Source organism: Hordeum vulgare, chromosome 6H (assembly GCF_904849725.1).
Source record: "Hordeum vulgare subsp. vulgare chromosome 6H, MorexV3_pseudomolecules_assembly, whole genome shotgun sequence".
In the NCBI taxonomy this organism is placed as follows: Eukaryota; Viridiplantae; Streptophyta; class Magnoliopsida; order Poales; family Poaceae; genus Hordeum; species Hordeum vulgare.
The window spans coordinates 20,024,394-20,085,560 of NC_058523.1; the positions used below are offsets into that span (position 1 = coordinate 20,024,394).

The 61,167-nt window shown below is 45.0% G+C and overlaps 5 protein-coding genes and 1 non-coding gene across 6 annotated transcripts; 2 read left to right on the forward strand and 4 right to left on the reverse strand.

Moving 5' to 3' along the window:
• The first annotated feature begins 8,590 nt into the window (after window positions 1-8,590).
• On the forward strand, window positions 8,591-9,462 carry LOC123404941 (aspartic proteinase nepenthesin-2-like). Its single transcript, XM_045098842.1, has 2 exons — window positions 8,591-8,660; window positions 8,756-9,462. The coding sequence occupies exons 1-2, from the start codon at window positions 8,591-8,593 to the stop codon at window positions 9,460-9,462; spliced, it is 777 nt and encodes a 258-aa protein (XP_044954777.1).
• Window positions 9,463-12,102: 2,640 nt separating this feature from the next.
• On the reverse strand, window positions 12,103-14,796 carry LOC123403469 (histone chaperone ASF1-like). The gene is made up of 4 exons (XM_045097407.1): window positions 14,366-14,796; window positions 13,690-13,978; window positions 13,062-13,599; window positions 12,103-12,783 (listed from the first exon to the last, which is right to left on the reverse strand). Exons 2-3 carry the CDS (start codon window positions 13,720-13,722, stop codon window positions 13,075-13,077), a joined length of 558 nt encoding a protein of 185 aa, XP_044953342.1. The 5' UTR covers window positions 13,723-13,978; window positions 14,366-14,796; the 3' UTR covers window positions 12,103-12,783; window positions 13,062-13,074.
• Window positions 14,797-22,532: 7,736 nt separating this feature from the next.
• On the reverse strand, window positions 22,533-24,075 carry LOC123403429 (2'-deoxymugineic-acid 2'-dioxygenase-like). Its single transcript, XM_045097365.1, has 2 exons — window positions 23,683-24,075; window positions 22,533-23,570 (listed from the first exon to the last, which is right to left on the reverse strand). Exons 1-2 carry the CDS (start codon window positions 23,896-23,898, stop codon window positions 22,746-22,748), a joined length of 1,041 nt encoding a protein of 346 aa, XP_044953300.1. The 5' UTR covers window positions 23,899-24,075; the 3' UTR covers window positions 22,533-22,745.
• A 14,441-nt stretch (window positions 24,076-38,516) lies between these two features.
• LOC123404942 lies at window positions 38,517-43,172 on the reverse strand. Its single transcript, XM_045098844.1, has 2 exons — window positions 42,663-43,172; window positions 38,517-39,607 (listed from the first exon to the last, which is right to left on the reverse strand). The coding sequence occupies exons 1-2, from the start codon at window positions 43,170-43,172 to the stop codon at window positions 38,717-38,719; spliced, it is 1,401 nt and encodes a 466-aa protein (XP_044954779.1). The 3' UTR covers window positions 38,517-38,716.
• Window positions 43,173-45,797: 2,625 nt separating this feature from the next.
• Window positions 45,798-53,215, reverse strand: LOC123402100. Its single transcript, XM_045095978.1, has 2 exons — window positions 52,786-53,215; window positions 45,798-46,369 (listed from the first exon to the last, which is right to left on the reverse strand). Exons 1-2 carry the CDS (start codon window positions 53,131-53,133, stop codon window positions 46,136-46,138), a joined length of 582 nt encoding a protein of 193 aa, XP_044951913.1. The 5' UTR covers window positions 53,134-53,215; the 3' UTR covers window positions 45,798-46,135.
• A 7,232-nt stretch (window positions 53,216-60,447) lies between these two features.
• TRNAR-ACG lies at window positions 60,448-60,520 on the forward strand. The gene has a single exon. It is a non-coding gene; the product is annotated as a tRNA-Arg (tRNA).
• The last annotated feature ends 647 nt before the right edge of the window (window positions 60,521-61,167 follow it).

The following is a 61,167-nucleotide window of genomic DNA, read 5'->3' on the forward strand; positions in this document are numbered from 1 at the left end:
GAAAATTCAACCTAAATTCAAAGTGAACTCACTTTGAATTCAGGTTGAATTTTCTCCATAATTTCGAATATAGTTTCAATTTTCAGTGAGTTTAGGCCCGTAAGCCTGCTTTAGAGAGGAGCTCGATGAAGAAGGTGCGACGGGGCTTATAAACAAGTGTTAGTCCCCCTCGCTGGGCGAGGTGGGACTAAACTTATCGTGCACCCGAGGAGGGGCTTTAGTCCCGGGTGGAGCCACGCACCGGGACTAAAGACCCCCTTTAGTCCCGGGTGGAGCCACGCACCGGGACTAAAGGCCCCTGCTTCCCGCCTTCTGGTCTGCCCGAAAAAGGGCCTTTAGTCCCGGGTCGTGGCTCCACCCGGGACTAAAGGGGGTCTTTAGTCCCGGTTCGAGCCACGCACCGGGACTAAAGATCCACCTATATAAACGGGACTTCGAAAAATTCCAACCCAAATCGTCCATTTCTCTTCTTCTTCCTGCCGTTCTCCTGCCCGGCGCGACACAACGACGAACTCGACGACGCCGTCAGGCTGCCCGCTGTCCTGCTCGCCGCCGCCTGTCGTCCTCCTCGCCGTCGCCGTCGTCCTCCTCGCCGCGCGCCGCGCCGTCCTCCTCGCTACGCGTCGTCGACACCTCCGGCCGGTAAGCCCCCCGCCCCTCCTCCCCAACACTCCGGCCAGTAGAAGAAAAGAAGAAAAAGGAGAAGAAAAGAAGAAAAAGGAGAAGAAAAAGGAGAAGAAAGGAAGAAAAAGGGAAGAAAAGAAGAAAAAGATTTTTTTTGTCATTTAAATCCTATTGTTATTAGGTTTGTGCTAGATTATTAGGGTTAGTAATATTTAGAATTAGGAAAAAGGAAAATAAGAAGAGGAGGAGAAGAAGAGAAGAAAAAGGAGAATAAGAAGAGGAGGAGAGGAGAAGAAGAGGAAAAATAGAAGAAGAGGAGAAGTAGAAGAAGAGAAAAAATTAGAAGAGGAGGAGAGGAGAAGTAGAAGAAGAGAAGAGGAGAAGTAGTAGAAGAAGAGGAGAAGTAGAAGTAGAAGAAGAAGTAGAAGAAGAGGAGAAATAGAAGAAGAGGAAAAATTAGTTTAGGGTTACAAGAAGAAGAAATATTGTATATTGTATATGTTTAAGTGTTAATAGTGTTTCTTAGATTATTGCTTAATTTTGCTATTGTATATGCTTAAGTGTTAATAGTTTAATTTTGCTATTGTATATGCTTAAGTGTTAATAGTTTATTTTTAGCAAGAAAATTAATAGAACTAGTTTATTTTTTAGTTCATTTTACGATGCCTATCCCGCATCCTCGTCGTCGACTCGGCGGAGGACACCTGCTTGATCAGAGGGGCCCTGTCCGGGACTAGGCTCCGCCCGGCTGGTATTGGGAGGTGCTACCTTCCGGGGGGCGTAGGTTGGTGAGGAGCCATCCCTTCGTTGACCCGATCCTTGTTTGGTGGCGGTCGCGTGGGCCAGTGAGGATGCCGAGGCTTTCGGACACCACCGGAGGTGGTACGTCACCGTGTCAGCGAGGAGGATGAGCACGTCCGTCGCTACATGGTTGCGTTGGAGGGCAGGTTCGAGCATACCTGGCAGGTTCTTCGGGGATCTCACTGGAGCTATGATCCTGTGATGGTTCCTTCTCTTTGGGTGTCCACCGCCCGCGCCGATACCCATCGGGCGCTACGGTTCTAGATGTATGAGTGATGCTATATGATGTACGGACAAAAGAGATGATGTATTTGCTTATAATTGAATGCATGCTAATTTGAATACTACTTTATTTTACGATTTGGTTTTGCTTATTGAATGCTCAAATTGGAAAAGTACTCCTACTTTGAATACTATGCAGAAATCTAGGAGTCCCGGGTGGAGCCACGACCCGGGACTAAAGTTGTTTTGGAACGGAGTTCCTGCTAGAATAATTCTTTTTTGGTACAAAGGTTAAGAGAATCTGTTTTTTTGCAGAACTATGGATCCACATATCAGGAACCTCGAAGAGGAAGAACTTCTCGAAGATATAATCAAAGATGGCCCCGACGTTGAACCAGCTGAATCTCCGTCGTCATATCTAAACCCCGACGTTGGAATGGAGGTCGAGCGACACGAAGATGAAGCCGATGGGGCAGGAGATAGGTCCAATGATGGAGAAGGTGATAGCTCCACTGATGGAGAAGCCGGTGCAGAAGCTGGTGAAGAAATAATAAAGTCCGGCGAGGTATACATATGAAGTTCGACAATCACTTGTAATATGTGAAAAATATTGGAGATAGCTCTATATTGTATACATATACATTCATTTGACGAATGTTTCTCCCTCTTAGGCCTCCACATCGAGCAAAACTACGAAACGAGGCCCGACTAGAAAGTTGGATGCACGGACGCATTACACCTTTGAGGTGATATTGCCTACGGGCGAACCCAAGCTTCCTAAGAATGCTGCTGACACATTCAAGAAGCAATGCGGAGTTCTCGTTAGGGATCACGTCCCGATCAGCGTTCGGGAGTGGAACAAGCATAAAGGGGCAGCCGATAGTGACTATGTCGCCGAAAGGTATAAAGATAATCTTTGGAATGATCTCATGTCACATTTCAACCTGCCAGAATGTGAGAATGAAGACGCCGCAGACAAACTGAGGGCCAAAGTCAAGCAGTGGACTCTAAAGAAGATGGCCGAACTGTTCCGTAGCTGGAAGAAGAAGCTATGGAAAAACTATCTGAAGACAAAGAAAGTGCCAGTATTCGAGGGGTATCTAGCCAAGCAGGCAAATCACTTGAAGGCATTTCAAGAGTACAAGGAGTTAGAAGATGCCCAGGCATTATCAAGAAAGAACAAGATAAATGCCGACAAGAAGAAATATCACCACAAGCTAGGGCCAGGGGGCTATGAGACTGCCATCCCAAAGTGGGATAAGAAAGAGCAAGATCTGCTAGATAAAGGCATCGTACCTGAACCACTCCGTGATGAGTGGGAATTGAGAGCAAGAAATTGGTTCCTTGCGCATGGTGGGTCATACGACGAAAAAACAGGGGACCTCATCTGTAGTGACGGTCTTAGGATACCCAGGGAGAATTGGAAAAGGATAGTGAAATAAATTAAGGAGGGAAAAAGAAAGTTCACTGCATATAGAGAGAAAGATTTGCTCACACTGGTCCTCTGCAATGACGAACATGGAGGACGAACGCAAGGCTTCGGTCCTTCTTACCCATGGTGGCTTGGGTTTGCCAGAGACCAAGACACTTACAGAAGCCGAGAGAGAACAAAGAAACGGCAGCAGCATGAGGAGAATGACAAGTTCAACCAGTTGCTTGCCAGGATTAACGAGCAACAGAAGCAGATTGATGAGCTTAGAGGAGTAGCGCGCCAGGAAGATCCTGCACTTGATATTACCGGCGCCCCATCTAAGCGGAAAAGCAGCGTGGCTGAATCTGAGGCCCCGCCCGACGATGCACGAAGAATGATAGAGGGCGGTCCCGGCTACCCCGTGGATGGAATCAAGGAGTCAACATCATGTGAACTCCATCAGAAATTCAAGAACATATCCATGAAGGTGGCCGTCGGACAAGCTTTACCTTCTGGCCCTGATGCACGCTCTCATGGCCGTGAGATTTCAACTGGCTTTCCTAAAGTCGGGGTGGATGAAATCCTGGCGGGGTTTCATGATATGGACCTCGACATAGCTGGACCCGAAGATGAGAGGACACTCGGAGAAGTACTGGGTGGAGTCATCCTATGGGACAAGAACTACATCAGGCTTCCAGGCTCGGCCCCAAGGACAACACCGCCTCCGAGTCGTCGTAGGTCACCTACACCTCCATTACCTCCAAGCCCTCCACATGACGTCTGCCAGCACAACACGAGTCCATCTCGATCACCGCCGCCGGACTTGGGTCGTCCGTCTCCGCCGCCGCCCGCACAGGATACTAAGCGGAAGCGTGCCACCAAGAACGCTCCACCGACGATTTCTAAGCGACGGAGCCCCCCAAAACGCAAACGGTCGCCCCTCCCAAAGGTACCTCATGCTAATCTTCCTATCAGACCTTATGATCGTACCCCCGAGGAAAACGCCAGGATAGCAAAGGAACATCATGATGCGTAGATGAAAAAGAAGGAACCCGAGCCCCGCCCGGAATACACCGAGAAGCAAATAGCATGGGCAAAATACTTCACGACCCTTCCATCACAGTATGACTTACACCATAAGCCTGATGACTATACACGCACATTGCAGAAGGAATTGAAAAAGAGCAGATCACGTGCAAGTGCAAGTGGGAGCAAATCAAGTTCAACTACAAGCAAGAAAAAATCAGACGTTCCTCAGCTTGGACAACAGGCCAAACAGTCGATCCCACCCCTCAAGGTGTTAGCCGAGAATGTTCCCCCTCCGGTGCAGGGGGCAAGCTTTTGAAATAGCAAAGGACTGGGCGGCTCAATGGGGTGTCTCGGTTGAAGATGTTCTGGCTTCCCAAGACGACAGGTTACCCAAGGTTGTGGTAGCCCCTAAGCCACAGTTTGTCATGGGAGAGGCTTTGGTCAGCAAAGATGATCTCCCAACAAATATGCGTTACTTGCATATACATGGTACTTAAGTGAATCAAAGAATGGGAGAACGATGATCGTGCCGAGTGTCCCACGGGAGTACTATGGCCGCCCCAAAGAAATCCATATCGACTTTGATGAACTCTTACAGATGTACAATGGCGACGCCCTCGACAAATCGCTTATGAGGTGCTATTGTCTGTAAGTTTTTCAATTTGTTGTCTACATATAACTTGTTTAGTTATTTCAATTCATTGTCTATATATAACTTGTACTCTATTATGCAGAATGAAGATTCTGGATTGTAAAAGTAAGAGCATCCTAAATATTGGGTTTATTGACCCAGATAAAATACATATAGTGACGCTAAGTGATAAACCCAAGGAGACGGAAGAAAACCTTCTAAGGTTTCTAACAGATCAAAATTTCTGTGACCACATACTGTTTCCATACAACTTCAGGTGATGGTCTTTACTCTGTTGTGTCCATTCACTTATAAGTGTAATTGATAAGTTACTGACACACACACACACATATATATATAGATACATGTGCAGCTTCCATTGGATTCTGTTGGATATTCAAATTCATAAGGAAAGAGTTGATGCCTTCGACCCATTATCGAGACCCTTGGAACAGTTCCAAAGCCTGCAGGACATGCTCCAAGGGTAATTTCAATCATTCTTGCGCTCTATCGGTCTCTTTCGATGATTTTCTGATATATCAATTAATGAAAAACTTAGCAAATCATTATCCTTGTCGGGCAGGGTTTGAAAGCGGTTCAAGTGCGTGACTCCCGGTAACTTTCCTGAGAAGCTGACCTTTAGAGCGGCTCAGGTAAGTAGTAGTATGATATACTTCTATTTTCAATACATTTATGATGCTAGATTATTATTTTGATTATATATATTCTATTCTCGTAATGTGCGACCAGCAGCCACGGAGAATGCATCTATGCGGATACTATGTTTGCGAGACCATTCGCACGTTTACCTCTAAGCACAAGGATTACAGATTCGACGTAAGCAATGAACATTCACACCTCTATTTTTACCAGTCATTCTTTGTTATCATGATTGATATTCATATTCATCTCCTCTTCTTATATAGTACACGGCCATGAGGACGAAGGTCCTACCAGAGCAACGCGCGATTGCTGTTGCAGAGAAGAGTTTGCGACCTTTCTGAGGACGGAAGCTATAGATGACAAAGGACGATTTAGTGTAGCTAGGGGTCATTACTGATGTTCGTCCATGTAATCGAATAGACGGGCTCTAGTCCCGATAATTCAGATCTCCATATAATTGTATATATATGCTCGCTTGTAAGATAAGTTAATCTTATATATATATGCATAACTAGCAAAAGGACCCATGCGTTGCAACGGGAGAAAGAAATACCACACGCTCTTAATTTATAAAAAATGGTCTATAATCTGAGAATTTGTAGTTACGACACAAATAAAGATAGTCTTATCCTACAAAAATGCAGTTCAAAATTTCACAGGTCTTCTATCTTAACACGGCTTGCATGTAGATTTAATACGTACAAAGAATCAGTGAAGTGACCTTCAGTTTCATCTCTAATCCTGATTTTGTTGACGTGTTCATCCCCAACCCGGATGAGTACCGGTATGAAAGAAAGACGAATAATGACTTATTTATTAAGATTGCACCCTAGATAGTATTTTTATTAAATGTTTAACAGATAAAATAATATCATATTTAAATTCTACATATTTTTCTAATCAAATTCCATATATAATATGTTAAATTTGGAGTTACGATTTAAAAGATATGAGTATTTTTAAAAACATTATATATAGTACGAGTTTAATGTCATAAACAGTAAGTTTTTTTTTTGTAAAATCACCTCGGTGGGCTTTCCGACGGAAGCGATAGCCTCTTTATTATTAGGTAAAGATTATTTCTATTTAAATTATATGAAAACTAATTCCCGAACACCAAACGAGGCATCACGTTAATCTCCCGAACACCTAAACCCTAAAACCCTAAAACCCAAAAAAAATTTCATTCAAAAAAAACCCAAAAATAAGCAAAATCTGAAACTCTTTAGTCCCGGCCCTTGTAACGAACCGGGACTAAAGGTCCTGCCCCTGGGCGCTACGAGGCGCCCACGTGGAGCACCTTTAGTCCCGGCTTGTAACAGGGCCGGGACTAAAGGTTAGGCCTTTAGTCCCGCCCCTTTAGTCCCGGTTGATGAACCGGGACTAAAGCCCCTTACGGGCCGGGGCTAAAGGCCCCGTCCCCACTAGTGCATGTAAGCCGGTGATGAAACGCTGACGTGGCTTGACTGATGATGTGGATAAGCTGCATGTCAAAGGAAATAACATAGTGGGGATGAACTATTTAGGTATTATAGATTTGGGAGTACAGAACTGGAAATGTACTCGAAAACCGAAAACAAAAGCATCTAGATGGAGTCGAACCATCATTCCCAGCAATTTGTTTGCTGGAATGCCCTTTCCAGTTCAGAACTTAAGATCCATGATTTATTCATTTATTTTATGTTAACAAAACAATCCGACCAAAGCGTCTCTAGATATAGTAAGTAAACAAAATACTAATACCACAGCCTGCTTGCTAAAGGTTAATTTGCTGATCACAAATGAAAGCATAAAAATGAGAATACTAGCAAGGAATGACCCCAACTTCCAAATTTAGAGATATTATTACAAGTTTTTTTGTAGTATATCACAAATCATTATTTATTAAGATGATTTCGAGAAAAATAAGCTACAGAGAACTTTTATGATGCTAGATTATGTAAATACGGAGAAAATGCAATCAAACCAGGAAACCAGCGAGCTCAAATTGACTAACCACGTTTCCTCGCTGGAAAATCACACTAGTAGAAATAAGGGCTTTCGTCCCAGCTCAAAAAACACATTAGTCCCGGTTCCTTTACGAACCGGAACTAATGTTAGTATTAGTCCCGGTTCGGGCGGCAAAGGCGCCGGTCGGGCATTAGTCACGGTTTAAATGGGACCTTTAGTCCCGGCTCGATACCTTTAGTCCCGGTTCGTGTCCCGAACCGGGACTAAAGGGTTTGGAGGATTTAGTCCCGGTTGGTGTCTTGAACCGGGACAAAAGGGTAGACCTTTAGTCTCGGTTCATGACACGAACCGGGACTAAAGGTGTTCAGATTTTTTTTTTTCTGTTTTTAAATTCTTGTTTGTAGTTTCTGTTTTAAATTGCTTATATCTTTTAGGATATTTGATGTTTTTGATTGATTCTTTTTGCATTAGATTCAAAATTTTGTCTAGTTTCTGTTTGTGCCATTAGTTTTCAAATTTGAATGGTTTAAATTTGAATTTGTTTAAATTTGCTTCAAACCCAGTTTTTGAATAACTTGAGTTTACAAATAGTTTTTAATTTAATTTTTTTTTCTCCCACTCATGTGTTAGATTGTTGTCACAGTAAGATTTATTTGGTTATTTCTACCCCTAATAATAAAGCACCCAAGGCTTCTGCCGTACGTCATTGGCACTTTTTCACAAAAGTCCCTCCTCTTTTGGGTATTCAACCCGCAGTCCCTATTTAAGTGGATCTGGAAAAAAAACGTTTTGAGTTTACTCCTCCCCTCGCTGCACGGATCTGTCGGCGTCGTGGTCTTTGGCGCGCTGGCGGCTCGGCTTCGAGCGGGCTCTGCTTGAGCAGGGTCAACGGTCGGGGAGAGCGAGGCGGACAGGTATGGTCGGGACGACCCGCTATAACCGGGAGGTTGGGGAGAGGCCGAGGAGGATGAAGGGTGGGTGGAGCCGGATGCTGCAAATCGAGGACGCGTCGCGCCGGGAACTATTGGTCGCGGCGGAGGGGGAGTAGGGCAAGGCGTCGCGGGGAGTCACAGGAGGCCAGCAGAACAACCGCCCCAGATCTGCCCCCAGGGGACACTCCGTCACTGAGAGACGCGCTGCGGCAAGTTACATGAGGATAGCGAAACAGCCGTCCCATATCTGCCACAAGGGGGCACTCCGCCACCGAGAGACGCACCACCGGAGCGCGGGCTGACAGTTGCGAGGGGTGGTCGTCCGCAATGGATCGGCCGGCAGACGAGGAGAGGCCCCACCGCCACTGCCATGACTCTGCCACCAAGCAACGCCGAGGTGAGGTGCCTGGAGATGGGGATCTTGGTGGCTTGGTGGATGCGCGCTCGGGGAATCAGCCGGGGTCGCCAAACGCTCGGCCGTGTGTTATACAGTATTAGTGAAGAAAGAGACGCAGATAGGGACGAGAGACGGATGGAGCAGCAACCTCGTGTGGACGCAGTGCAAGCCGTGCGTGGAGTGCTTCAACCAGAGCACGCCGGAGTTCGACCCCTCGTCGTCGTCCACCTACACCGCGCTGCCGTGCTCCAGCACCTTGTGCAGCGACCTGCCCAGCTCAAAGTGCACCTCGGACAAGTGCGGCTACACGTACACCTACGGTGACTCCTCGTCGACGCAGGGCGTCCTGGCCGCCGAGACCTTCACGCTGGCCAAGACGAAGCTCCCGGACATCGCCTTCGGCTGCGGCGACACGAACGAGGGCGACGGGTTCACGCAGGGCGCGGGGCGCCTGGGGCTGGGCCGGGGCCCCCTCTCGCTGGTCTCGCAGCTCGGCCTCAACAAGTTCTCTTACTGCCTCACCTCCCTCGATGACACCAGCAAGAGCCCGCTCCTCCTGAGCTCCCTCGCCACCATCTCGGAGAGCGCGGCGGCCGCGTCATCGGTGCAGACCACCCCTCTCATCAGGAACCCGAGCCAGCCGTCCTTCTACTACGTGAACCTCAAGGGCCTGGCCGTCGGCTCGACGCACATCACCCTGCCGAGCTCGGCGTTCGCCGTGCAGGACGACGGCACGGGCGGGGTCATCGTGGACTCCGGCACGTCCATCACGTACCTGGAGCTCCGGAGTAGTAGTCAATAGCAGCCGTAGTATACTATGTAACAAAATAGCAGGGGTTAATAGTGCAATGGAACTGGTACTACGTAACAAAATAGCAGAGGGTTAATACTGCAATGGAACTGTATTTTTTTCTTTGAGAATAAAACAGTGGTGTTTGTGTGTGTGCGCTGCGTAGGTCAATGACGATGATGATGATGACGACGACGAAAATTGGGTCCGTGTGCGGAGCTGCATTGTTAGCGCTGGGCATGCTTGAGTATAAAGGCATCCCGATCACGCGAATAGACATGACCATATATCAACTGAAGGTAATCAATCGTAAATATTGCATTTTATATATATCTTTGAGTATTCAGTATTGGTATAAACGCATGTTAATAATGTGCACGTGTGGATAATTCAGCATCTGCACAAAAATCTTTGTTATAATGACTATCTATTCAATGTCTTCTTTTCTCCTTTGTACTATTTCTTATCAAAGATTAAAAGTATCAAACCACCCAAATGATGTCTGAGTGTAATCGTAAGTACACGCTATCAATATGACGAGTCAAAAACAAAAATTTATTAAAATTAAAATAATAACTTAAATAAAATAAAATATTTACCCCGTTGCAACACACGGGTATTTTTACTAGTTTAGAATAATTTAAATTAGGATTTTAATTAAAGAAATATTGTTTTGCTTATATAGTTGTTTCAGTCATTTAATTGTTGTTTTTTTTATTATTTTTAGTTAGTTCTTTCTGTAGATTTTAACATGTTGTAGTATGGTGCATATTTAATGCACAAAAAAAATCTACAGTTCAATTAATTTTAAAAAAATGTCTTTGTAGCAGATGGGTTTTCGTCTGAAACCTTGATACTTTGAGTTTTGTAGAAAATAAACAAAAATGATAAAATCTTCAAAAAATAAACAAAAATGATAAAATCTTTAAAAAATAAAATCCTTTGAGATGTTGTTAGGTTTTAGTGTCTAGTCGGTACAGAAATTTTGAGATATGAATTTTGACCGTTTTTGCAAAAAAAAAACAGCCATAACTTTTGCATACGACGTCCAAAAAAAATTAATATATCAAAAAAACTAGAAAAAATTGGTACTCGATTTCACCCGGGCTTGCCCAGTGACGTTTTCTCACATGCTCAAAATTCCAAATGGAAAAAAAAGTTATTTCAAAAAGAAGTTTTTTCTAAAAAAAAGAAAAATAATTTTATTTAAAAATATTAGGTTGTTTTCATTGAAATTCACTATTATTGTTACTTATTAAGTTTATTTTAATAATTGTTTGTAATTCAAAAAATTAAATCATGTGACATGACATCAAGACCCAAGTTGTTTAGGATTGATAGCTTACTATTGTCAGGAAAACAACAAGTGCACACCTGGCAACTAGGGGCGATAGAACCAGAAAATTAAGCGTGCTCGGGCTGAAGCAGTTAAAGGATGGGTGATCGACCGGAAAGTTAGACGATTTGAAATGAGTGATCCACTTAGAGCAGTGAGGATGGATGATTAGAGATTAAATTGTCAAATAATTCAAAGATTAGAAAATTGAAATAAAACATAAAAAATATTCAAAAATAAAATTTGAATTTTTTTTTAAAAAAATCTACCTTTTCGGATCAAACAAAAAAAACAGACGGATCTTTTAGTCCCGGTTAGATTTACACATAACTAGACGTACAAGCATTGAATGTGAAACCAGATCTTCCTGAATAAAGGTCTTCTTCAGGTTTCAGCAAGACATTGCTGAGCAAAAATGGCATTCATACTCGTAATTTTTTCTGATATGACAAGCTATACATCCAGTAAACCTCAGCTGGAATCCAACTGATGACCGAGAGGAAGTATGATAATATCTGGACAAGCTCGAGTCCTATGGTCATTAACAAGGCATCAAATTTGGAAGAATAAAAAGTATAAAAAGAAGATCACAAGTCCTTCAATGGTATTTACAGAACTGATAATAAATATGTACACCACATAGTAGAACAAATGAACTCACCTGTGCATCAGCCTGGACACGGTCCGGTCCCGGTCCGGTCCGGCGTTTGGACCGGCCGCCGGCGGTCCGGTCCGGATCGGACCGAGCTCTCGAGCGGGCTTGTTCCCAAGGACCGGACCGGACCAGAGCAAAGCTCGGTCAGGCTTTTAGGACCGACTGGACCGACTCCAAACCAGGTCTAGCTGCTGCTTGCTGTTACTTAGCTGCAGTTTTAATACTCCGGTCAAGCTTTTTAGGCATGTGTGGGTATTTAAACCAGCTCCAGCTGTAGTTGCACTTTAAATAGCACTAAACCAGCTCCAGCTGTTGCTATCTAAACCAGCTTCAGCTGCAGTTTAAATAGCAATAAACCAGCAAGAATAACTAAATATCACATGTACAAACAATTCATGTATAAACCAACTTCAGCTGCAGTTTAAATAGCAATAAACCAGCAAGAATAACTAAATATCACATGTATAAACCAGCTTCAGCTGCAGTTTTTTTTGTCAAAACGACAACATTTGGACAGCAAGCAGTGGACTAAATTAGGACAGCAAGAATAACTAAATATGACATATACAAACAATTCATTTGAACAGCAAGCAGGACTAAATTTGGACAGCATTTCATTTGTTTTTTGGAAATCAAAACAACGGATTTAGATAGGAAACATAGCACAAATAAGATTCATAGCACAAATATCACGATTACAAACTTGCAATGACAATTTAGAGTCCATGTCAATTGACAAGTTGAATATAACACAAATTCATAGTTCATTACTCGACAAGTTCGAACATAACACAAATTTAATCATTGATCTCCTCCACAACGGGTAACTTGGCCTTCAAAGCTTCGATTGCACCATCATTGTTTGAAGCGTTGTCTAGTGTGATGGACATAATTTTTGTCTCAATATTCCAATCTTTCACACACGCATAGAGAGCATCTGCAATGACAATTCCAGGGTGAGGAGGATCCAACTCTAGGAAACCAAGTACACGGGTTTGGATCTTCCAATTATCATCTATATAGTGTGCAACCACACACATGTAAGATAAGGTTTGGTTGCTTGTCCATAAATCCGTGGTTAGAGATATGGAGCTCACACCCCTTAGGACAGATTTAAGCACCTCTTTTTCTTTCTTGTAAACCCTCAAGCACTCGGCTCGTATTGCCTTCCTTCCAATGGATTTATAATTTGGATTCATGCACTTCATTAGAATGTTGAACCACTCATGTTCAACCATTCTAAATGAATACTCATGCACACATATCATCTTAGCAATAAGCTCCTTGATGATTCCTTGGTCATAATCAATGGAGGGGCTCATCGTTGGAACACTTGATGTACCTTTGTCATAAAAACAGCAAGTATTCTATTTAAAACAGCAAGTATTCTATTAAAAACAGCAAGAATTCTATTTAAAACAGCAATTACTCTATTAAAAACAGCAAGAATTCTATTAAAAACAGCAATTACTCTATTAAAAACAGCAAGTATTGTATTAAAAACAGCAATTACTCTATTAAAAACAGCAAGTATTGTATTAAAAACAGCAAGTATTCTATTAAAAACAGCATGAATTATATTAAAAACAGCAAGAATTATATTAAAAACACTCGATGTACCATTGGTTTTGCGCTATTCAAGAGTTGTTTGGATGGCAGCCCTAGCCATCTTGGCCTTGTAATTCAAACATTTCAAATGATGCCTTCCAATAGTTGAGGTGCTGCCACCTTTCTCATACGCATATTTATTTGGACAATAATTGCAACAAGCCTTCAACACAATTTGTCCGAGGTTCTTCAACGATGGCTCCTTGACCTTGTGAAAATGGGCCCAAACATCTGATATTGCTCTAACAGGAGCATTGACTCTTGGCCTCTTGTTCTTTTTCTTCTTCCTTTCTCTTGCTTCCTCCTCAGAGTCCTCACTAGAGACGACATGCACAAGTGATTCCTCGGACATAGTGTCACCACCTTCTAGTTCATCAGCTGATTCCTTGTACCCATCTGATGTATCATCATCCGACATATCACCACCTCCTTGCAATGGCGGGACCACAAACAGATTCTGCTCGTCATATTCCTTGTCCTCGTCCTCGGCGTCCTCGTCCTCGGCATCCTCGTCCTCGGCGTCCTCCTCCTTCTCCTCGTCGTGTAGCACCTACCACACATGATCACACAAATAAGGAAAAACATCTATATGGTTATATGGAAATATGGCTACATCAAGCATCAAGGAAAGGAATCATACATGACTAACATGAGGCAGCGGCTTCCGCGGCATGCACACCGGCACCGGTGCGATCGGGGAGACGCGGAGGAGGCGGAGGGTGTTTCTTTATGCTACAAATAAACTCTCCCGTTGGGGCATTGGGAAATTCTTTTGCCTTCCTAATCCGCGCCTTATGCTTGCCCTTCCTCGGAACCGGCGGAGGCAGCGGCGAATCTTGCCTAATTAGGTAATTAACGCTCTTCGCCTTTGTCTTCGCCTTCCCATTCTCCTTCTCCTTACCAGCCGCTCCTTTTCCCTTCACCATTCCCTACAAAAAAAACACACATCATAGCAGTTAGTTAGCACATGAGTACATGACTACGAATCTACGACACCACCACCAGTTCCAGCAAGAGAGGGGTGGTCTGAACTCTGAACCACTCGTCCAGTACAAGAAGTACTGGTTCAGGCCGAGGCTACTAACCCTCATCGTCAGGCCGAGGCTACTGGTTCAGGCCGAGGCTACTGGTGTCGGCGCGAACCGCCCGGACATCCACGCGCTCCCGTTGCAGAGGCTTCTCGCCACGCACATCAGCACATGCCGATGTCGTTGGTCCACCACCACTCCACTAGCCACGAGCCCACGACCACGAGGATTCAGAATAGAGCAACCAGGGACAGGGAGTGAGGGAGTGAGGGAAGGAGGCGTGGTTACCTCTTCCTCCTCGTGGCGCTCGGCGAGGAACCAGGGGAGGCGGGATCGACGGCGTGGTCTTGTTGCGACCCCGACGTGAGGACGACCCTCCAGCTTGGACTAACAGGAGACGTCGTCGTCGACTCGTCGTCGTCGGTGAAGGAGAGAGGACGCGGAGGAGCGGACGACGGCGCCGTCGCCTTAGGGTTAGGAGCCGCCGTTCTTCTACGAGGAGCGGAGGAGCGAGGAGCGGAGGAGGAAACGACCGTGCAACGAGGAGGGCTGGAGGAGGCCACTCGTTTTGTTGTTATTGGGCTCGGTCTTTTCGTTCGGCCCGGTTAAAGACCGGACCGGACCGATTTTTTTCGGTCTGAATTTCTGGGCCCGGACCGGACTCTTTTCTTCTCGGGCCAGGACCGAGCGGGCCTAAATCGAACGGGCCACGAGCGGGCCTAAAAGCCCGCTCGGTACGTCGACCTGTGCATGCAGCATGAGAATTAATAGGAAATGATTGAATTATGACAATGGTACAAAGCTTGTAACATTGTACAATGAAAAATATGCAGAGTAACCAAAACTTCTCGGAAATGCCTGTGCTGCAAAAAGTTAACAACGGCTTCTTTCTAAAAGAAGACAGCTGATGATCCTTGTGGGCATTTCAGTATTGTTGGCATGCAAGAGTACATAAAGTATGTAAATGTATGATAGGTCTTCTATATCAATCCAAAATATGGTTGTTCATTGCTGAAGGCTTAAGCCACCATGTACGCTTTTGAGTTGGGATGACGTGCATATGCAAATTGTAATTGATATATATAGCCAAGTGGTTGCCCGGTAGAAGCAGATAGATGTACCTTCCTTTGTAGTTATCATTGATCTTTTGTACGTAGCTATCGCCGCACCCAGGCCTGTCGATATATTCTCTATTGTATGAGCGTGGTGTACTTGAGATGATGCTGCGGAATCGACAACACAGGGGAAGGACAGAGACAGCATGGCAGGATGGAGAACCGGGGAAAATAGAGCAAATTGATAGTTCCCCGTGCGATCTCCACCCCGCAAACACCAACAAAATATACTTTTTATTGTCTCGTGGCCTGCCAAGCGAGCGCACCCGACATGGCAAAGGCCCTCATACGCTACCATTGTAGCACAACAAGTATTAAAATACGCACGTACACACATGCGCATCAATCAGCTTATTTTCTGTGATGTGTGGAGACAGGTAAGCATCATCTTGTCAGCAAAAGCAACCACGAACATCATCTGGATTTGATCAGTAAACATGAACCATAGAGTATCCTCCGGCACCTTGTGGACAGCGGCAAGCACCCGAGAGCCTTCTTAGAAGACCGTCAACGAAAATATGAAGAGCAACCAAAAATGCTGGAAAAGCATGTGCTGTAATAAGTTTAACAACGGCTTTTTTCGAATAGAAGACATTTCATTGAAAAGGAATGCTAATAATGATACCTCGTGGGTATTTTAGTATTGTCGTGTTGGCACGGTGCAAGAGTACACAATTTACAAGTATGATCGATGTTGTATCAAACCAAAATACGGTTGCTCAGTATGGTTATGTTTTGCGTTGGGGTGACATGCATATGCAAATTTAAATTGATAATATATAACAAAGAGCTTGCCCGATGGAAGCAGTTAGATGTACCTTCGTTTGTGTAGTTATAAATCATCTTCAGTATGCTCTGTACCCAGGCTTGTCGATATATTCGACATGTAGGACCGTTGTGTACTTAAGATCATGTCGTGGGAATCAAGAACACAGCGAAAGGACAAAGACACTATGGCAGGGTGGAGAACCCGGGCAAAATAGAACAAACTGATAGTTCCCGTGCGATCTCCACCCCGCAAACACCAACAAAACATACGTTTTATTGCCTCGTGGCCTGCCAAGCGAGCGCACCCGACATGGCAAAGGCCGTCCTACGCTACGGATGCAGTACATCAAGTAATACAAAACGCATGTACACACATGTGCATCAATCAGCTTACCAACACAATTACCTTTCTGCAGTGTTTGGAGGCAGGCAAGCATCATCTTGTCAGCAAAAGGAACCACGAACATGAACCATAAAATCGGATGACCAGTTCCCTCGGGCATTCTTCAGTTCGAAAACCGTCGTCGAGTAAGAGATCATCAGTGGGCAGTGAACATGGAACCGCCGACGTGCCTGGATACAACATAAACTGAAGGATCTGGCGCATCAACTGATCGTGAACATGCAACCCCTGGCGTGCCCGGATACAACATAAACTGAAGGATCTGGCGCATCAACTGATTCAGGCGTCACAAAAGCGGGTCGCCAGGAAATCTCAGAAGAACTTGTGTCAAGGGATAGACATGTACTCGTCCAGCACAGGAACCACATCTTGGGATCGGATGACACATGCATCATCCTGAATCAAATTAAAGAGAAGATATCACCACTACCCGGCCGTGAGATCTGAAGAGCGCACAGAAGATGATCGTCTTAACTTATCTAGAGAATATATTGGCTACATGCATGAAAAAGTAAGTGGAAAATAACAAAGTAGAAAAATATATATATGGATCTAGATCTAGCCTTGCTATAAAAGCGAAATTGTACCTCTATACGCAATCACGTACGACACCGGGATTCTGTAATTCGAAAACTACCCTGGATTCTAACATACGAAAATCGGAAGCAAGAGGAGAAACAAAGATTAGATTAGGGGGCACACCTCGCCTCGGCAACGAAACGAAGACGAGCCTGCGCGCCACGGGCGATGGGGGCAAGAGGGGGACGAGAGGCGAGGGGAAAAGCGTATATAAAAGGTGGGAGTCCGGTTCGGGTGGCGGACGGACGGATTGGATTGGATCACGGATAGCTGTCTATGTGCCGAAAACAAAACCGATTTAGAGTGGATCCATCGTCAGGTTTGACACGTCACGTAGCGCCGGCTCCGGCAGCCGCGCTGAAATACAGCGCGGGCGAGCAGCGCGTTAAAATGCAGCGTGCGCGCGCAGCCGACGCCTCACATTTCTTCATTTTGAACACAAATTTCACACATTTCATTCAACACAAAACACATGGCATATAATTTAAACCACAAACATCATTCAACCAAGTTCATGCCCACAAGTTCAAATACGCAGTAGAAAACCATGCACATCCAGTCCGACTGCGAAGCGCTTGACACACATGATGGCTTGGCTCTCACGCATTTTTCTGCCGACCCATAACCGAACCATCGTGCTTCGGTTTTTTATTGATGTGCATAGCTAGGATCATTGCAAGATCCTCCTCCTCTTCCATGTCAAATTCTTCTTCGGAAGAATCATATGCCAAACTCATCTAAAATGTTCAAAACTAGGCTATAAACAACATGCATCAAAATTCATGTAAAAATGTAAAGTTGGAAGCAATACATACCTTGTGGGCCTTTTATCGAACATCTTGCGCGTGCCAAGCGACAGTGGGTGAGGCCCCTCCACTTTGAGGGCCCCTACAAACCCAGGACCGGCCCTGGTTATAATGACTAACTTTTAACTAAACAAATCCTAAAGAAAAGCTAAAGGATTAATTTACTTATATATGACTAATAGTAGGCGGCCAAGGGTTGGATGGACGTTACGAGGCAGCCAAAAACTACCCCTTACCTAGGTCTTACAAGGCCTATGGCCCCAAGTGGAGGTGATGCAACACCTTTTTTTGGATTTTGACTCGAAATCTGCAGGACCGTTGTATCATTTTTGGTTGTATCTACGCGCTTAGATGAAATTTTTAAGGTGAATCCAATTGCGTTGGAAAGTACATGAAATCTACTTTCGAACAAAAAGAGAATCATCCAATTCAAAGTCCGGATGCAAAACTTCTTAACGTTTTGATTCAAGTATGTATGTGCAGTTCGAATCTGAGTTCAGAACGTGGTTAACTTGGTCTCTATATTCTCTTGGATCAAGTGAGAGGACTTCTTGAGTAGCACCAAAACATTTTCCTTGACTTTAGAGGAACTCTTGAACAATACATAATCATTCCCTTTCCTTTGTCTTCACATGTAATCCATACAAGTGTTCGACAATTCTGTATTTAGGCATGAAATAATAATAGGTGAAGTATTTTAGTTTCTGATAATATAAGTAAATTATTACATAATTCTTTTATAAGAAATCACATCATAAATATGCATATATGCAATATTTTTGGTTGTATTCAATGTAGCCATGCCCACATTATTATATAAATCCATTGGCACAAAGTCCATATCTGTACAGAGCAAAAATATCCACCGTCTATGGCTAATGGACCAGAAGCAGGAGCAAATTGGGCCGACTGGCGTCGCTGGACTGGGATAGATCCGCAGCTGGGTTAACTTGTGCTTGCTACATCGGACTGGGCCGGGTCAACACTTGACAAGCCGGCCTCACCTGGTGGTTTGATCACGTCGACATGACTCGTCCTCCACCTCGCACACTGCACAAAACAGAAATTGGGAGGGATGAAGGGGAGCTCGCGCGACCGGAGACGCCCCCACCGCTCCCGGACGAGGGAGATGATCCCCGACACCTCCTGCACCTTATGCCCGAGCGCACAATCGGCGACGACCACTTCTCTTCCCACGTATAGTTATCTCTAGCTCAGTCGAATTCGTGGTCACTGCTTGCCAAGCTTGAATCCGAGCACGTCAATATCTTCCTCTCTTCTCATTCGCTCTATGTGCAAAGAGAATCAGCAGGGTTTGGCTGATTGACTCGAATCCGACCGGAGGTTGCTCTAGGTTCAAAAAAAAGGCTTAAAATTATTTATTTTTTGACTGATTTTTGAGTCATTTATTTTGGGATGGATGGAGTACTAAAAATTAAATATTGTGTATAAGTCAATCTTACCCGCTAGCTCGGCTGGCTGGCTGGCATGGCTAGCTTGCATGTGGATGTTTGTACATTTTTACATTTTTACATTTTGGTGGAATTTAATTCCCGCATGTGCTCAGCCCTTATTAATGGGCCGTCCCATTAGCTCGCCACCCCGAAATTTGTACTACTACGTATACGACATATTGTATGGAGCTCCTACCTGCCAGCCAAAACGCACATGAACTCGTCCCAACTGGGCCATTCCAGCTTATATTTTTTCTGTTTCTTTTTTTCTTTTCTGCTTATTTTCCTTTTTCTTCTTTTTTGGTTCGTTTTTCATTCCTTTTTCCTTTCTTTTCGTATTTAAAGCAAAAGTATTGAAATTGAACAAATTTTTTATGAAAACCAGACAATTTTTAAAATTTATGAACGAAGTTTTAGAAATGATAATTTTTTTGAATTTGTAACATTTTTAAAAAACAAGAACATTCGAAATTTAAAAAAACTGTCAAAGCAGATAAAAAATAGTTCGTGAAATTTTAAAGTATTTTATAAAACATTTTATAAACTATAAATATTTATTTGGATTCGTGGAAAAATTTAGAAAAACAGGGACATTTATTGAAATGGTGATCAATATCTTCAAACGTGAATTTTTTTCGAAAACTTTGGATTTTTTTTGAAAATATGAACGAAATTTAGAACATTTTTCAAATTTCTGAACTTATTTTAAAATGTGATCAATTTTTCAAAATAGAGAAGAAATTTTCAAAATTTATGAACAAATTATAAAATTGTGAACATTTTTTAATCTGCGAACAAATTTTGAAACTGTGAAATTTTCGAAAAAATTACAAATTTGTGAATGAAATTATAAAATCATGAACATTTTCCGTTAAATCGTTAACATTTTTCAAATTGTCAACTAATTTTGAAACATGAACAAATTTCAAATTCGTGAACGAAATTATAAAATTGTGAACATCTTTTGAATTGTGAACAAACTTTTTGAAACCACAAACATTTTTCGAATTACAAACAAATTTCAAATTCATGAACAAAATTAAAAAAATGCGAACATTTTTTGACTAGTGAACTAATTTGGAAACAGTGAACATTTTCTGAATTTTGAACAAATTTTGGAACATGAATAAATTTCAAATCCGTGAAAAAAATTCTAAAAATTGTGGATGCATGAACATATTTCGAATTGTGAACAAATTTCAAATTCATGAGTAAAATTATAAAATTGTAAACTATTTTTTAGACCACGTACATTTTTGTAATCTTAAGAAGAAATTTTGAAACCAAAAACAAATTTGAATCTTAAGAACAAATTTTGAAACCAAGAACAATGTTTGGGGAATACATAATTTCTTTTTAAAGCTGAGAACATTTTTTGGAAATCAAAAGGATTTTTTTAAATCCAGATCATTATTTGAAACAAAAACAGAAAATAAAAAAGAATAAAGAAAAAATTAAAAATAGAAAAAGTTGAAGGAATTTTCTTGAAGTTTTCCAAAACGGAAAAAAAAGAACTGAAAACCTCTAGAAGGTTCCCAACACTGGGACGCTGCAACCCGTAAATGTGCCAGCCCATTAGTCGCTACATTCCGCCGCTCTGTGCGAAGCCCCGACACCGTTTTGCACAGAGCGGCGAATAGTATTTTTTCATATTACATGTATAAACTGTGAAAGGTCTGTATTACCCATTATACCATTTGGAAGGGGGTTGTATCGAAACGGGCCGGCCCATTATCTCTTACTAGGGAGTTTATCACGATTTCAAGCATGCAAGGTCTCACAAGATCCATACTCGTTGCCGTCTGATTAGGATTTGGGTTGGGTCAATTAGTGCACACACACTTGTCAGATAATTGTCCAGTTATAAATGCAGTCTCAGTGTGCCATCTCACATTTCTTATGCCCTGCACCACAAAGTAATATCTAATATCTTCATATCCGACTTCATGTTATCGGACAGCACCGAAATTTGCCATAGATCAACTAGCATCTGTAAAAAAAACTTTTTTGAGACGCTCTAGACTCACAACAACACTTCACATGTATTTTATATTTTCTATTACACTGGCATCATCCTTAAGCATTGTATTTTCTACTGTATTAGTCTAATTGCGACTGTTTTCTCTATCTGTATAACATTCTGTAGTTTTGAGGTTTCTAATGTTCAATTCTGATTTCCTACTGCTAAACAGACTTTTTTTAATGAAGTTGGTGTTTCCATGGACGCGTCAGGTCAAATATGTACATATGATGTACCACATTTGAATTTGAGGTGAATTGTGTTTTCTCATGTTTATTGCACTGAGCACTTGTTCCTAAAAACATGAAACTGAATTTTTATCCTAGGCCCGCGTGATTGTTTTCCTTAGGAAAGGTCACTACAGTTTTGATGTCTTTTGGGTGATAATCAAAATCTAAAGATATGGTTTATAAATTAGCATTTTCTTTTGCCGTAAGATACTACTATCCGATAAATAGGAGGGGTATTCAGTTCTTCGCACAGTAAGGCCCTGTTTGGAACCATAATAGATTATAATAATCTGGATTATGAACATAGATTATATAATCTGGTTTATAAAAATAATCCAGGTGGCATGTTTGGAGGCCAGATTATATAAACTGTAAACCAGCTTTTAAATTGTACAATGACATGTTTGTCCTGAGTTTACAAGGAAAAATAGGAAAGTGACGGTGGCACTGCGTAATTTTCTTGAAGTTTACAAGGATAACACGTCATTTGTAATCCATAATCTCATTTTAGCTGGGGTAGAGGAGATTATGAGATTATAATAATCTGGTCATCTAGTTCATAAAATCTACAATATAAACTGTCCTGTTTGGAAATACAATAGATTATAAAAAGCAGATTATATAATCTGGGTGGTTCCAAACAGGGCCTAAGTAGTCTGGCACTCTGGCTAAAACTAAAATCGTTTGGCAATATGGGAAAGTAGTGGTTGAACCCACCTTGGGTGCATCCATGGTGCACCAGCGTAAGGAAACATATCTAGACATTTTAAAAAATCCTAAAACTATAAAGGAATGATATTCAATAAATATTATGGACACCTGCAAAGTTTGATGGTCAAATAACATTCGAAGAGCTCTATAAAAAAAGACAAAATTAAAAAATCTGCTCAAGCATAGCACTTGCATTTTGACTATTTTTCAGTGATTTTGTCTTTTCTGTATAGACCTCCTCAAATGTTATTCGACAACCAAACTTTACAGGTGTTCATAATATTTGTTTAAGATCATGTCCATAAAGTTTTAGATTTTTTTTGAAATGTTTTGATATGTTTTTCTTGCGTGATGCACCGAACTGAGGTGTAGAAAAATCACTCTCTTGGCGCTATTGACCACATCATGGAGGAAACATATGGAGCACAGCTTAGTCGGGCTTGCAAATCTAGTGAGCGATTGCGGGTCTTAGCAAAGGTAGAACCTAAGTGATCAAAACCAAGAGAAGGTAGTTTGGAAGGAGAGGAACCACATCCCATGAGGCGATAGGCCGGAAGACAACCCAAATCCACAGAAATAGAGCTAGTGGTGGATCTTGAAGGACTCAAGAACTCTCTCCCTGCTGGCATCGGCGGCAGCATATGCCTCCATGAACTCGCTGAAGATGAACTCCCTGTACTTAGCTGGATTCGTGGCCTCGTCCACCATCTCCGGCGCCGGGCCGATGCGGCACTCCATCTTGGGCGTGACGAGGGTCGCCACGGACAACCTCGCCGCCGTGGTGTTAGTGACCACACGGTGCTCAACGCTGGCCAGCAGCCCATTGGTGACGATCTCCATCTGGTGGCCGAAGTTGATGACGAGCGCGCCGGGCACCGCGGGCACGAGGAGCCACCTCCCGTCATGCCTCGCTTGGAGCCCGGCGACATCACCCTGGGAGAGCACGGTGAGGAGGTGGCGGTCGCAGTGCGGGAAGAGGCCGAGTGTGACGGTGGGGTCCGGGCATGGAGGGTAGTAGTTCACGTTCATCTGGGTCACCCCGGCGCTGAGGTCACCGGCGAAGAAGTTGGCGCCAAGGCCGAGCCCCTCGGCGATGAGCCGGAGGAGCGTCTGAGAGAGCTCGTGCACTGCTGTAGAGTACTCGGCGAGGGAGATCCCGAACGTCGGCGGCTTGGACGGCCAGTGGCGAGTGACCTCGTCAGTGACGGGGTAGCAGCGGATCCTGAAGTAGTCGCGCCAGTAGCATGTCTGGTTGCGGTGGAAGGCCGTGCTGGTGGCGAGCCGGAAGTGCCTGCTCATGTCGTCGGAGCAGTAGGGCAGCTTCTCCTCTGCCGGCAGCGCGAAGAGCCCCGCCGCCGCCTCACGGAACCCTCGCACCACGTCCTCCCCTACGCCATGGTTCACCACCTATATATATATGTATCAATGTATGCAGCAGATAAGAAGATCAAGTCAGCTGGGTGGCTCAGGGGCAGGGCAAGGGTACATGTACACATAAGAAGCTGATCGAACTCCTTGCCTGTAAGAAGCCGAACTCCATCCCGGCCTGGATGATCTCGGCGACGACCAGGCGGCGGCGGCGGTCGTCGGAGAGGGTGGCAGGGTGGATGTCGATGACGGGGAAGGCAACGCCGGGGCTGTCGCTATCGGGGAGCAAGGCAGGGCGCTTCTCCGGCGGGAAGACGTACTTGTCCGGCACGAAGTGGCGCGCTCGGGCATCGGTCAGCAGCTCCATGTATGTCTCCGATCGACTCTCTGGTCAATGGAGCTTCAGGTCTTGAATCAGCCTGGACCGTGGCTGGCAGCTAAGCTCGTGGAGTGCAGCGAAGGCATGCAGCTTCATTATATGTAGAGCGGCCCTAATGGATGCTCTGACGTCGGCCGTACTAACATGATGATCCTCCCGTGTTAGTACTACCAAGTTGATTAGCGTAATGACAACGGGAGCATGCATTTAGCGGCGGGGACTGCTACGCATAAATATCCACCACCTGAACAGCCGTTCGATCTCGCGCGTGTAGCCGTCCGATCCGCTACGTCTGATCCGTTCTGGACGCAATTCTTGAAACGATGCTCGAGTTGCAGAAACTTTCGCTTTGTTGTAAAAAATAAACTTTGGATCCGTTAATTCCTGAAACACCGGTCGAGTTTCAGAAACAATTTGCTTGTTGCAGAAGCACTACCCAGCCGGGATCCGGTCTGACGCGGGGAGGCAGGGCCGACGCGAGTCGGCCGGCGACAGGAACGCGACGGCGATGGCTGGGGCTCCGGCGCCGGTGGCTGGGGCTCCGGTGGCGGCAGGATCGGCCAACGGCGGCGCACCACGGCGGGGCGTGCGGGACCGGTGGCGGAGGGGGTGGCAGGGCCGCAGCAGGCCGGCAGCAGAGGGGGCGGCGGAGCCACAGCAGGCCGGCGACGCGAGGTCGTCGGGGCGGAGCACGGACTGGACAGTTTCTCTGAAACAACTGCCCAGTTTCAGAAACTGTGCCCCAGTTTCAGAAATCGATTGATGCGCAAGATGAGGAAGCCGTGGACAGTTTATTTGGATCCGCCAGTGAAAGGTAAGAGTTTTCCTTTAGTGGCGTGGTTTAAGAGATGCCGCATCGGGGATCTCCGATCTGGAACCATGCACGCGCCCGGTTGGGTGCTGATCATAGACGGTAATAAAACGTGGCCATGTGCGTAATCTTTTTTTGTGTGTATCAGCGGATCTCGCCCTCGTGGTCAAGTGGAAGTGTGCATGTGTAGCATGATGCCAAATTGAAATTAGTCCATGACACCCGAGAGGGTGACCCTTGGCATAGCGTTCAGACGCAAGACCAAGTAAGTTGCGCGTAGGTTTTTTGAAAATATTTCATAAACAAATGAAAGCCTAGAAGAACTGATTCTGATCTGGCATGCATGTGACGATGCTTTGGCGCTCATGAAATTGCTGGGCAGCTCTATGTCACTCCAACTCTCCAAGCAAGGGGATGCATGTGCAGATGATGCATGCATGGTGCCTGCCCGATATGATCAAAGGTATTTTGTGCCAGGTTTGATCTGGAGTCTTCTCCAGCCTGGACCGAACCCAGCGCCATCGATAGACTCATACATCAATTTGAATCCGATACTCGTTCACACTTCTTTAACACCTTTTGCACAATTTGTCTGGTCACATATCTGACCACCAATACCTCGGTCCGTGGTTGTGTCCCTTGCTTACCGCACGCCTCGCTGCTATCACCCGTCGAGCCTTTGTTGTCCTGGTCGAGTCTCTAGGTCTGCACACCCACACCTCTCAAACACCTACTGCAGAGATCACCGATCATCTTCGACTGATGACAAGTATCACATCTCCATCAGACCACTGGTACCGAGTCCGGCCCACGTGTCTCTCGCTATCCGCTGAAATAGGCTTCGACTCTCCATGCATTTACGTCGTAGCCCCTCCATCAACACAGAGTGAAGTCTTTCGCTAAACTCCAGCTTCACCTTTAACATGACTTCATGTAGTTGTGCCATGCTACCCCGTGGCCTCTCGGCTTCAAGCTCTCATGTGTGTACATTGCCTTGAATCAACCCCGCGTCATTGCCTTGTCGAAGCCGTACAAGCCCTCAGGCCTGCACCACGCGTTTTCACGCCCCAGAAGTTGGCCACCATCAGCATCACGCTCGTGTGTCGTCGTCGCTGGAATCACCGTCGCCTTCTGCTTTCACCGACATCTTCGTCGATCCATCAAACAGTCCAATCCAACCCAGCCGAAATTATCCGACTGCAACCATGTTCCATCCTGCATCGTGTCCATCCACACATCACCATACATTGCTTGACGCCCTGAGTATGCATAATCCATGTACCATGCAGTCCACACTCCTTCGAGCATTATACACACGTCGTCGTTTTTGCCGCACACACTCCAACGCACTCTGAGCAAACTTGACCCACCAGAAAAATCTTCATGCAAACTTGACCCCTGCTGGATACCTTCTATTCCCTCCGTTTTTAAATATAAGTCTTTCTAGACGTTCAACTAATGAATTACATACGGATGTATATAGACATATTTTAGGGTATAGATTCATTCATTTTGCTTCCTATGTAGACACTTAGTGAAATATCTTAAAAGACTTATATTTAGATACGGAGGGAGTACATAATATTTTCTTGTCACCTTTTGCCTGTAGCTCCATGCATGCGTAGAACCCTTTTTCTTCACCAACAAATCTCGTGTCATCTTGCATATTCAGCACCATACCCTAGCCTGTAGACATGCACCTCGGTTATCGCTGCTTGGCCCACACTCCTAGACGCCGTTGCACTTTGCGGCCTGCCAGCCGCACATGATCGATCCAGATCGCATGCTCGCCGGCCGCCGCGTACCTGCCGCCGCCCTCCATCGAACTCGTCGAAATCGACCAGTCCGAGGACCAGCTGCTAACAGCATCACTAGTAATGCCTTTAAATTCTTAAAACCTCAAACAAGTTTAAGAGTTGAGAATTGACATTTGTTGCTACTTTTAAGGTTGAAAAACACGAGCACACACTAGAACCCTCAAACCCAACCCTTATAACAGAATATTCCGTTATAAGGGTTGAATTTGAGGGTTATAGTCTTTGCCACAACCCCATAAAACTGTCATTTGACATATCACAGCTATTACTAGAAAAACACAATCAACCTCGATACAAACTAGGAAATTAAAATCATTGATGCATGTTTTAATAGTTTATATCACAAAATCCGTCGAGCACCTCGTGCACGACGGGCGAACGGGCGGCGGCAGGGGCGGGGGCGGGCGCGGGCGCCGGCTTCTTCCGGGAGGTGGTCTTCCTCACCTTCGGCCCCGCTGCCCCCTTCGGCCCAAGGGAGGGCTTCTTCTTCCGAGCCTTGGTGGCGGGCGGATGTGGCGGGGAGGGAGGCTGCGGTCGGGGCGACGGTGGCGGCGGCCGTGGCGGCGACGTGTTGGTCAGCACGCCGCCTAATTGACATTTGTTGCTACTTTTAAGGTTGAAAAACACGAGCACACACTAGAACCCTCAAACCCAACCCTTATAACAGAATATTCCGTTATAAGGGTTGAATTTGAGGGTTATAGTCTTTGCCACAACCCCATAAAACTGTCATTTGACATATCACAGTTATTACTAGAAAAACACAATCAACCTTGATACAAACTAGGAAATTAAAATCATCGATGCATGTTTTAATAGTTTATATCACAAAATCCGTCGAGCACCTCGTGCACGACGGGCGAACGGGCGGCGGCAGGGGCGGGGGCGGGCGCGGGCGCCGGCTTCTTCCGGGAGGTGGTCTTCCTCACCTTCGGCCCCGCTGCCCCCTTCGGCCCAAGGGAGGGCTTCTTCTTCCGAGCCTTGGTGGCGGGCGGATGTGGCGGGGAGGGAGGCTGCGGTCGGGGCGACGGTGGCGGCGGCCGTGGCGGCGACGTGTTGGTCAGCACGCCGCCTCTTGGTGCCGACGTGGGTGGCGGCCACCACCGACGCCACCTGCGCCTGGCATGGGACTGCCGGCTGCTGGGCCGGCGCGGGCGTCACCGAGGCCAGGGCCGGGGGCGGGGCGACGGGCGGAGGGAGGGAGGAGGTGGCCGGAGCGAGGGAGGAGGCGGACGACGCCTCCATGGCGCGCGGCGGCCGATGGCAGCGAGGAGGCGGCGGCAGGAGGCGGAGATTTCCCTCCCGCGCGTCAACTAAGGGAGGAGGCGGCCGGGGCGAGGGAGGAGTGCGGGCTCGGGATGGGATCCCCTCTCCAATCCTCACTTTTAGAGATTGGGAGGGCAACCCGAGGTCAAATCCTTAAAAAAATTTACGGGTTTAGAGATTTAGGGGTTCTATTCTTTGCTTTTTTTTTTGTTTTAACCTGTAAAAAAAATTAATTTTGAGGATTTAAGGATTTAAGGACACTACTAGTGATGCTCTAAGGACCCGATGCTTCCTTTATGCTGCTTTTTATCCTGATCGTGTTGAATCTTTGAACCAACCTCCGCCGTTTCTTTTGAACAACACTTGTTGTTCTAACCCGAAGCCTGGCGTCATGATCGAATCTGACTACTTGATCTGTCGAATACTCCTGCAATAGAACCGATTACTTCTGTCATGCTATACTGGCCAAGACTTTTCCGTGACATGAAAATGTTGGCAACATCCGTTGCCGCCCAATCATGCAGCCCCCATCAACATTTTCCACAGCCATGACCTCCTCTAGATCAACCATCTAACCTTTTCGAACCTTACTCATGATATCACTTGTTAGAATAATTCGAGGTTCTTCGTCGATTTATCGAGGACCAAACAATCACAAGAACACGACACCAAGATTTATTAACGAGGTTCATCGATATGGCTACATTTCCGGGGCTTGACTACGGACGCTCTTTTCCGTGGCACCGTCACAATACCGCATCCCGGCCACCCGGGTGCTGGCACAGATCGCCGGCTCCCCTTACGTGCATGTGCTATTATTTTGGCATAGGTTATATCGTGTGTCTACCGACGCTATATATGAGAGGCCTAGGGGTACAGGTGTCCTTAGAGGACACGACTCCTACCTTATTTACACACCGTACGATTCCAAGTCCAACTGTAATCTATCTTGTATAATAACATTCGACACAACTCTAACAAGGAAAATCACGTGGAGATGATGCATGCATGGTGCCTGCCGATATGATCAAAGTTATTTTGTGTCAGGTTTGATCTGGAGTCTTCTCCAGCCTGGACCGAACCTTTTTTTGTGCCAGTTTTTGTTTCGTTATGGTTTCTCAAGTTGGGCTGTGTCATTTGTGCTGCTGAAAGTCTCGCTGTATGTTGCGCTTGAGTGCACTGGCGGAGCTTCTCGGTGGGCAAGGTGTGGCAAGTTCCATACCTTGATTTGGAGGGGGGGAAATTAGTACTGCTCCCTCTGTTTCTTAATATAAGATCTTTTAGAGATTTCACTATAGATTATATACGGAGCAAAATGAGTGAATCTACATCCTAAAATATGACTACATACATCCGTATGTAGTTCATAGTAGAATCTCTAAAAGATCTTATATTTAGGAACGGAGGGAGTAGTAGGCTAAATGGCTAATCACTAATGACCAAAAGAGGCCAGCGTGGATACCTGGTGTGTGCGTAGGAACCAGCCCAACACATCGCTGCTTCCTCCCCGTTTTCTCCATCGCGACCCAGTCCTGGCCACCAGCCCACCACGACGCACTCCCCACCCCACGCAGACTCGCACAACAAACCCTAGGCGGCTAGGCGGCGGCTAAACTAGTGGCTAGGCGTGTTGCCGGCCCGGCTGCGTGCAGGTTCAGCCGGGGGCACGGGCCAGCAAACGACGGCGGCAGCGGCAACTGGTCCCTCGCCGGAACCGGCGGGGCAGCCAACGACGGCGGAGGGGCTGGCTGGGAGGCGACGGCGGGGAAGCCAACGACGGCAGAGGGGCTGGCTGGGAGGCGACGACGGGGCAGGGGATAGGGGAAGCGACGGTTGGGCAGGGGATAGCTGACTAGCTGAGCACTGGGGAATCCACAGGAAGGAGATTGCCCCTAAATTTTTACTTTTCACGTATAAGATGGAAAGAAAGGAGAAGGGTCTAGCAAATCCAAAGAAAAGAGGAAGAGGTAATCTTTCATTTTTCTGAAATTTGAAGTGGTTGGTACTTGGTAGTGGCAGCAGATTGTATTGAAACATTGTTGTGATTGCAGATTAAAAAAAGTATTTTCAAGTGCTTGATGGTGGTAGCAGCTCAAAATCGAATCCAAGCACCCGTGAAAGTGTCAATATTTCAGCACATGACTATGATCAAAATCAACTTATTTCCATGGAAGTGGAACAAACTAGAAATTCCGTTGAAGCTATAGTGGAAGAGAATGTAGAAGTTTACGGGGTTGAAGGTATAACTAATTTTAGTGAAGATTACATAAATGGTGATCCAGGACTTCGCATTCCACTTGATTGTTTTGCCCCCGACATTAGAGATGATGTTAGATTTCCTTATAAACGAATGGGTGCAACTCAACCAACAAGTTGCATTTTCCCCCCAAATAGAGATGGAAGATGCTTCCGACCACAATGGTATAAGGACTTTGCTTGGTTGGAATATAGTGTAACAAAGCATAAGGCTTATTGCTTCTGTTGTTTTCTTTTCAAGCATGACCGAATGGATGATAAATTTGGGCATGATGTCTTCTCCAAATTTGGTTTTGACTATTGGAAAAATGCAGTTGCAGCATTTCGTAAACATGTTGGTGGGCCATGTAGTATCCACAATATTTCGAAAACAACATGTGATGATTTTAAAAATCAAGGGACAACTGTGAAAAGTAAAGTTACAATTTACAGCCAAGGTTCACTAGTCAAGTATGAAACTCGTGTCGATACATCTTTGGGCATTGTAAGTTATCTAGCATCGCAAGGTGAACCATTTCGTGGACATGATGAATCAAGTTCTTCTTTGAACAAGGGGAATTTTTTAGAGTTGCTTGATTGGGTCAAAGAAAGAATTCCAGAAGTGAAGGTTGCATTTGATGAGTTATGTCCTAAAAATGCCAAAATGACTTCTGGGACAATTCAAAAAGACCTTGTCAAACATTGTGCAAATGCAGTCACCAAAGTAATCAAAGAAGAGATGGGTGACTGCCTTTTCTCTGTTCTTATTGACGAGTGTCGTGATATATCAGTGAAAGAACAAATGGCCGTGGTTATCAAGTATGTATAATGTATTGAAGAATGTTAAGTGTCTATGTGTTTTTTCCTTCTGTTATATGTAGAGTAGGTTAACTAATTTTATGATTGTCTACTTCCGGGACAAGATGTATGTAGTATGGTTGATATATTTAGTTCATGTCAGCATACATGCATCTAAAATTGTAATTATCTCATTTCAGGCAATGTCATTGGTTACGGATGTGAGAACACGTTTGATCAACTTGAGAAATGATGGTTGGCAGCCACTATTGGAAGATGTCAAAGCCTTTTGCACCAAAAACGACATTCCAATACCAAATATGGATGACATCTTTACAAAGTGGGGTAAATCAAGAAAAAGTGGACGAAACAATGTCACAGCTGATCTTTTTTCGTGTGGACACCTTCTATGCTGCTATAGACTCCATCACCACAGAGTTCGATCATCGTTTTAATGAGGTATCTTCAGAGGTGCTCCAGAACTTCTCTTGTCTTGATCCAGGAAACTCCTTTTCTAGGTTCAACCTGCATAAGCTTGTTAGACTCACAGAGATTTACCATGATGATTTCTCTAATTATGAACGTGAACATATAGAAGATAACCTTGATATATTCATTATCCATATGAGAAGAATTGAAGACTTTAGATCTTGTCATGATATTACAAGCCTAGCTAAAATGATGGTTGAACTTGAAAGGCATGTCATGTTTCCTACTGTTTATCGCCTCATTGAGTTGGCATTGTTACTACCGGTAGCGACGGCAACAGTTGAAAGTGCCTTCTCATCAATGAAAATCATCAAAACTGAGTTGCGCAGCAAGATGACAGATGGTTGGCTTAATGATTTGATGGTTTGTTACATTGAGCGAGAGATCTTCAAAAGTATTGATCTTGGTAAAATTAAGGCAGATTTTCACAGTGAGGGTAGGGCATTGCCATTACCTGGGTCTTCTAGACGTCATTAAAAGCTTCATTATCGGTATGTTTTAGGTTGTTTTTTCTATTGAAACATGTCTACATTTTTATTGTATTTGATTTTCATTTGTAATGTGTATTGACTCTTTGGATTTGCATTAAAAGAATTCTTTCCTTAAGACTTGGCCACACCTTAAAAAAAATTCGTCCTCCGCCTCTGCTTGAGTGCGTGGTGACATATTGCTAATGGCTGATGTTTATTTACTACTACCTTCATTCCAAAACGACTTATATTTTGGAATATTGATAGTAATAATCATTATTCAAGAAATCGGTAACTGGTAGCTGCTCGGTCGGTTTGGGAGTAGCGACTAATCGGTGAATCGACCTATTAACTAGATTAATCGGTCGACCATTAATCGGTAGATTAAACAGGAACTTGCCAACTTATATCTAAATTTTCTATGTATCATACGAGAGTTCCGTGCACCTAGCTATGTAATATACCAAAATATTCTATTATAGGCATATAAAAAATAGATAAGAGGTAAAATTAATAATCGTTATACATCTAAATATATAAAATCTCAAAATTCAAAATGAAAACTTAGACATTTAAACTTATCCATATACTTGCTAACATACATCCACATACTATACTACAGATAACAGGCAAAACCAACAGTTCCATCCATCCATCTACAAAATTATAATTCATAATCTACTAATATATGAATGTTGGATTCTCCACTAAGGTATGGGGGGAAGATGCTAGTACCTTGCCTGCTGGTGACGCCATTGAGGAAGAGATTGTGGAGCATCCCATGGGAGAGGATGGGGAGTGTCCATGGGGGGTGGGGTCGAGGCAAGCGACCAGAATGGCGGAGCAACTAGATCTTGTAGGTGTAGTGTGGAGACTGGCACCGGTGAGAACACGACTAGTCACTAGCCAGGTTAGGAGGGGATGAAAGGAGCATGAGGAAGCGCGAGGAGGGCCAAACCCTAGGTATTTAGTAGAAAAAGGGGGTGGGAGGCATTATGTGCCAAAATTTTGGGATTCGTTTGCCCACCAGTTAATAGGTCAGGAGTGATTAATCGGTCTGGCAACTAATTAATCGGTATGACAACTCATTAATCGGTCTAACTGGCCAATTAATCGGCATGGCAAGTTAACACGATGAATAGGTGTTATTCGATTCGGTCACCCTAAGAGTAGCGATTAACTGGCAAGTTAACTGGTTAATCGGACGAATTCTTGAACAGTGGTAATATTATTGCTGTTTTGTTTTCTTCTCCTGTGTATGAACCTTGGCACGTCTCTTTTGGTGACTATCTGTTTTCTTCTCCTGTGTATGAACCTTGGCACGCCTCTTTTGGTGACTATCTTTGTTCGTTGGTTGTAGCTAGAGCATGGACAAAGGTGGGCAACTCAGATTGCAATAAATTTGATTTTGTTTTAAAGATCTCATCGTCGGGAACTCAAATATGTAAAAGGATTTTTTAAATTAATGTTTATTCAAAATATATCAATGAATAAGTATGTGACAAGAGAAATAAAAAGTGCTAGCTTTCTATGGAAAACGATTAAAAACAACCGGTTGATTTGTTCGCTTCGTCCGCCGCCTCTCCCGCTTAACGTGTGTCGGTTGGGGCCCGCCATCCTTATCCCATCGCAGCATACCCCTCATGTTATCTCCATGCAAAGCCCGCTCGTTCACATGTTCTTCCTGAAGTGCTTCTTCTTCCTGGCGCTTCTCACAACCATACCGCACGCGTTGCTGCCACCCATCGCCGCCGTTGCGTCCCGCTCCATCCACCACATGAAAAAGTTTCGCCTCCACCACTGCTGTTGTTGTCGCTGCTGCAAACCAACATTTGATGGGGCTTCCCCACTGCTGCTACTGCTGCAAATCGGGGGCCTAGTGCTTGAATGGAGCTTCATCGAAATGTTGTCGGTGTTGCGTTGGAGCTTCGCCATGCCATGCAGGGCTACAATGGACCGCCGCTGGGGCTGCGAATGCCGGGGGATGATGCAATGGAGCTTGATCGTGCCGCCCGGGCTGCAATGGAGCTCCGGTGGGGCTGCCAGTGCCGGTGGTGATACAATGGAGACCCGCCAAGCCGCATGGGGCTGCAATCAAGCGTTTTACCGGGCTGTAATGGAGCGTCGGTGGGGCTGCGACCGCCCGTGGACGGTGGTGATGCAATGGATCTTCGCCGGGGTCATTAGGATGCAATGGAGCTTCGTCGGTGCTGTAATGGAGCTCCGTCGGTGCTGCAATGGAGCTTCACCGACGCCGGTGGTGATGCGTTGCAACTTTGTCTTCCCGCCGGGAGTTGCAATGGAGCTTGCCGGGGGTTGTTGTTAGAGGCTGCGTTCGATGTTGTCATGGATAATACCCGATGGCTCCTTGTGCTAGGCCATATCGGACATCCACGGTGCCAGATCCGTAGCAGCCGCCGCTTTCTATTGGGTGAAGGAAAATAATCTGTGTGTACGCACCATCCATCCATCCCTACTTTTACCGGATGCAAAGCTTTTATCGTGGACTCCTACTAGAGTGTATTGCAATGTATATTATGCAGCAAAATGTTTAGTACCTTTATACTGCAAGTTAACGCACCAATCTTAATGTCAAAACGAAGGGCACAGATGTGCTAGTCGGTACAGGTGCCGCTAAATTTTCCACATTCAAAATCATATGTTTGACTATGGACATTAAGCATGTAGTGGCGTTGTCTGTCGCCATGCACACCATGCAAAAATACTCGAGGAGGATCAGAGTCCGCAAGACATCTCTCATATGAAGTGTCTAAATCCGCCAGAACGCCGGCCCGATGAGAGAAAAGCCCAACTTGGATAATTAGTCAGAGCCGAGGATCTCGGCTCCGGTACCCCCCCCCCCCTTCCTGCCACCGACCCCATGAGCGTCAGGTAATTGGGAGATGAACCCACGGGCTCGCTGCAAAGTTTTGAGGAAATGAGTGCCCTAGGCTTCGCAGTTACTAGATAAATAGAGAAACCCTAACTTGAAGCAGAAAGAGTAACATGACAAAACCGTAACAACTAAAATTTGAGGGGTTGCTCAATGCCCTCCGTGGGCATGGCTCCCAAAAATAACATCTCGCGTTGCTCGATGGCTTCATAAGCCAACGTCGCCACCTCATAGAATGCACGCCGGATTGTGCGTGTTGGCTGTTGCAGGTGGGACCTTTGGATTGGGTGTCATATTTTACAGCATTTGTTGGAGTAAACACTTTCCAACACGCTAAAAAAACTCTATTTCAATCTTTACCTATTAATAAAGCAATTAGTGCTTCTGACGCCCGTCATTAATATTACCTTTAAAGTTGATATAAATTACCCACTGTGTCATCCATAAGTAAAGAAAACATTTTAGATTTTTCCCCAAATCGACGTGTGGTTTGTTATTATAAAGCGCTGGTACGAAAGGAAATCACAAACACTTGTCCGCCATAGTGGCTAAGGCATTGCTCTTCTACGCAGGTGACCAGGGTTCTATTCCCATCCTGTACAATTTTTCTTTTTTATTTTTTCACGCAGTCTCCTCCCTTAATGAGTTGGGCTGGCTGTCTGTTTATGAACGGAGGGAGTATAAATTAATTCGGCATTTTTAAATTTCAAAAATAGTGAATTATAAAAATAGTCGCAAAATTATAAATTGTATGTGAATTCATTTTTTTAGGAAATCATAAAAGTTATGTGGATTCAAACAACATTGGTGTATTTGTAAAAAAATCACGGTTTGAAAAAAATAGTCGGGAAATGATCATGCTCATGATTTTGAAAAAATGATCGTGCGTTCAAAACATGTTTGGGAATCTGAAATAAGTTCCCATCAAATTTAGAAAATGTACACCAAGAGTAAAAAACAAAATATTTACAACTTGTTCCCTGATTTTAAAAAGGTTGAGTGATCTAAGTGTGCATCAAATTTAAAATATGTACACAAAAAGTAAAAAAAAATCTTCTCTGATTTTAAAAAAGTTAAGTGATCTAAAAAATGTTTTTTGAGTCAAAAAATGCTCATGAACTTGAAAACTTTTTATACATTTCAGAAAAACTTTGTAAACAAAATTAATATCCGCGATTTTTTTGTGAAAATCCAAAATTGTGTGAGGGTATTGAATCAATCCAAAAAAAGCGCTTATATATCTATAGCACATAATTTTTTTGTCTTTGTTGCAACGCACGTGCATATTTGCTAGTGATGTATAAATATTTTAACGCATTGTGCAAGCACGCGTCTGTTGAAGATGCTCTAAGGCATTGTATAATATTAGATGCTTATGAAAGTGCTTATAAGATAAACCTGATTTTTATGAAGCAAGAGTATCTATTTCAATGATAGATATGCAGGCATCTATTCTATACAAATAAATATTGATGCTAAAAAAACTAATTTATTTATTTAATCATTTTAAATAAATAAGGTTTTTTAAGCGTCTTGCATTATACCAGCCTACCAGGCCTATGATAACTATGCGGTGCACCTTGTTAGTTCGATTAAACGTTGGCCATTCTGCTTTTTAGTTTTCATGTTGGCGTTGAACATGTAAATGACTTTTGTAAAAATATGGTACTTGGTCCATTAATTAAACTGCAATTTTAGATACAACCATAAAAAGTCTGTGAATTAATTTAGGTAGTTTGGAATTTCTATGATCTAAAAAGCATTTAAATAATTGTTTTGGCCTCTGTTTTAAATGTTTTAGGGTCTTTAGCCACTTGGTTTCTATATGACAATTACTTAATGAATATTTTCAAACCAACTATGATTTTATTTTTCATGTTTGTAAATCTCTTTATTTCTATATTTTTTATTCTGATTTTGACTTTGATTTTTATCTAGGGGAAATTTGGCCTAGTTAAACCTCATGACATGACAGCATTGGTGTGAGGTTACTGTATTAGTGTGAGGTTACTGTAGCATGACACTAGAGGGTTATAAGGTGCAAGCACCAGGATACTCGTAGCAGAGAACGAGAGACCAGCGGCAGCACCTCTGACATTGTCCTCGGAAAGAGACACCAGCGGCCATTTGGCTAAGCCCTAGTCCCTTTGGAGATGTCTTAAGGGTGTGTTTGGTTGCCTAGGTGCATCCAGGATGCATTGCATGAAGGAGCTTGGGTGGTCCTGGCCTGGTTGAGCTGATGCAAAATAAAGATGGGATGTGTGTTTGGTGTACTGTATGGTACGAGTCGGGTTCAGCTCAGATTTTGTTTGGTATGTTGCATCTTGGGTTGTATGAGAGATGCAACATACAACAGATGTTGTTTTGTGGGTTGTATGATGCGAAACAGATGTAAAATAACTACAAGATAGTTTTGGTGATATCTTTGCTGATTGAAGTAATGAAAGAATATGATTGATGTAATGAAAAAATTTGGCAGCATCTTGTTTGCCTGTATAGTATAGAAGCAGCTTATGGTACATAATTATATCTACATAAATCCATCAGGATCATAAAGAGTACACATAAATCAATATCCGATACATCTTAAAAGTTCACATATTATAGGGTCATGCATCCATATTAATCCAGTACATCACATAAGATCGAAGTTACATTCCATACATCACATATATATATAGGGGCATGTTTTTTCTGACCAAATGAAATAAAATATGGTCAACTAGGTTAATCAGCTGAGATTTGCTCACACTCCACCCTTGGGCACATCATCCTTGGTCACTCCTTCATTGGGCACTCCATCGTTGAGCTTGGAAAGGTGGTGAATGACCCAACGAGTGCGAAAAACATCTTCAACGGACGCCCAAAAAAAGCCTCGTGCATTAAAAGTCAGCGTTTTTTTGAACCGGAGACAAAAGATAGTGCTCCAATACAGGTTATAAAATAGAGCGCGCATAAAAAACATTCGCACCGTGCTGTAGATGTTGGACGCACTGTCTTCCAAACTGCATATTGAAGGCCTTGGATTGTGCGGGCTAGCCACTGCAAGTGAGACCGCCCGATTAAAGCAATATTTTGCAGTGCGCGTTGGAACAAACACTTTACAAAACGTTAAGAACACTATTTCAATCTATGTTATATAAAAAAAAAATAGGACGCGTCTGTTAAGGATGTACCAAAGCCTTATACAATATTAGGTGCTTCCGAAGGTGCTTACAAAATAAACCGGATTTTTGTGAGCCGTAGGCATCTATCCTCTACAAATAAACTACAATACTTAAAAGGAACTGATTTATTTATTTAATCATTTTTTTTCTAAGCGTCTTGCATTGTACCAGGCTTAGGGCATCTTCAATGATTGTAAGATAGTTGTTGATAATTTTGACACATATGATTTTTTATGATATGTCATGCAATAAATAAGGAAAGAGAACAAGGTTGTATATAAATTAACCAACACCCTTGCACAAGCTCTAATGTAGAATAAGAGAGCACCTTATTTATTACCTCGCATCTTATTGGTCAAACTAGATACAATCCATTGAAGTAGTTGTATGTTAAGATATTGACTGATGACATGACATATTTTACTAACAAGCTAACCAACAACCTGTTGGAGATGTCCTTACCAGAACTATGCGGCGCATCTTGTCAGTTCGATTCCACGTTGAGCGTTCTGCCTTTCTGGGTCCGCGTGTTGCGCTAAAAAATACCTCTGGTCAACCAGCCGATCACACGTCGCCTGCACGCGCACGCGAAACAACAACCGCGGCCGCAAGATCCGGATCGGGCGGCATCCCATCCGTCCGTATCTGATGCACAGAATCGATGGTTCGGAATTTAGACATCTCGTTGAGTTACTGTGTTCCCGCGCAAAATGAAGCTATTCACACGCAAAATGCCCGCGAAGCTCCCGCCGTTACAAATTACTTACAAGCAGGACTTTCGAGCTCAGCTGATTCTATACATCGCTAATTTATCCCTGTATAGATTTTGTACAAATGTTCGCCCAAGCACAAGAAACAAGTCAAGGCTGTTCGATCAGCTGTTTTTTACCGTCTCCGTCCGACGAGGAAGCAGACGAGTCGGAGGACGAGGTCGAGCCGGAGCGGCTCGCCGGCGCGAGCCCCAGGCGGCAGATCTCGTCGGAGCCCGGCGCGTCCCAGCGTTCGGTCCGCGCCCTGAGCGCCTCCATCTCCGCCACGCAATCCTCCAGCCCCATCCCCGCGACCCTCCGCCGCTCCGCGGCCGCCTCCTCGCCGGCGGCCATGTCGAACACCTCCTCCCACCCGCGCTCCCACGGCCCGCTCGCGTCGCACAGCTCCAGCGTCCCGTTCCGCCACTCGGTCCAGCTCCACGCGCGGTCCAGCCTCGCCACCGCGCACTCCTCCTCATCATCATCATCATCCCCGGCGCCGCCGCAGGCCACGGGGCGGCGGCACGGACGGCACTTGGCGCCGCTGAGCGGGCCGGGGCTGCCCATCGACGCCACCGGCACGCCGAACCCGGCCGGCGGGAACTCGTACCGGCGGTCGCTCAGCACGCAGAAGGGCATCCGCCGCTCCAGCGGCTTGACGCCGGCCACCTCCAGCTGCGCCTTGAAGGACGCCTCCGAGTTGAGGTCCCTGTACCCGGCCGCGTCCAGCCGGGGCAGCATGGACACGCGGGACAGCGCGGCCGCCGAGGCCGCCCGCCGCCCGGCGCCGAGCCGGTCGTTGAGGCCGCCGAACGAGGAGCCCTCCGGGACGACGTAGACGGCGTCGGAGCGCGGGAGCGCGTCGGCGGCCGTGAGCGGCGCCGTCCAGTAGCCGTCGACCCGGGTTCGGAGGACCCACGCGTACGTGAAGTTGCCTCGGGATTCCCGCTCCCGGATGAGGTCCAGGCACCCCTCCACCAGCCCGAAGTACTGCAGCAGGCCCTGCATGCATGCGTACCATTACACTAATAATCAGGCTTCATGTTAACATAATCATAGTGGATTAAGAGAAAACTAGTCGAGGGAGCCCACAGCTTGGCTGCTGTCATGCATGTGCTGTGCTGCTGCATGCAAGCTGCAAGATTGCTGTATGTTAATCAATCATCTGGCGTCAGTGGTTCGGTAGCACTCCATGTGTGGCGCATATGCCTTGCTTAAGCATTGACATGACAGTGGAACACTGACTGATATCACACGCTAAGCCATGTTTATTAGTATACGTAACCCACTAGATTAGGCTGAGCAGTCGTAATGTAAGATGCCAGTTTGGCTCTTCACGACGCTACGGTGGAGTACGAGTAGGATTTGCACGTTCGTTCTGCGAGAAATATCTTAGATTAATTTGGTCAAGGATGACCATGATGGATCACTAATAATTAATTAATCTTTGGATGTTGGGCAGACGGGCAGCCGGATTAAGTAGTGCCACTTACCCCGTTACTACCTTTTGCTATCTAATCTTAATGTCCGAAGCGCCTGGACACACAAAGTGCATTTTGTCTGCAAATGTTAAGCCTTTTGTACAAGGGCATTTGTAATCAAGATGCTAGCTAGTTGTTGTTCAAATTAAAAGGAACTCAAATCAACGACGCTATCCAACAAAGGATGCCTTTTTTATAAAATTTAAAACGGGTAAAAGGGAGGCTTTTCGAGGATACATATGCATGCAAAGAAAGCGAGGCGTGCAGCATGAAAAAGATGGATGAAATGAATTGGAGCCCATACACACATATCAACTTTACTTTTGTTGTGTGAAGGTAGGCAGGCTTTATCCGACAAGGCTTGTTTTCTTCCATTCTATCGATTGAAAGCGCCGTGGATATACATACATCATCCATGAGCGTGCATCATGCTAATGGTTCCTCACAATTAAGCCGCCGTTGGACTCTGGAGTCGCCCATGCATGCATCACGCGCACTACGTCGGGGATGATCGATGGAGCACTTACTAGGACCAACCGAAACGATTTGTGCCTCTGCTATACCATGCAAGCACAAGCACTACGTACGTGGTACTAGGTTCAAAAATAAGAATGAAATCATACGTATGTACTACACCTACCAGTACCAGTAGCTGGGCCGTTTCCTGACAAGTCGTCGCCGCCTGTATATTTATATACGCATACGTGTCAGATGAGTACGTACGTGTTTGGTGCGGGCGCGTTGACAACTACTACCGTTCGAATCGACTTTGACTCGCCGCCGCCGGCGTGGGACGCGCGGCCGGTGAACCCCAAGAAACCCGGCGGGTCGCGCGCCGTCGTGCTACGTGACAGGCCACACACACACACACACACAAAGTTAGTTAAGAAAGCCTAACGCGGCCCGTGAGTGGGTGCCAAATATTGCCACTTGGACGAGTACGTGTTTGGTGCGCCAAACCCTTCCTGAAACCTGAGCTCACAACATGTCACGGTCGGCTTTGAAAAGCAGACGGTGAAACCGATCGATAATGAAATGCGCGCGGCACTGTCACATACATATAGCAAACCAAACCCAAACCAAACCAGATCGGTTTCTCTTTTCCTTGCCCCCTGACGGTAGCATCTTATCGGCTTCGATTGACGCTTATACCCCTTTAAAGCATGGTTAATAATACAGCCACTTGCTGGCTGTATGATGTTGACACGTCATCTATAGCTAAGCTTATAACCGGCAAGTATAATAGGTACATGTAAATAAATACTATTTTTATTGATACAAGTCTCATCATCCTCTCTCACAAGTGTATAGAAGCACGTGTTAGCCCACTGTTAGTTTGTAGCCCGGTGCTACTCCTTTCTCTCATCTTTTTTCTTCCAACTCATCATAAATATATTATTTTACGGTTTGCTAAAAGTCAGTCGACTGAGACTTATACTATAATCCGTTGATTTTGCATTGAGATTCGTGCATATAGTTTTTTTTTCAATTTTATTCTTCTTGCATACTATACTATTTGACCGAGACTTTGCGAAGTCTCAGTCGACTGAGACCTAGACGCATCCATTATCTGAAGTGTTACAACCCGCCGTCATCCACCGGTGTCCATCTGTCGATAGGTTGCATGCATGGAAATCCCCTTTTCATATATTATTTTTTTCCCAAAATTTAAAATTCAGCATACAATATGGAAAAGAAGATCATGATGGGTCTAGTGGGACCACGGTGTCAGTTTTCCAGGGGTAGGCAGGAAGGCCGGCGGGGCCCCGCGGCTTCTCTAGGTCCGACCCACCGGGTTTCAGTTACGACGAGAACGCGCGCGCCGACGTCAGTTTCGATTTTTTAAGTAGGAGAAGTTGATGGGGGCCATGGGACGAGATGGATGGTAATCTCTCTTCCATCTCAAGCAATCTATTCATACATTTATGTCAGAGGGATCGTGTCAGGTTTGGCACTTGCTATTTTCCTATGTCGACACGAGTGCCACAAAGGGCCGCGATGCCTGGACCGAAAATGAGACTTTTGAAACCGTCTGCCTGACCTGACCTGAATTACTATTATTCGCAGGTAGAGATACGAGAGAAGAAGGAGAAACCGTCTGCATTACGATTCCCCGTCCAAATTAAGCAGCAGTTACTAGTTTGGTTAATTGCCTCCGTCTCACCGATCGGACTCACGCATGATCATCATCATCATCATCGAGAATTCGAGATCGTTCCTTGTGTTTAAAATATCTTTGCGGTGTATCGATCCAATCTGGCCCGCGTGGCACGCGACAGATCGCAACCAAAACCCCAAGCGATAGTTTAATCCGGTGCTAGTTTTTTTTCCTTTGTTTGATTGATTGAAAAGGAAGTAACTACTAAGAAATATGCTCTGGATTACTAGATACTAGATGCAATGCATGCGCCGCAAGGGAGCACGCAGCGGAATCAAATCGATCCGAGAACCCAAAACATGTTTGCAGCAAGGCGAAGCAAGCGCGAGAGCGATCGGTCGAGAATAGTTTCGATCGAGGTTGAAGAGCAGGGAAGCAGCAAGACAGGTATAGAGCATGGCGGGTGTAGGGTACGGACCTGGATGCCGTTGGGGGAGTTGGCGGCGGTGAGGACGCGGGCGCGGTCGGGGGTCTCCTCCACGGGCGCCGGCCGGAACACGCGCACGGCGGCGAGCGTCGTCGTGTCGTCGTCGCCGACGGCGCGCGCGAGGAGGGAGAACTTGTAGGCGTCGGCGTCGAGCGGGCTGTGCAGGAACACGTCGACCGCGCGGCCGTCGAGCGCCGGCGCGCCCAGCACGTGCCGCGCGATGGACGGGCCCGTCAGCTCGAACCGCCGCGCCCCGCCCACCAGGCACACCGCCACGCGCCCGCCCCGGCGCGCCGGAGAGCGAGGGAGAGCGCGGTGGTGGCGGGGCGCGCGCGGCGGGAAGCGCAGGGCCGGGAGGCGTAGCGCGGAGGGGAAGGAGAGCGCGGCGGCGAGGAAGAGCAGCAGCGGGGCGAGGACGACCACGAGGCGCCGGCGCTGGGCCGCGCGCGGCGAGGACGGCGCGTGGGCGTGCTCGGCCGTGCCGCCTGCCGCCGGCTTCATGGCGATGGCGAGGAGGAGGAGCTAGAAGGTGATGGGGGGAGGGTAGGGTGGTGGGTGGCGCGGGGGAAAGGCGTGCTTGCTGCTGGTGCGTTGGTGGAGGGTCTCGTCTCGGCTGGTCGCGAGATCGGAAGCCGGGGACGGGCGGTGGCGGTGGCGGGACGATGGCCGATGGCGTGAGCGAACTCCTTTTTTGATCTAACGAGCGAGCGAGGGAGGGTCGTGGGTCACGGCGGTTTGGTGCTTGGCTTGGCCGCTCGTGCTACTACATATTGCGCCCCTCTCCTCGCCGGATACTCACGAGCAACGCAACTTCCTCTCCTGCCACGTTTTCTCCTTTGGGTTGGGACGTACCGCCTGATTTTTATTTCTTTTGCATCAGTCACTTTCGTCGATAGCCTTTAGATCTTCATCCAACGACTCGGAATATATCTGGTACTAATGTTCATTGGATTGCGGTAAAACAATTCTTAGGTATTTGAGACATACATCAAGTTTTGGAATAAGGCTTGTGCATGCAGTCAAATTCAACACTTAATAGCATGTTCTCTAATGCTAAATGGGCAAGTTGTCCGGATGCCATGAAGTGAACTGGTGGCTTTGTAGTATTTTTTTTTATGTAATATTGTTTCCATGAGTGCTCGGAAACAAGCCACATTTCTAGGTCAATTAATGAGGCTAGATACAAATTCATTGCAAGTGCAACAACTAATGTAATCTATGTTCATACGTTGTTAACGGAATTGGGTGTAGATCATCCAAAGGGTTGCATCATAATGATGTGATAATCTTGAAGCAACATACTGGTTTGCTAACCAAGTGGTTCATGCAAAAGTGAAGTATATAGAAGTGGACTGACATTTTACGAGAAAGCGTGGCAAGTAAATTGCTACATATTTATTTTATTTCCACGGGTGACCAAGTTTTAAATGGTTTTACCAAAGCCCTTTTTATGAAACAACTAGAAGCTTGCAGGCTCACTCTCAACTTAGATAAGTTATGATTGAGAGGGGATGCTAAATATGTTGTTTAGGGGTATAAGCATGTGATTGATGATCAGACCAAATATGTTTGTATCAATTGTGATATTTTGCTTGAGTTTGGTTTGATCTTATGGGTTGTACAGTTGCGGATTGAAGTCATTGAACCATAGAGATCAAGCGTGACTCATGCAATGAAATAAACGTTGGCATTAAGCCCATATATAAACGCATGTGTCTCAGCCAAACAACATACACTCTCACCCATTTTTACATGTGTGAAAGCCTATTGAAATCCATGCATAAAATTGTCAGGTCTGTTCTTCCACCCCTTCTAGCTTATACTATACAGGTCCTTCATGCATTTTGACTTCAACTTTGGCTAACCTTTCAACTAAGAAACTATTGTGGGGGTTCTGTATGCCACTATGTCGGATGGGAGACTCTTCCGGATGGCAATGGTACCCGATACCCACTAATCCGACAGATACCCGCACTAGATAGGGAGGGTTTGGCTATGATCTCCATCTGCATGTCTGCTTAGAGGTAAAGTTCCAGACCCGTCGGGTATAGCTGAGGCGGGTATGAGGGTGTCAAACCTGAACCCGCGAACCCGCACACCCGACTAGGACATGTGGACCTCACATGTCATTGCCTTACATCCTCCCAAGATCCCCTCTACCTCGCTTGGAAGCCGCCGCCACCTCCCGATATCACCTCGTCCCCAACTCCGGCTCCTCGAGCTCCGCCATCACCGGGTCCTGCAAACCCGACGGGTCGCGTGTCTGGTGGAGAATGAGACCCGATGGCGGGTATAGGGGCGGGTCGTTGTGGCGTGGGCGGGGACACGGGTGCGGGTATGGGGGGTGCCAAACCCGGCCCTAGATTCGGTGGGTGCCATTCGTATTGGGTGGTAGCTAGTACGTAAAAATGGAAAGCTTTTTCAGCCGTCGAGGATGCATTCAAATGGCAAAAAGGAGAAGATCAAAACACCGTAAAGACAATGAGAGCAAAAGGAGCACGTAAATAACGACTTTTATCAAGGAGAAAGACGGACTTTGTGGTAGACCTTTTCCCTTTTGTGTGTTTCTTCCGAAGGCCGGCCGGTGCCCGCCGTTGATGTCATGCGTACATACATGATGCACGTGATGGTATCTCAGAGTTAATCAGTCAAACGCCATCGTTCGTTGGAGCGCATGAACGTTCACGATCGATCGATCGTTCGTCCGTTCACGTATGCATGCATTTTTATACGCAACGTGCGTACGTACGTACGTGGTAGGCACAATCGTGGAATGATCGATGCATGCATGGCGTCAGGACGTACGTACGTGGTAGGCACGATCGTGGAATGATCGTGGAGTAGTGTTTCTCAAGATAAAGAGAAAAAAACCTGTGGAGTTCCTAGGCTTTCAGAGAAATGCTCGAGACTCAGAAACACACACTGCGCCATGGGACTCCATCTATTTGTACTTCAGGTTCGACAGGACACTTGCTTGCAGCCATAGACGGTGCACAGAAGCAGATCCCATCAGTGCGTGGAAACAAGCCCGGCTGAATTCCTCGAGCGGATTCGATACGAAATCAAATATAAACCGGGCCTCAAGGGACTGAATCAGATCAAGCACATGCACAACATAGCAAAACATGCAGAAATAGCAACATGCGTACTTAGCAATCAAGCAACAACACTAGCTTACACACATAACCCAGGAAGGTTCCATAGCTACCAATTCCACAACCACAAAGCACACCATCCATTCAAGGTTCTCACGACCACTACGCCGGTTAACCACGGCCGTTCTTTTCTGCAAACGGTGATCATTCAGAGGAGAGACAGTACTCTCATTACCTGACCTACATATAAAACTAACTTCTGGCCCAGGATAGATAGATAGATAGACAGTTCACGGTCAAAATGGCAATGGAGTCTACCTGACATTCGAGCAAAGCATACGGTAGCTAGCTAGTAGTAACTCAATGGTTCTATTCCATGTCATCTAGCTCGAGCTGACCAGAATGGGTGAGGAACTTGTAGTCTGTGCTCCCGGCGCCCATGAATGAAGGCATCTGCAGCGTAATGTCAAGCAGGCCATGGAACGACTCCAGTGCCACCGGTCCTTGCTCTTCCAGCACCTTCTTCTTAACCTCCAGCCCCTTGAGGTCCATAGCCCACGACACCCGTTGAGACTGCACCTCAGAGTTTATTGCTTCTTCTTCCTGTGCAGAGACCAAAGAATATCATCAATAAATTAGCACCAATGAGATGGAACAAAAAAGGAAACAAAGGGATCGCTTCGCAGTAGCGGTTTTCCACCCCCAAGAGGATTGGAGATTGGAAGGGATTCGGTGTGTACAACTGGTTGTTTGGATGTCAGGAATTGATGCAATGAAATCTTGTACTCAAATTTTCAAGCTGATGCCCTGAAACCTGCTAGTACTGGAAGCACAAGATAGTGGATGATAGCTTTGCAAGGGTTGCTGCTATGGATGCTACAAGGGTGAGCCGATCAAAGAATGTGAGGACCACTGTGACCTCATAGGAGAGTCTACAACACAAAAACCTCTCCATTTACATGCTTATGAAGATATGGTCTATCATCTTGGACAACAACAAAAAATAAGTCGCAAGAAAAGTCATGACATGCACAAAGCATATGGGTAACACGGTAGTCACGACAGGCCTCGGTTTTGACAGCCCGGCAGTCCAGATATGAAAGGGTGAAAATTGATTCTCTAACATTGTCGAGATGTGGAATAAGAACACTATCTCTTAAATCTTAATCAAAAGTGATTTCTCAGCAGTGCTAACATGGGAATGCAGTGAAAACAATAATGAGGCGTCTTAGCTCCCGATCGGGAGCTTGTTGACAAAGAAGCAAATTGGCCAGTGTAGTTTGGAAAAGGAAAAGACTCAAGACAGATGCCACTCTCCCACATGCCAATGAAATTTCAGTGAAGCGGCAATTACAAATTGCTATTTTCGGGTCCCATTCAAATTTCATCATAAGAAGCGATATAATAGTGTGCAAATACAAAAATTAGCACTTAAGTTAACAAGAGTAACAGTGTACATCTATCATCTAAAAGTTCATGTGGAAGCACCAACCAAATTCGTTTATCTAAGGAATAGTAGAAGGGAACAAACAAGAACCAGAACAGAAAAATGGAACAGATTTCCTTGAGAAGAAAACAACATACGAGCACCTCTAGACAGGATCTCCTTATAGCACAATCTTGCAAGTTAAGTCAAGAGTGAATCCATAACGAACTAGTCTACACACAAGTGACAATTTGGGGGAAGTGAAGAAAGAAACACATAATCAATGCAAAACAACCAAGGAGGAGGTCCTGTATCCACAATAGCACGTCATTACATAGGATAACCAATAATTACAAAGGATAAATGATAGTGTAGCTACATTGGATACGGATGCTACCACCTACTTGTAATCTGCTGATACCAGGCCCTCTTGGCAAGCAAGCAAATTCTAGGAAAAAAATGCAGGTTACAGATATAATATAATAAAGAAGTATTCCTACCAATAAAAATAGAGAAAGGTGTAATAGCACCCGGGTGCCTAGGCAACCCCCCCCCCCCCCCCTATAAAACTTGCAAGCACCTAGAAAGTTTGATCATCTTTGATCTTGCAAAGTTTCAGCTTTCTTTAAAAAAAAATTCTACTCCCTCCGTCCCGAAATATCTGTCGCAACTGGTCATTTTGCAGAAACAACCTCGCTTTTTTCCGTATTCAACCCGCACTCCCGACTCGTCTCTGTCACTCAGCTCCCCGCATTCACTCTCCTCACCCCTCTCAGCTATCGCCTCGCCGTCGCCGTCACCAGCCGCCGGGCTCCTCTCAGCTACCCCTCTTCCCTCACCTCTCCATCACCGGCCGACGTCCTCCTCTCAGATCTCGCCTCTCCCCTTGCCTCTCTGCCACATCGCAGTTGGTAATTTTGCTTCTGTGTTCCACCAAAAATGGAACCTTTTGTTCCAAGCCGGCGACGAATCGCCGGATTTGGCGTCAGCGAGACGGGATCTTCTTCGCGCTGCTGCACGACGACAAGCTGGCGGCGTGGGCGCGGCCCTTCCTGCGCCAGCTGAGCTCCAGCGACGGCGGCAGCGCGCTGGCACCGGCGCCGCTCCAGCCGGAAGAGTGGGAGTGCGGAGGCGGCACCGGCACCGGCAGGTGGGGGTCGAGGAGGTGGTCGAGGAAGAAGGCGCGGGCGAGGGGCCACTGGCGCAGCTGCGGCGGCGGCGGGTTCTGCCGGGCGCCGGAGGATGCCGCGGCGGTCGCCGGTCGGGAGGAAGCAGGTGATGGTGGTGGTGGACCAGAGCTACAGGGCCAAGCACGCCATGATGTGGGCGCTCACCCACGTCGCCAACCGGGGGTACTTCCTCACGCTGCTCCATGTCCTGCCGCACGGCAGCGGCGCCCGCAGGGAGGACGCCTCCGCGCTCGACAACTCCCTAGGCTCCCTCTGCAAGGCCTGCAAGCCCGAGGTCATGCCTCTGCTCCCTTCCCTTCTGCAAGTCACCTTCTTTTCTTTCATCTGCACTGCACTGCTCTCGTTTTGGTCAAATACTCCATTAGTGTTATGCAGAATGCAGTAACTTAAGTTGCTTTACATTTCATTACTGCAATGGCATTAGTTTGTAATGGTTGTGGTTTTATTCTTGCTACTACTTCGGCGCTGCCGGGTGCATTTCTCTTAGATGTTAGCGCTGCCGTTTGAAGTTTCAGTCATTCAGCAGGAAATGAATTTTGCAACATATGCACATGTCGATATTATTTGCTGCATTGACATGATCTTTTGGGATTTATTTTAATGGAGCACTGATAAGCTTGTGCTGGAAGACAGCGATAATCTTTACTTAGGAGTTTACTGAAACTGTTGTATTCTGCAACTGCTGCTAATCTTCAGTTAGGAGTTTACCAAAACTGTTGTATTGTGCAACTGCTACTAATGTTCAGTTAGGAGTTGGGAGTTGTATGGACTGTTGTTTGTTCAAGGAGTTGAATAGAACTAGTTGGTATTCGCATTATGCATGTTGTACAGATGCTAGAAGGTGATCTGAAGCTAAACTGGTTTTGGGCAGAAAATCATTAGGCAAGAGTTAAGCTAGGTGTAGAGATGTACGTAGATCAGATCAGAACATTGATGAAAAGGAAAATTTGCAGCCTAGTCTCTCTAGAAACCTTAAGGATGTTTTAAAAAATGAAGAAAGAACATGCAAATAAATTCCAACAACTTCAAATAAGTTCCAACAAATCATATAAATACGAAAAAAATTCAAATTAATACGAATTCCTTTCTTTTCCTTTTCTTTCACAAGACATACACATAAACATACACACATACTTGAGTTGACACACACACACATACTCGAGTTGACATACACATAAACATCCCCTCTATTGCCCTTCTCCTATAAAGGCCCGAGTCTCAACAACTAGCTCAGCACTGCAAGATAGAAAGATGATTAGCCTTCCCTCGTTCTGACGCCGATCCTTGTGCAAGTGTGGGAGGTTGTAATTATTTCCTCTTTGTTTTTCATGACCTCAACCATAACCGCTTGTAGGGTCACAAAACTTCTGAACAACTTGTCGACCTCATAATTCTCGAACTCTTCCTCCACACCTTCTACCAATTCTCGGATATTTTTCGGTGATCTGCAATCAGTCAAGTTCAGATCTGCCATATCCATGACGATGAGTCGATCCTCCTCTTCATTTTCAGATACTCCATCCTCCTCTTGCGGAGGATTCAAGTTCAGATCTGTCATATTCATGGCGAATTCCTAACAAAAATTTAACATTCAGTTAATTTGTTCTGAAACTATCACATTTGTTGAGCTCTAGAAGTACAGAAATTTGTTCTGAAACTGTCACATTTGTTAACAAACACAATATGAAAGATAGTTCTGTTATTTGTTTCAAAGAAAGCCACAGTTCGTAGTTTTACTGCATTTGTTCCATTAATTGCTTTAGTTGATATCCTGTTGATTTTCTTTAGTGATGTCTCATGAGAAGTTTGTCATTAAACCAGGAAGAAGACTACACGGTCGCGGAGATCATCCTGTACAACGCTATAGGGCGCCATAAGCTTCAGATCATGGCTTGCCACGCTTCCCAGTCCCACGGCGCAGATCACCAGGCTCCTCATCCACTAGTGAGTCGCAAATCGTCATCTCTTTCTCTTCTGCTTTAGCCTTTTCTTTTCACCATTGCTTTACCATGTTCTGAAACTGTCACATTGTTACAAAACTGTCGAAATACTGTGCATACTTGGTGGTCTCTGCACCGACCCTTCTTCCTGGGCATCACTATGATACAAGAATCAAGTTTAATGCAACTGTAGTAGAAGCAATTGAACTCCTGGAAATACATGCATCAACTTTCGAATCTTGTGTGCCGGTCATATAGAACCAATCCCATATGTCATGTAGGCTGCATAATCTTTCAGTTCTCGCCAATGCTATTTCTATCAACACTTCAAAATTGTTCATGCCAAAAAACTGCATTAGTCTAAACTGAGTTGGAATGGCAAAATATATGCATGATCCAAGAATCAAAACATGACATTTGTAAACCTGTACTTTCAGCAGTCTCACCTCAATAGTGACTTTCTTTAGGTTCTTGTTGGTTTAACACTACTCTTCAGGTTCATTTTTATGAGGTTCTTATTCTTCAGTTTCTGCTGGACAAGGAGCTCGGCGACGCGCCGTATGAGGAGCTTGGCGAGGCACCGAAAGAGGAGATTGGTGAGGCGCTGCAGCCTAGGTGCTAGTCAAGGAGCTCCGCGAGGCACCGGAGGTCGACTAGGTGCTGGTCGAGGAGCTGCAGCTCGGCTAGTCACGCTGGTCAAGGAGCTCCGCGAGGCGCTGGAGCTCAGCCAGGCGCTGGTCGAGGAGCTTGGTGAGGCGACGCGTCTGGAGTAGAGGGACGGAGGTGGGCCGACGGCGAGGGGCCTGGGCAGGAGCTTCGGCCGGCGGTGGCGGGCCTCGAGCAGGAGCTCCGGTCGGTAGCGGCGGCGGGCCTCGAGCAGGGGCTTCGGTCGGCAGCGGCGGAGGGCCTCGAGCAGGGGCTCCGACGCCGGCGGAGGGCCTCGAGCAGGAGCTCCGGCGCCGGCGGAGGGCCTCGAGCAGGAGATCCGGCGAGGATTGAGATATGTACCACGAAGCTCACGCGAGATCGCGGGCAGGTGCGGAAATCACAGGGAGGTGGGATCGCGGGCAGGTGCAGAGATCACGGCGAGCTGGAATCACGGCGAGCTGGATCACGGAAGGGAAAGGGGGAGTCTGGGGATCACGACGATGTTAATACTGGATTGCTAGCTATTTAAAATGTAAAGGGTGTAAATGAAAAATTATACTTCGTTCAAAAATTATGTCACCTGCGACAGATATTTCGGGACGGAGGGAGTATTTGTTTCGGTGTTACTGTTCATCCGGGTGCTGAAAATCCACTCTCGTGAAAATATGGTAAAAGGGAAACTGAATGGCCTTGGATTTGAGGTAAATGAAATAATCAAAGACCAGTTCGAAATTTCCAAACTGCTGCCCGAAACCTACTACTACTACTACTGGAAGCACAAGATAGCTCCATGAAAATGCAATCTTTATGCTGCTTTGGCAATAGCTTTGCAAGAGTTGCCGCTGCTGATGCTCAAAGCGTGAGCCAATCAAAGAATGTTAGAACCACTGTGACCTCATGAGCAGATTCTACAATACCACAAGCTCTCCATTTACATGCTTATTAAGATATTGCTCTATCATCTTGCACAACAACAAAAAAGAGCTGAGTTGCAACAAAATTCATTACATACATAAAGCATCGGTAACAAAGTAGACATGGCAGGGCTCGGTAAGTCGGTATTGGTAGCACAGTAGTTAGATGAGTTACACAAAATGGTAACTATTATTCTTTAATGTTGTAGACATGTGTGGAAAAATAATATGCTCTCTTAGTCCAGAACTTATTTCTCAGCAGTGATAACATGGGAATGCAGAACAAAGAATAAAACTGGGTAGCAGAGAAGAAATTGCATAACCATCGCAAAAGAACCAAGACGGAGATCATGTATCCGCAAGGCCGCATCATCACATAGGACAACCGATAATTACAATGGATAAATGATAGTGTAGCTCCAAATTAGTTGTAGTCTGATACTACGCACTCTTGACAAGCAACCAAATTGTAGCGGACTTTTTTGCAACCAATGGAGAATATAATACTGACTGACTGACAATGGATTTCAGGTAAATGAGATAATCAAAGACCAGCACTTTTTTTGCCTTAACAGACTGACCTTAGATTCGGGGTAAATGAAAATCAAAGAACAGCTCTTTTTTGCCTTAACTGGTTGACCTTGGATTCGGGGTAAATGAAAATCAAAGACCAGCCCTTTCTTGCCATAACTGATTGACCTTCGGTTCGGGGTAAATGATAGCGTACCTACATTGGATTCCGATGCTACCGCGTACTTGTAACCTGATGCCACGTACTCTTGACAAGCAACCAAATATAACAAAACAATTTGCAACCAACAGAGAATATCAATGAATTAGCAGCAGCCAAAAACGGGGGGGGGGGGGGGGGGGGGGGGGGGAGAGACGGGGACTGGCTCACCATGGACCCCGGGTAGGCGACGGCGTAGGGGGTCTGGAGCCTGTTCTTGAGCATGGCGATGCTCTCGTCCAGGGCCTGCATCTCCCGGGGCGAGAACGGCAACCGGTCGATCATCTCATCTACCCATTCTTGCACGGCGGCCTTGAAGTGCAGCTTGTTGGCCAGAATCCACGGGTTGACGAGGCGGACGGCGCCGGAGTCGACCATGGCCTTGACCTTGACGGCGGCGTTGATGGCCGCGTCCTCCTCGAGCTGGCAGCAGGGGACCTCCGCCCCCTTCCCCGTAGAGTACCGCAGCAGCCCCTCCACGTCGTCGAGGGTGGTCACCGAGTGAGGTGTGGCCGCCATCGGAGGAGCTGGAGGGGAGAGGGGAGGGAGCTCGTCTTTGTTTTCTTCAGGGGAGTGAGCGAGACAGCCACCTTATCCTTATCTGTCTGTTGGGCGATGGGGAACCAAACCTGTCGGGCGGGCCACAATGCATTGTGGGCCGTGGATGTGGGCCAAAAAACACGCTCCCGACAACCCCAATCCCCCGCGGACAAAGTTTCTGTTCTAACCTTTTGTATTCACAAAAAAAAATTCAAGAATTAACCTCGTTTGTAGAATAAAAAAAAACTGATTTTTTTATAACGCCAACGTCCCTGACGTTCGGTCTGCACGGGAGACGCCACATTAACCTAGCTGCGCTGAGATGGCATGGTAAACGTCATGGAGCTTGGCGTTTGGGGCAAACGGCATGATACCTGGTGTTTTTTGCCCTTTTATTACGAGTAGACAAGAAAATCTGGTTTGGCATTTGGGGGCTAAGCTTCATGTAGAAACTGTGCTACATGCATGCATCAATAATGGAGCTTGCTCCATGAATAATTCTATTGATTAATTTCCATAATTAGTGGCATGCTTGTTGGTCGCCTAACGACAATATTTTATCTACAAGTCGATTTTGGATGAGGTGTGATGGAGGAGAAGGGATTTCTAGAAGATTAATATGACGATTCGTTTTCAAGTATTGATGGTATGGATTTATTTTTTGGCTAGGACTTGCCTACATCATGATGAAGGTATTGACATAGAAAAAAAAATAAGTTCATGTATATTCTAGAAAGTAATATGGCTCCATGTCTGCCACAAAATGTTATGCTAAATAAAAAAATATGGTGACAAATTTTAAATAATATTTATGATGTGAACTAATGATTAATGTGCTTTCTAGAAACACATATATTAATGCGGCAAGAGTGGAAGATAACGAGTGGCGGTTGTCCGCCTCGTAGCCTTTATAGAAAAAAATGATGTCCATTCTCTCTGTTATTGTTAGAAGATGTAGCATTGAAAAAATATCATACATCAGTGGTGATTATGCCAATAAATAAAAAAAACTAACATTTAGAAAAATAATTTAAACTTAAAACAAACTTTAGTAGGTTAATTAGTCTTATCAGGAAGGACACTACTGGGCGCCGGCACATCGCACGAAATTTCGGCCGGTCAGCCCTAGTTTTTTTTGGTTGGAACTTTTCCGTCGCTCGTAGTAGCAAACAACATTGTAGCTTCTAACGCTGGGCTCGCCTGAGTCGTCGTCGTTGTCAAGTGACGAGCGTTGGTGCCAAGTTCAGAGGTTTTTTTGGTTTTATTTGTAATTTTATTTCTTAACTGGTGTTTTTTTGTGCAAAGGCTAGCGTTCTGTTACTATAATTTTAAATACACGGTCGGTATGTACGTGACTTGTATTATAATTTTTATAATATAAATAAGACACGTATTATCATGTAAAAAAAGTTTAGATACACGGTCATTTGACACACGATTAATCCATTCAAGCCATACGTATTTGTGAAAAAAGAAAAATAACCGTGCATTCTCTGCTAACGTGATACTTTGGCTTTTTGCCTCATTACAGATTAAATAATAGATCTGACCAACATTGAACGAGAATAGTCAAATAGGCTCCACATGCCTTTCTTGTCTACTCGTAATAGAAGAGCTCAAAACACCAAACTCCACGGCATCTTGCCTTGCCACTTCAGCGTCAGCTAGGTTTGTATGGGCCAGGTCCAAACGCCACTAATCTTGTCGTCTTTCATGCAGACTAAACACCAGGGACGTTGGTGTTATGAAAAAAAGGTTAGATTTAAAATTTGTTTGCAAACGAGGTCAATTCTTGATCTTGTTAGCATAAAAGGTTGGAACAGAAATTTTGTCCGTGTCCCCCGCCTCGTCGTCGTCCCTGTCCCATCCCTTCACCAAACCTTTGAAGAAGTTTTTTTTATTTGACCGAGATAAAAGATCTATCTTATTTAGGACAGTAAAACCGAACCTAAAGGAAGCCCTCTCAGCGATTTGCATTTTTGGCCGTACATTTTAAGGATCGAGGCGTTTTTAACCGTCGGATATGATGTATAGAGCCACCTCCAGCGCACTTTGTAATTGTTGGCCCAACTGTCCTAATGGGCTGCTGCTCCAGTGGCCGAAACCATGCCCTCTGATAAAATGGGTCTGCTTTCTCAGCCCACCGAGGGTCCAAAGTCAAAGCCATCTATTACTGGCTCGAAAAAACGGTTCACTCAGGGCCTCTCCGCTTCTCAACCTCAGGCAATGTCGACGATTGGTTCATCCCCTTCCACCCGACCTCTCGCCTCTCCTGTTCAATTCCCACCGCGAGCTCTTAGTTCTCACTCCACGACATAGGTTGCGCCGCCATCGTCTACGGATGTCCGTCGCCTCATTTTCGCCCGGCCACCGTGATCTTCTTTACCCTTAAGATTATAAGGGGAGGGGATCCACTCTCATATCGGTTGAGGCACTGCTCATGGTGAGCTCCTCTTGGATCTACAACCCAAAACCGAGCCTGTTCTTTTGGATCCACGATGCAAGGACGTCCATGCATTATTTTCCTCAATCTTTTCTTGTCCCGAGAAACTGGTGGCCGGTGGCATGGTGACCACGATGGGGTTCCAATCGTCCATGGTGAGATTTTGGTAATCTCTTATGTTCCACGAATTTCTCATGCATTTAGTTTTGAGATTCGATCCAAATTTTACTCAAGCAGATCCACCGATACACGCGCTGAGGAGCGGCCGATCTACGCTGATCTGGCCCCGATGCGAGGTGGGATCGAGCCAAGGTGAGGCTCGCGCTGGGATCGACTCGAGGCGCGGGAATCGGTTTTGAGTTGATGCGCTCGAGGGCTCGTGTTCAAAGGACTCCTCTCTTTTCGTCCAGTCGTTCCCCTTCTCCAACCTCCTCTGTTTGTTCCTGTATCTTTCTTCAGGCAGGTGAGATCTCGGTTCCCCTTCTGGTCTCTTAGATTTTCTGATGTTGTTGTTATACGTTGACTAGGCGTACAACTTGCTCTCCTGGTCTTACCTTGATTTCTTTAGCTAGGCGGGGTCCTGTTGTACCTGCCATACAGTGCCCGTACAAAACCCCTATACTCGCTTAGGCGCGAATCAGTGTCAAAACATGTATATAGGGCCTTAAAGATTTTTCAACTTTGGAGCTTCATAACGTGTTGCATCCTTCTCCTGGTGTTCAGAGTATTGACAAAGTTCCTACCGGAAACATGCAGATGGTGAACCCTAATTTCTGAAGAACTATAGAAAGAAAGTGTTGACCATAACAATGTGATCTACTGTAATGATAATGTTTCATTTAGTGGGTGATATGTTTTCCCCCCTTATGAACCAAAGGACATCCCATTTATGGTATTTTGTATATTTCGTAACTAACTGAAATCCTTGTCAGCGCTCTTCTTCGTGAGTTTGATGCACTCTACACAAGAAATGTCTTGGTGCACCAGGCCCGTCTAATTTTTCTTTGTTGCGGAACATGACGGCCCTGTGTAGAGAGGCATCTGAACATTTCATTAAGGCGCCATGAATACAATTTATGTCTCATGTTATTTGTGTTGCGACTTATTATCTGTTTTGGCAATATAGATTGGTTTTTTTACTGAATACATCGATGTGTATGTTGTCACACCAAGCAAATTTGTGTGTGAACCTTACTTTTTTATCTAATTATATGTGAGATTTTTATTGATTAATGACTAATATAAGGTTATGTCTATACAAGTATAATATATTTCATATGTCTATATATTTATAAAAAATTATATAATTTATCGTATAAATAGACGGGCGTGGCAACGCGCGTCACCAATGATCTAGTTGATTGATTATAAGAAGAAGAGTTTAGAGCATTGCAAATGGCACGGTTACAACAAAATGATCACTCTTTCAAAGTAAGTTTCCCAAAGTGCTTTGCACCAGAGCCTAAGGGAGAACCGACATTTGAAGAAGAGATGATTGACGGTCTCAACCTCCCTCTTGCAGATAGGGCAAAGGGCCATAGTTTGGCCGATCGCGCTTCACCAATCTGTTGGCGGTCCAAATCCAATTCTGGATGGCTGCTCACACAAAAAACTTGACCTTGGGTGGGGCCAAGCTTTCCAAACTGTGCGCTCAGGCACAGAAGAGGTTAGGACAAGAAACCTCCAAAGAATATTGAAAACGGAGAGACCCAAAGTCATGCGTCCCCTAACTCTTCAAAAGGCAATACGACTATGGTTCTTTGAAGGCGTAGATTAAGAGAAGGGAGGACGAAATTGATGGTATCAAGGAAGTGCTGCCATTAGAGATCATGAAGTTCAAAGGTGCGAGGAAAATTATATGTTCTAGTTTTCGATTAGTAGTGAGAAGGGGGTGTAGTTTGACTTGTGGAAAGTTTGGATACCTCTCAATGTAAGTAGTAGGAACAATTGGATCAACATGGTTAACAATTATTTCTCCCTTCTTAACTTTAATAGGTTCCTAAGGTAATTTTTCAATGCGAGGATGATATTTAAACCTCTTCTCCTTGGGAAGATCAACATAGGTAGCGAAAGATTCACACAAAGTAGCTACTATCTCAAAACCAAGACCATATTTATTTCTAAACTCACGAAAAGGAGAAGTTTTCATGAAAGATTTAACGCAATCAAAATTAAGCTTTATACCTGACTCTTTACCTTCATTGAGTTCCCAATCTTGAGAGCTGTGTTTAATCTTTTCCAAATGATCTCATCTAAATTCAATAGTCTCCTTCATATAGAGTAACATTCGATCATCATGAGAAAGTCGAGCATAATTTTTTTGTATAATAAATTCTCTTGAGATCTCATGGTTGGGGCAGGTGTGCATAATAGATTTAAGCCTCCCCAAGCTTCAGTGATACTTTATCCTTCATGAAGCCAACAATTATAAATAAAATTCCGATCATGATGGATTAGATGCATAGGATAAAACTTCTGATGAAATTACAGCTTCAAGCGATTCCAGTCCCATGATCCAATATCATCCAATAGCCTGTAACACATTAATGCTTTTCCCTCAAAATATAAAGGGAAAACTTTCTTCTTAACTTTGTCTCCGGGTAGACCTAAAAGCTTAAATAATCCACAAATTTCATTGACATATATCAAATGGTAATCACGATGAGTTGAACTTTCATAAGGATTAGCCAATAGTTTCTCTACCATACCGGGAGGAATCTCATAATAAAAAAATTCAGTAGGTTGAGGAACAATTTCCTGAACTTCCGACCGAGGCGAAGATACCCCGAACAAGCCACTCAAAGGGTGACTGTTTATAGTGACAAGCAATAGTAAATTTGAGCACGTATAGAAAATGTTTCCTTACCAATTTCCACGTACCAAAGGCGCTTCACTCCCCGACAACGGCGCCAGAAAAGAGTCTTGATGACCTACAAATATAAGGGATCAATCGTAGCCCTTTTGATAACTAAGAGTGTCGAACCTAACGAGGAGCATAAGGAAATGATAAGTAGTTTTCAACAAGGTATTCTCTTCAAGTGTTGTAAGTAACAATGATAGATAGTTTTGTATCAAGATAATTCATAACAAGTGACAAGTAACAATAGTAACAAAGGTGTTGCAAGGTATCTCATTCCTTTTTATAGCAAAGGACATGCCTAAAAGTACTCTTATATAAAGAAGCGCTCCCAAGGACACATGGAAATTTCTATCTAGCCATGTTCATCATATTGAGTTGATTCGCGTTCGATATTTTGATAATTTGATATGTGGGTGGACCGGTGCTAAGGTTTTGTTCTTACTTGAACAAACAACAAACTTATGGTTACCCTCTCTCGCAAGCATCCGCAACTAGAAAGAAGAATTAAGGTAAATCTAACCATAGCATTAAACGTGTGGATCTAAATCTGTCCCTCATGAAGCAATGCATAAACTGAGGTTTAAGCTTCTGTCACTCTCACAACCCATTATCTACTTGTTACTCTACAGTGACTTCCCTTATGCCCATAACGTGGTGAAGTGTCATGTAGTCGACGTTCACATGACACCACAAAGATAAATAGCAACATACATATTATCAAAATATCGAACGAATACCAACTTTATATGATTACTTAAAACAAGACTTCTCTCATGTCCTCAAGAACAATAGTTACTACTCACACATCATCAACATGTTCAAGATCAGAGGCGTAATAATAATAATAAAGGATATGAGCATAATATCTTTCACCAAATAATCCAACAAGCATCAACTATGAGATATAATCGACACAACTAGCAACCCACATGTATCAATCTGAGGTTTTGAGACAAAGATTTAATACAAGAGGTGAACAAGGGTTGAAGATGAGATGATGCTGGTGAAGATATTGATGAAGATTGGTCCTTCCACAAAGAAGGAAGCGTTGGTGATGACGATGGCTTTGGTCTTCCCCTCCTGGAGGGAAGTTTCCCCGGTAGAATCTGTCTGTCGAAGAGCAAAAGGGCCTATGCCCATGTTTTCGCCTCGAGATGGCAGCGTTTCATCCCGACAGATAATTTATGGACGGTGGGCGTGCCCTGTTGCCTTGTGGACGCCGGGTGTCCCCCCTCTTGTTTATTTCTGGCCCAGTAATTCCCAAAATTTCCAGAAAAATCTTCGTAAAGTTTCAAGTCATTTGGAGCAAGTTGATTTTTCTGTCTTTTTTCTCGGTTTCCTAGTCCAGAATTCCACTTTCCAAATATTTCCCTCTCAGTGATGTACCTTGCATATTCAGAGAGAAATGACATAAGAATTATATGATAATAGAGGATAATAGAGACAAGAATGACTCAAATATCAATAGTAATTCATGATGCAAAATGAACGTATCAGCTGGGCATCAGATCGTGAAGCCCATTTGCTAGCCAAGCTTTTTCATTCAATAGATCAAGGGCACCACATATGGTTAGATCAACCTCAAGATCCTTTATGTATCCTAAACTATGTAAACTTTGAGTTACAAAGCTTAGCTCTTCTAAAAGAAAAATTATAATGCTAAGATAGTATCTTGTTTTAGTGAACAGCGTGCTTCACTACAATGGCCTCACGTTCATACTACCTCCATTTTAAAAAAAACGTTCATAGCTCTTCTAAAAAAAACGTTTAGTTTTGGCATGTCGGCTCAGATCAATCTTTTGACGTGGCCATGGCACCAGCCGTGTACAACAGGCGCGTCTGCACTCTGAGGTTACAGTTGGTTTGTTGTAATATTAATGCGAGGTCCGATTGCCAAGTGATCACACATACTAAACCTCCACTAATCCGCATGATGACTCAGTCACTAGTATCTAATGGAGTAAGCTTAACTTTTAAATACATTCATTAGGACTCCGTGGCCCAATGGATAAGGCGCTGGTCTACGAAACCAGAGACTCTGGGTTCGATCCCCAGCGGAGTCGAGTGTTTGTCAACGTTTTATTTCTTCAGGAGTTTAAAATCAAGATTATTTTTGCTCAGAAGAAATGGTTCTCTCAGAACTTTTTTTCCTCTCCCTTCAATCATTACTGCATATCTCTTATCTATTCCTTTCTATTGAGTAAATTATTTTTGATTGGTTTCTTTCATTATTTGATATTATAGTATCGGAAAAAGGCATTCTATATGAATTGGTACTAGATTTTTGTGTGTCGGTCTGCAATAAAAGAAATAACGGTTTGTCCAAAATTTGGTATGTGGGCCGCATGCATGGTGGACCAGCAAAGCCAGGCCACTTATTTTCCTGCCCACGCAGCTGAAAAAATCCTATTTTCGAAACGATTCACTAGGTGTTAGCAAAAGTTCGGAAGAGGATTCACTAGGTGTTGTATCAACTATCTGCAGAAATACTCATAGCATGTACTTGGGCTCTTCTGCTCTTGTTATGCCGGGAGTGATGGATTCAAAAAACTTGGATGCAATTGCTTGTCGTGAAGCCCAATGTCTTGCTGAGGATCTGGGTATTCGTGAGATGACTATTGCAAATAACAACAAGCAGCTGCTGAAGGATATTGAGGATAACAAAGGAGGAGTGAATTGCTCAATTATTCGACAGATTTCGAAACGATGT

What these genes read in the sequence shown, in the direction of transcription:
- LOC123404941 (XM_045098842.1), top strand. Translation starts at nt 8,591, where the DNA reads ATGGATCGGCCGGCAGACGAGGAGAGGCCCCACCGCCACTGCCATGAC. An exon ending in TGCCACCAAGCAACGCCGAG is followed by an intron (nt 8,661 to 8,755) that starts GTGAGGTGCCTG and finishes TGTGTTATACAG; the next exon opens with TATTAGTGAAGAAAGAGACG.
- LOC123404942 (XM_045098844.1), bottom strand. Translation starts at nt 43,172, where the DNA reads ATGAAGCCGGCGGCAGGCGGCACGGCCGAGCACGCCCACGCGCCGTCC. An exon ending in ACTCCCCCAACGGCATCCAG is followed by an intron (nt 39,608 to 42,662) that starts GTCCGTACCCTA and finishes GCATGCATGCAG; the next exon opens with GGCCTGCTGCAGTACTTCGG.
- LOC123403469 (XM_045097407.1), bottom strand. Translation starts at nt 13,722, where the DNA reads ATGCCGCGGAAGCCGCTGCCTCATGTTAGTCAT. An exon ending in CGCTGCCTCATGTTAGTCAT is followed by an intron (nt 13,600 to 13,689) that starts GTATGATTCCTT and finishes CATGTGTGGTAG; the next exon opens with GTGCTACACGACGAGGAGAA.
- LOC123403429 (XM_045097365.1), bottom strand. Translation starts at nt 23,898, where the DNA reads ATGGAGCTGCTGACCGATGCCCGAGCGCGCCACTTCGTGCCGGACAAG. An exon ending in TGGAGTTCGGCTTCTTACAG is followed by an intron (nt 23,571 to 23,682) that starts GCAAGGAGTTCG and finishes ATATATATATAG; the next exon opens with GTGGTGAACCATGGCGTAGG.
- LOC123402100 (XM_045095978.1), bottom strand. Translation starts at nt 53,133, where the DNA reads ATGGCGGCCACACCTCACTCGGTGACCACCCTCGACGACGTGGAGGGG. An exon ending in TCGCCTACCCGGGGTCCATG is followed by an intron (nt 46,370 to 52,785) that starts GTGAGCCAGTCC and finishes GTCTCTGCACAG; the next exon opens with GAAGAAGAAGCAATAAACTC.